Genomic DNA, 62,359 nt, shown 5'->3' with positions numbered 1-62,359 from the left:
GGAGGCGCGTGCGAGGGCAGAGTCGCTGCCCACAAAGGAGCCAGGCGGGGGCATGTGGCGAAGAGGTGGGCCGCGTCCTCAGGCGCCCCCGAGCAGAACAGACAGTCCGGCGAGTCGAGGGCGCCATGGCGATGCAGGGACTCCCGCGTGCGCGTGCGTTCATGGCGGAGGATCCAAAAGAAGATCTGTACCTTCTTGGGGGCAAAGGTGTCCCAGTTGAGCTCAGCCATCGGTGGGGCGGCGCCCGGCACGCGGAGGGCGTTGTATAAGTCCGTCGCCCTTGGCTTGGCCGCGCGCGCCCCGGGCACCCATCGGTCATCGCGGCGTTGGAGCAGCTCGAGGCCGGAGATGGTGCCGGTGACCAGCTCCAATTCCGCTGCGGCAGCAACCGTGAGGTGGGGCTGCAGGTTGCCGCCACGTCGCGACCACCTCCGCCACGGTGATGTCGACGTCGAGGCATTGCGAGTAGAGAGCGGGGAGGGCGTCGCGGAGCACGCCGACCTCAGCCCAGCAGTCATGCCAGAAGGAGGTCATCTCGTCGTCGCCCACCGAGACCACGGTGATGGCGTGGTACCGGAGAATTAGTGCCTTGATCGCTCCCCAGCAAGGCGTCTCCTCTGCGACGAGCCCGCCGTCATACCAGTATCTCACCCAATTTGCCCAGGTGTTGTTTTCGCCGAGCTTGTGCACGTGCTTCAGCAGGAGGCTCTTGTTGAGCGTCTCCAGGTCCTTGAGCCCAAGGCCACCGTCGTCCTTGGACCTGCACGCCAGCTCCCAGGCGACTAGGCACGCGCCACCGCCGCACTTGGGGGCTTCTGACCAGAACAGGCCCCGTCGGGGCGATTGAGGCGTTCCAGCATGGTGAGGGGGAAGGGGAGCGGCTGACATCGCGTAGATGGCTTGGGCCATCAGGACGACTTCAGCGAGCGTGAGCCAGCCGCCCTGGGAGAGAAGGCCCGTGCGCCATCCAAGGATCGCGCGCTCTGCTTTGACCACCAGGGAGTCCAGCTCACCGCGGAGAGCTTGGCGGTGGAGAGCGGCAGCCCCAGCCCCCAGGTAGGTTTGAAGGAAGGCCGCCACAGGGTAGCCAAGCATGGCCGCCAGGTCGAAGCGCGATCGCCGTCGACGTGCAGAGGCACAAAGGTGCTCTTGCGGTAGTTGATGTGGAGCCCCGTCGCCGCCGCGAACGAGTCCAGCACCTGCTTCAGCCGCCGGACCTGGTCTTCCTCTGCCCGGATCAGGATCAAGGTGTCGTCAGCGTACTGGATGACGGGGCACCGGAGGTCATCGACCAGCGGATGCATCAACCCTGCGCCCTGGCGCACCACCAGACAGTGGAGCAGATTAGCAACGATGAGGAAGAGGTAGGGGCTCAGAGGATCCCCTTGCTGCAGTCCCCGACGGCACTGGATCCAGGGGCTCGGCACGCCGTTCAGGAGGACGGCAGTCTTGCCCGTGGTGAGGAGCGAGCTCACCATCCGCCGCCACTGCTCCCCGAAGCCCCGCACTGCTAGGACCGAATCAAGGCCCCCTCAGTCCATGGAATCGAAGGCTTTCCTGAAGTCCAGTTTGAGGACGAGCGTAGGGGCGTGGCGCTTGCTGCAGCACTGGACAAGCTCCGTTGCGAAGAAGTTGTCGGTGATGCACCGCCCTTTGATGAATCCAGTCTGGAGATCAGACACCAACACCGTGATGTGCCCCTGCAGATACGTGGTCATGATCTTGGAGGCGATCTTGGGGCACAGTTCTGGAGGCTGATCGGGCGGAAGTCAGTTGCCGCTATGACGAACTCTTTCTTCGGGAGCAAGACGACGCAGGCGCGGTTCACAGCATCCATGTCCGCGCTCCCGCCATGGAAGTCCCCGAGGAAGTTCATGACCGCCTCCCTACCATTAGCCAGAACGAGCGGAAGAAGGCCGGCCCAAAGCCATCCGGCCCAGGGCTGCTATCGGTCCGCATGCTCCACAACGCCCCCTTAGCTTCCTCCTCCGTGAACGGCTCATCAAGCCATGCCAGCCCTGGAATGGGAGGAGTACCGCCGCCACGTCGAAGTCGCTTTATCGTGTCTTGCCTAGTCCCTAGGAGCTCGGAGTAGAAGGTATGCAACACACGCTCCTTGCCCTCGTGAGTGTAGACAGGCACACCATCGCTGTGGAGGACGGCGGTACGATTGCGCCGGAGTTGGGCGGAGGCAGAGGCATGGAAGAACCTGGTGTTCTCGTCTCCGAGCTTACACACCTTGAACGTGTAGCGCTGCTTCCAGTAGACGGCGAGGGCTTGATTTGCAGCAGAGAGCTTCACCTCGACCAGGTTGCGGAGCAAGCGCTCGCCGGCGGTGCTCTTCCAGGAGATCCAGAAGGGCGAGCACAATGCGGCAGTTGGAGATCACCGGGCGGGCCGCCTGCGCTCCCTGGCCCATTTCTTCCTCTCAGCCTGTACCTATTTCAGCGAGCGGACCAGGCGCTGTACAGGCCGGCATCTTGGTTCTACGGCCTGGCCCAGACATCCGCGACCAAGTTGCGATATTGGGCCGCGAAGGCCTAGGTCTTCTCATAGGGGAAGACAGAAGATGCCGGCACTTGGGAAGATGCCGCCACGACGATGGGGACATGGTCCGACACCAGCCGGGGCAGGGAGCTGAGGATGGAGTTAGAGAGGAGGGAGCTCCAGGCGGCGTTGATAAAGGCCCTATCCAGACGCACCAGAGTGGGCACCTCGCGGCGATTGCTCCAGGTGAACTGCCGGTCGGAGAGGGGCAGTTTCTGAAGCTGTGCGGTGTCCACGGCGGCATTGAAGCTTTGAGCCGCCGCCGCATCGAAGTTGTCGTTGTTGCGGTCGGAGGGGTCGCGCGTGAGTTTGAAGTCGCCGAAAACCAACCATGGGACCGCGGCGAGGTCCCTGCCATGCGGGTCATCTCACCGAGGAAGGCGGGGCGGAGGTGAAATCAAATGAGGATCGCTCGGAACTATGATAAAGCACGGCAAAAAAAAAAGCACAAAAAAATTTCTTATGGAGAGGCAACGAGAATTCCTCTGCTCGGCCTTGGTAATCCGGTTCTATCCCACGTTGGGATTAGGACTGGGGAAAGTCAGATTGATGCGGAATATTCCTTTTCGATAAGCATCAGATGCCAACTAACCCAACCAGGGTGTACCACCGGAACCCAGGGTCGGTGGACCACCACGATGTCTGGCCCACACGACAGCCCCACGAGCTCATCGGCGTAGGCCATCGCTACACCTAAACAAGAACCCGTCGACCTGGCTCGAGGTTCCCACGGGCTGCCCACTGGCTGGCGCCCTGGTTTTCGCCTTCGGGGGGTTTGGTCTACCAGACGGAAAATAAAGAGAGAAAAGAATATCCAAATTAGCAGTGGTGCTCGACAATGCGTAATAACACTGACAGGTGGACCACGGAAAAAGTTTAGCCCCACATGCCATCGACATTTTGGGTGCAGGAAACAGGTGCGCGGAACAATTTGGGTAAAGCAGGCACAACGAGCGGCCCACGGCCCGCGAGGGACGCGGCGACCGCCCTCACCGATACGCTTTCCAGCGCCTGCCCCTAAACTTCCACTGACATGTGGGCCAAAGAGCTTCGAGCGGGCCCTAAGGCCAAACAGCGTCAGCGACATAGCCTGTCATCGCGTGTACACGAGCGCGCGGTGTCCGATTCTTTCTCACCTCCACCACCCAATCCTTTGTTGCCCCGCCATAAAGACCGGGGGCGCTAGGGTTAGCGCGTCGGAATCAGTCGCAATTGCGTTGCGTGTTCCTCGCCCGCACGCCAACCGCCGCCGCCTCCGGCTAGCCGCCGACTCGAGGGTTCGTTCGTTCCGGGAGAGACTAGATCCGTCCTGCCATGGAGTGCATCGCCGAGATGCCGCGCGCGCCTCTGGACCGCCGCCCGCGCAAGCGGCAGCGTCTGGGGTGGGACGTCGGCCCCTCCGAGATGCATCAGGTATGCACCTCCGATCCGACCCGGCGCTTCGGTTAGCCTTTTCCCCCTCACGGATCTATCGACTAGCGGCGGCGGCCGTAGTTCCTTTTGCTCGCTGGGGACGTCGATTCTGCATGCGATGCGCGGTTGTTGGTGCTGTTCTTCTAGGGTTAGGTTGCGGATCTAAATAGCAGAATTCCTCGTCGTCGTCGTCGGATCTATTTGCTGTGGCGTCGATCTATCATGTTCCGCGCAGATGCTCGCTGTTCTTTATGTTAGTTATGCGGTTGATTTGTTTGGTGCGTGATGTGTGGCTTGTACGGTTACCATCGCTCTTTTTGGTTAAATATAATTATATTATGGTTAATCAGTACAATAGGCTTTCAGTTTATCTGTCTGTTTTGTAGTCAATAATCTGCTGGTCCAATTTTGTGAATAGATAGATGTTAAATTAGGAATTATAGGTGAATTATGTGCTCAGGGTCAAGTGGGTTCGTTGTGTCCTCCATAGGTGAATTAAGCATATGATTGAAGGCTGCTTAGAAAGTGTTTATGATTTATCCAATGTCATGAGACACCTAGCACAGTTTCTAAATTTTTATAGAGACTGGCCTAAGGACTTCATAGTGATTTGGTTGCTTGACGTGCTCAGTTAGATGGATAATTTATTGCTTCCTGTATGCAGGTTCAGCTTGGACTTTGTGGCCAAGAAGTTGTGAATGCCATAAGTGCAGTGGCGTTGGGTCTCTCTTCGGGTGGTATTGTTTCCTCTCAGCTTAACCAAGGGCAGCCTCGTGATGGTTCCCCTCCACTGAGAGAAGATGATAAGGATGGGCATTATGTTTTTGCTGTTGGAGATAATCTCACACCTCGTTGTAATTACCTGACCTAACCCTGCCTTTTGTTTTGCAATTGGCTAGTTTGCTTTATCACCATGGTGTAATGTCCTGTTGCCCTTACAAACTTGTATCCATGGTTTGTTCTTATGGATTATTTTTGTGTCTGCAGATAAGATCAATGCGAAAATGGGCGAAGGTCAGTTTGGATGGATGCATCTTCTGAAACCATTGATACATAACTCCTGGGAGTTATGCCCATAACTGAACGTGTCTCTGGAATACATCAGGTACTTTTGGTCAGGTGCTGGAGTGTTGGGATAGGGAAAGGAAAGAAATGGTGGCTATCAAGATCATCAGGGGCATTAAGAAGTACAGGGATGCTGCAATGATAGAAATTGGCATGCTCGAGCAGCTTGGTAAATACGATGAAAGTAGATCCAGGTTAGTCTCTGGTTCAGTTAGCACTCTTCCGTGCGCTTTACATTCATAAGATTGCTTGTATATATAAGCTGGTCTATTTTGCAGTTGTGTTCAAATTCGGAACTGGTTTGACTATCGTAACCATATCTGTATTGTAAGTACTTTGTTAGATTATGGTAATTATGAACTGACCCAAAGAGATACCCCCTATGGTGCTTAAACGTTGGTGAATTTGGATTAATGGTGAGCAGGTCTTTGAGAGGCTTGGACCAAGCTTATATGATTTTCTGCGGAAAAACAATTACCGCTCATTCCCAATTGCCCTAGTTCGGGAGGTTGCCAAACAACTGTTGGAATGCATAGCATGTGTGTGCACAGTTCTTTCTATTATCCCTCCTGCACTACCTATTAGTCTTGCACATTATCTTTGCATTGCAGACTGTCATTAATCCATGACTTCTGCTTATTCTTTCTTTCATGGTTCGTTCCGAAATATCTAACATCTATGGGATGTTTATGTATTTACCCTCTCTCTGTAATGTGTTGCAGTTATGCATGAATTGCGCCTCATACACACTGATTTAAAGCCTGAGAACATTCTTCTTGTTTCTCCGGAGTACATTAAAGTGCCTGATTACAAAGTATACTTTGTTCTTTTACTTAATTGATCTAGCCATGATTTACCTTTTGCTGTGCCTTGTTATTTCTGGTGTACTGGCTAAGTTTGACAGTAATATATTGTACTGATTGTGTTTTTTCCGGCAATTGCTAGGTTTCATCCCGATCCCCAAAGGAGGGATCCTATTACAAACGGCTGCCCAAGTCTAGTGCAATCAAGGTGATTGATTTTGGTAGCACTACCTATGACCAACAGGATCAGAGTTATGTGGTATCCACTAGGCATTACCGGGCTCCAGAAGTTATACTGGGTATCTATCTTGTCTAGTGAAAAGCTTATCCTAGTTGAGCCCTTTTTTGGTTACCTTTTTACGATTGCGTGGATCTTCTGTTCAGGACTTGGATGGAGTTACCCATGTGATATCTGGAGTGTTGGTTGTATTCTTGTTGAGCTTTGCACGGTATGTTATTGGGCCTTGTTTGATTAGCCATGTACCACAAGTACAGGGGATTTGAGTTACCAAGGTTCTGCAGGGAGAGGCACTATTCCAGACTCATGAAAACTTGGAACATCTGGCTATGATGGAGAGGGTGTTTGGACCTTTGCCATACCATATGCTTAAGAGGGCAGAGTATGTTCATGTCTATGATCCATATCAATATAGTCTTGAGCTTCAGTGTTGTGAGGTCTGGTCAATGTTGTGTGCTCATTAATCCTTGCATGTAGTCGCCAATCTGAGAAATACATCAGAAAAGGACGTCTGAATTGGCCGGAGGGTTGCACTTCACGGGAGAGCATGAAAGCTGTGATGAAACTGCCCAGGCTCCAGGTAAGTGTTGATTCAGTTGCTGAAATGCCCACTTTATCTAGTGGATCTTAACTCAAAATTTCGCACATGAGCAGAATCTGGTGATGCAAAATGTGGATCAGTCTGCCGGTGATTTGATTGACCTTTTGCAAGGGCTGCTGAAGTATGATCCAGCAGACCGACATACAGCACAGGAAGCACTGAGTCATCCCTTCTTCACAGAAGGATTTGAGCGAAGAAGATGATATTCCTTTCAACAACATCCCTGTTTGACTAACTTTTGGCTTCGTATTTAGCTGACAGTTGGTCTTTTCTTTTTGTAACATAGAGCATCGGTATATGTAGATCAGTCTGTACGTAGTTGAATGAAGTTGTCTCAATCGTTGTTTGAAACAGTGTCAACTGATGAAGTTGTATCATAAGGGATGTCAAATGGATCCAGTTGACCCCCAAATCCTGATGTAGTTTGATTTTTGGTTGTCTTTGGTCGAAAGTTTTGTTTGTGCAAAATATGAGTAGATGGTATTGTACAATTTACGTAAAAGTTACCGCGCACAGAACAGTAGGTCTGAGGAAATGGACTGGCTCAATTCCAGCGTTGGCCACCGATTCTTGAACTCGGCTCCAACGCTCACACGGTCACACCACGAACTCCCGTAGAAGCACAACGCAGATGGTGGCGGCGGGGCAAGTTCAGGCAGACAAGACAAACAAGCAAGTTTGCTGTACCCAACTTCCAATCATCCAGTCAGGTGGTGCGTAGGAGTTTTATCCTTAAAAAAATAGGGAGCAATAGCAGGCTAGCAACATTATCGCCAACATATTTTGCATTAGCTTCTGCAGCCCCTATCTATATCCCGCCCGGGGATGCAGATATCCATTTCCCGCGTACACGACTCTCATCCGATCCTGGCCGTAACATCTACAACGTGCCTATAAGAACACGCGATGCGACGACCAACGAACACACCTCAGCCAGCAACAACTCCATTAGAAGAAGCACGACGCGGCAGCTCGCGCGCGTTTCACAAAAGCAGCCACCTGATCGACCGCACCGTCCGTCCGTCCGTGTCCGACCGAAGCAGCGATGGCGCCGGCATCGGCCTCCGCCAAGCCGGCCGTGGCTGCCTGCCTCCTCACCATCCTGGCCTTCGCCGCCGCCGTCTCATCAGGTGAAGAATTTTAAGCTACGACCGTCGACAACAAATCGTGTGGCCTCTGACTGTTTTGATAACACGCGCGCGCTACAGCGGCGGCGGTGAACACGTGCTCCGACAAAATAAGGTGCCTGCAGTGGGGCGTGCATTCCAAGGCGTGCCCGGGAGAAGGCGGCCGCGGCGTGGTCTGCTGCTGCTGCCCCATTTGGTACGGCGACAGTTGCTGCCCCTTGCGTTTTTGTACTGCACTTGCACCGTCACCACTCACCAGCCGCCGCTTCGGCCCTGAGTAGTGCTACTACTAGTTGAGCAATAGGGCGCGGTTGCCCGGTTGACATGCATGCTCATGAAATAAAACGGATATTATGGGTTATGAAGACATCAGTGTATTTGTGAGTACGATATGGAATGTTCTGCTGATCCTGCTCCTCAGCTGGCTGTACCACACTCTTCGTACGTTGTGATCAGGAGTCACGAGGCCAAAAGAGAAACGGGCACCTAAAGTTACTTAGCCCCCTGAAGATCAACTCTTCTTAGAGCATACAAAGCAAACACATACTCTACTCAATACACATTGTACTGACACCATCCGTGGGCGTTTTCCTATGTTCATTATTGTAGAGGAGTGTTTTCTGTGCACCATGCCGGAAACGATTTGTACAGCTGGTCAAAATCGATTTATAGGGTCGGACTGGTCGGTATTTGCAACCGGCTCTATGCAGTGGTGCTACAAATAAGCTACTAGGGACTCCCTTCACGATCCAGACGCACGCACCACATCCGACCATACAAAAATATTTCTAAACATTGTCCAAAAAGTACGGTAGCAACAGCCCGTGGCTTCTCTGCTGGCGCTGCAGCGCCAAGCACTCAACGGACCGTGCGTGGCACCTGTATTCGCATCGTCGGCGTGGCCGCACGACCTCACCGTGGACGGTACGGTGCCGCATGCCATGTCCGTGGCTACCTTCACCCTTCGTCGCCCATCTAGGGCTGACCCTTCCGTGGCCACGCCCACGCTGCCTGCTGGGGCTCCTTCCAGGGCCTCACCCGTGGCCGTGCCGCATGTCGGGCCACTGCTGGGCTGGGCCCGTGGCCGCACCCAGTCTCTAAACCTTACGGACCTAATAATTCATTAACATCAAGATCTGGCGATCCAACGTTCATAGATATGATAGAAGTGTATCTCAATATGTTTATTACATGTGTGCTGAGGATCTTCGTTTGTTGTCATGTGCCCATGTCTCTCGTATGAAAAATGTAATTATTGGAGATATAATCCAATGCAATTATTTTGTTTGGCTAGCAAGATAATCTATCTATTCCTTCTTTTTTTCTTCCTTAAAACTAAGAAACCTATCCAGTGGTACGTTGGCTTCGGGTGTTGGGAACACACGGAAGCATTACCTTTTGCAGGCTCTCTATCAACCTGTATCTGCGCCGGCTGGTGCTGATATCTTGCTGTCTTGCAGCCTGTACCTCCATCCATTTATGCCTGCACCGGCCGGGCCGGGTGCAGACTCTCTTTGTCATGTATCCTGATCATCGATTCTAAGGATGTGCTACCGATCCGGGATAAAGTTTTGCGCGGTGGTGTATGTTGTCCCTATACACTGCATTAATAAACTAAGATATATGGTGAATTCTCCCATTCTCAAAATTGATAAAGTTACTTCTGATAAAGAAGAAGGTTTCGTACATGATGCATGCTGGAAAGGCTGCCCTTTCACAACAAAGCATTTGTTCGGCCGCTCAAAATTGGTCAATGTCTGACAAGTACGCACTTGTGGACACGGGTGAAAGACCAAGCACATAATGAAGTTCTCTAAGGTGGTGTTTGGATCACTAGTTCATGAGCTAAACTTTAGCTCCTAAAATTTAGCCCTTAAAATTTAGTTTTGCTGGGGTGTTTGGATCCATGGCTAAATTTTAGTCCCTCATCAAACAATGATTGATTTGCCCTTATTAATGACTCCCTCCTCCTCCTCCCCCCCTCTCTCCTCTCCCCTTCGTCGCTAGGTCGCCGCGGAGGCCGGGAGCGAGGAGGTTGTCCGCCTCCTCCTCCCGCTCTACGACCTCGAGGCCGCCACCGTCCGCTCCCGCCTCGACCTCGATGCCTTCCTCGTCGTCCTCCCTCCTGTCGGCGGCTGCAGCCCTCTCGTCCCTGCCAACGGGGGCGAGGCGGAGGTGGAGGAGGAGGTGACGGCGCCGCGGGGTTGAGCGGAGACGGCGGGGCCGGCGAGGCAGAGGTGGCGGGACCGGCGAGGCAAGGCAGAGACAGCGGCGACGGCCAGCGAGGCGAGGTGAGACCGGCAGAGCGTGCGGGAGAGAGATTACGGGGACAAGGGGAGGAAAGTGGTCCGGGGGACCACTTTTAGTCCCTTTTAGGGCCTCTTGAGGAGCTAACTTTTTTAGCTCAAAGTTTAGCTATTTGTCATTTTTTGCCTTCCTGTTTGGATCCCAAGAGCTAAATTTTGAGCTTAAAGTGCAAGACTAAAATTTAGTCCTTGAATCAGAAAGACACTTAAGTCAGAATTGTCTTTTGCTAGAAATGAGGGAGCGAGAGGCATAAGGTTGGAGTACCATTTTTTTTGTCACCAAATATCCCCGACATGGAGCAGAGAGGCCTGGAAAGGAGCCGAAAAGACAAGCAGAGGAGAGCCAGCAGGACCCAGGAGGGGGGTTACTTTGTGCAAACTGTTGAAACTAGAATCGTGTGAATGTAAATGAACAGAGAAGATTGAAGAATGAATCTGTGATTTCGGCCTTGTTTGAATACCAGGGGCTAAAACTTTAGCTCCTATCACGTCGGATGTTGGATACTAATTAATAGTATTAAATAAAAATTAATTATAAAACTAATTGCACAGATGGAGGCTAATTCGTGAGACGAATCTATTAAGCCTAATTAGTTCATGATTTGACAATGTGGTGCTACAGTAACCATTTGCTAATGATGGATTAATTAGGCAATAGATTCATCTCGCGAACTAGCCCAGCGCTTCTGCAATTAGTTTTATAATTAGTTCATGTTTAGTCCTTCTAATTAGCATCCGAACGTTCGAGGTGACAAGTGCTAAACTTAAGCACGACGATCCAAACACGCCTGACTACGTATTTATACACGAGAAAGAGACATGGACATGAGGACACACCCCTCCGACGCCCCATCATTTAGTAACCGCTAATGGCATGGTTAATTGCTAATTGATCACTAATTAATCCTATTCTAACACAAACAAGCCACGTCAAAGGTGACCTGCCGACTACCAGAAAAATGCTAATATCCCAGCTAAGTCCAACAGCAATGCAGGTACTCGGAATTAACAACGCATAAACAGCCCATCATTCCTTCAATAATTCCCGTGCCCTCCTGTTCACACTCATCGTTAGCCTAGCTTTATTACTACTATATACATACAACTCTGATCTGACCAATTGTGGATCGCTCAGCCGAGCCTCCTATCACTCTCATGACATCTGCCGGCCCGTTGATAAGCCGTGTGCCTTCTCGCCAATTCTTATTGCGCAGTGATACATAGACAGATAGAGGCGAGGCAAGTCAAACAGACGCCGCACCTCGTAACCCTTAATCTAAGCTAAGAGCCACATGGCCTCCCATGCTCCCCCTGTACCCCTCCTGTGTTTCAGTAGTTGGCAAAGGGGTTTTTGGTTTGCCATGTCAATGTGCCGGCATGCCGCCGTTATCTGCCACGCAACAACCGCCCTGGGGAGATGGCCGTGCGGGCGGGCGCGTGGGAACGGCGCATTTCGCGCTGCTGGATGTGATCTCTCTCTCTCGGCTGCTCGGCGCCGCGACGCGATGAGGCCGGGGAAGCGAACTTCCTGGCGTGCACCAACAATTGGGGTCGCGCAGGGGGCGGAGGACGGACGGAGGCGATCGTTCGTTCGCTCGCGTCCGGGGCTCCCGGGGCGACGCATCCCAAGCGGCCGGGGAGTCGGCCGGGGGCCTCTGCAAGCAATTAAATAAACCGGGCTCCGACCCTCGGGATTAGATTACTAGCTGCTGCTGCTCTGGCCCTGCGCCCTCCTCAAGATCTGACTTTTGATCAGAAGCGCTCAGCTTGGCGACCAAATCAGTCCTAGCTACTACTCCCCGCCAACCCGTAGGGCCGCGAGGTCGCAAGGTCAACTATTGGACACCCCGCTCGTACGCGTACGCCGTCCACGCGCCTATATAACCTCAACACCGTCCGTACTCGCCCTCCAACCCAACCCCGCAGCCCGAGCTCAGATCCCTTGCCTTCCTCTCCCAAACCACCAGCAACAGCCGCTCAGGAGGCGAAGAGAGCAGCGACGATGGCTCGGCAAGGTGGCGTCGTGTCGTTCTCGCTGCTGCTGGTGCTGCTTCTCGGCGCCTACCTGCCGGCGCCGGCCGCCGCGGGGGTGCACCTCTCCACGCTGCCCAAGGCGCTCGACGTCACCGCCTCCCCCAAGCCCGGCCAAGGTGCGTTTCTGCTAAGCTAGCTATATCATCTGCGTCGCACCCTCTCCGGTCTGCGCTACTGCATCGGTCGCAAAGTGTTTCCAAGTTCCTGCTCCGTTTGACCTGCCGGCTGATACTGATAGCCAGCTAGCTGTTTAATTAGCTCTGCCGCTAATTAATTCCTGGCTTCCAATGTGCAGTGCCTAACTAATTTAATCATGTTAGTACCTTTAGTGGTCTTTGTAGCAAAGTCATAGTCTTAATTAGCAGCAAGTGCCATAAAGAAGGGTGAGATAATGAAACGATCTCTCAGGTTTTTCCAAAAAAATTCAATGATCTCCCAGTACTCCTATAGGCTATAGTCCTATACATATATTTTAGTTTTCCCTATGGATATATTTTGAAGACAAACTCAAATGACATGAGAGCACAAATTGGAGAATATGTTCCAGGTGCTCGTCTCTCTCTTTTTTGCTGATCGAGACAGCTGAACTATGCTCTTTTGTCACTTACAATATATGCGGCTCAAAAAGAAACAACAGCAAGAGAGAAACATTTTATTACAAGCTATATAGGCCGGCCAATAGTAAAAGCCTTTTGGGCAAGAATTGAGACACTTTTAACCGATTATTTAATTTCTCAAAAGTTAAAAGGGTAAACTCTCCTCTTTTGACAGTTTAATTTACGGAGTCCGTCCTTTGTGAGAAATTCTAGGGCCATCCTAATGTACTGCCTCCAGTCAAAAATACTTCATGTTTGATATAGAAAAAAAGAACAGAACACTTGACGTTCTAGATGAGCAGCAGTAGTACTCCATCCATCTCATAGAAAGTGTACTCCTGACATTTGAAAAAATCCCAAGAAAGAGTATAATTCTAGAAATTCAACTGCACCTACCGTCTAAGCTGCTTTTCTGGTCTAAAACGCCATATTTTGGTGACTGGAGGGAGTTTTCTCCAAATAATTAGCATTTCACTTTGCATTGTGTCGATATTTCAAATTTTTTATACTTTGCAGTTTCTGTCATATTAACAACGAAATCCTCCATGTCCTTGCGCAGTCCTGCACGCCGGCGTGGACACGGTGACGGTGACCTGGTCCCTGAACACCACCGAACCCGCCGGCGCCGACGCCGCGTTCAAGAACGTGAAGGTGAACCTGTGCTACGCGCCGGTGAGCCAGAAGGACCGCGGGTGGCGCAAGTCCGAAGACGACCTGAGCAAGGACAAGGCGTGCCAGTTCAAGCTCACCCAGCAGGCCTACGCCGCCGGCGCCCGGCGCAGCTTCGACTACGCCGTCGCCAAAGACATCCCCTCGGGCACCTACTACGTGCGCGCGTACGCGCTCGACGCGTCCGGCACGCAGGTGGCCTACGGCCAGACGGGCCCCGAAGCCGCCTTCGTCGTCGCCGGCATCACGGGCATCCACGCCTCCATCAAGGTCGCCGCCGGCGTGTTCTCCGCCTTCTCCGTCGTCGCGCTCGCCTTCTTCTTCGTCATCGAGAACCGCAAGAAGAACAAGTAGGGGCCAGGTGGCCGTTGCAATGCTTGTTATCCCGCGTAGAGTTCTTTCCGGCTGGTCTTGGTTAGCTTGTTCTGTGTAACAGAGAAGGCACGGTGAAACCTACTCTAAAATTGCAGGTGTAATTGTCAGCGCTGACGCAGAATCCATGAAAGGAATATCCCATCGCACAACGTACCCTAGCTGAGAATCTGAGATGATCTGTTTGCTTCTCCATAGTTCACAACAACCGCACCTGCAACAAATTAAATGATAAGATTTTTATAGGCTGACTGGTGGCTTTGATCTACAAAATCGACATGTCTTTTTTTTTACGGAACAAGAAATTTATTAAAGTTTAGGTAACGTCATTACAAACGAGTGTCCGCGAGAAATCAGTAAAAGAAAAAAAAGACACATCCTTAGCTCAAACTAATTGCCAGATGAGTCAATTCATGTGCCATTACTTTGCTCCCTGCTGATCTTCTTGACCTCGAGATGTTGTAGCTGACGTAGTGACGCCTTTTCTCTAGGGCCTCCTGAATCAGCGACCACACCAAGGATATGTACAATGATGTCACATGGAGCTTGCTCATTGTCAGATTTAGTAGCCTAACAGTTTACCAAGAGGTTACCTAAGTGGTTGATTTGTAGGTAGGGAGAATTGCGAGAACAAGAACTTGAAAGTAATCACGATAACACAAATGTTTAGACAGGTTCGGGACTCCGGAGAGTAATACCCTACGTCTTGTATGCTGGTGGTTTGTATTGCTTTGTGCTGGTGCGTGGAATAGTTGGGATTGGGGTTGGATTGCCCTCAGGAGGCGCCCTTGGACGCCTTATATAGGCTGATGACATAGGGTTACAAGTCAGTTTGAATCTAATCTACTCGTTTGTTACATGGAAAACAATCTGAGTCGGATTACAACAAGTATCCCGCAATATCCGAGCTGATTTGAATTGCCCGACTTTCTTGACTTGTGCTCCAAGTACCTTCACGTCCTTGGACCGCACGTTCTGGTCGGACGGACCCACTTGCCAGAGCCGGCCAGTATCCTGGTCAGTGAGGACCCATAAGGTACCCATATGCCTCACTCACCACTGTTGCACAATCTGTTTCAAGAATCATGGGTATATCCGGCTAGGGTCAGGCCAGACAAATACCATCACGTGTCATTAGTTGGTTATAAAAGAGCCTCAATTTTAATTCTCAATAACTAGAAATGCCAACTATTTAGGTTAATAATGCCATCTTAACATATGACTCCAAACTACATCTTCCTTTGTTGAAAATAGGTTGCATTTTTGTAATATGCTAGAATATTTGGAGTATGTGTTACACTTGAGAGAGGAGTAATTTGGACTTTTTCCTATATTTTAGGTAGGATAGTTATTAGAGAAATAGAGTTGAGATATTCTAGGAAGAATCTAGGAGGGTCAGTTTATTGCTAGGTTTTTTTGATCTTGATCCTATTTTGAAGTGTAATTGTATTTTCACCATCATTTTTTTAGCTTTGTGATTTTACCCTCAATTATTTACAAGTTAATGTGATTTTTCCCTTAGTCTTTGCGTATTTTTCCTTATTTTGATCGTTGACTAGGGGCAAAATAGCATTGACCCGTGAATAGTTAAGGGTAAAGTCACAAAATTTAAAAATAAGGGTAAAATCACAATTACACTTCAAAATATGGGTAAGAGCATAAATAACCAAGGTTAAAAGCAACACGAACATTTGAAGCTACAAAGTAAACCCTAAGGTATGTATCTACACTGACATAAGGAAATCACAAATTGTATATAGCTGACCAATTGACAAGAAATTAAAATATATACAACATTTATGGAAAAATCATTATTATACCTTCAGTAGGACTTGATCTTGGATAGCTAATCTTTTCACAAATAGGTGATATTGAACTCATGTAGACAAATATATTTGTTTCTAATATGTGTTTGGCACCACTAAAGCACCACATATTATTTTGATAGAAAAGATCGGCGGTACAAGTCATGCACGTTTACATCAAGATTTTAGCATAATTTTTACAACACCATTGTAATAAATCTCATAGACACTACAACTCGTAGACACAACAAAAAAATAGTAGCAAAAAATTGTATAGTAATTCACATAAAATTGATATCACATGCATTTTTGATATAATGTATCAAATTTTTACATTTAAAAAATAATTGGCGTATTTAATTAGTTTGTAGATAATAAGTTGCTAAATAGAAATGGCAATGATCCTATTGGCTATTTGTGTGTTTTCGCGAGAGAAATACTCAAAATTTATCTGCATACGGCTTAATAGGGTGCGGGCGTACCAGTATAGAATAGTATACAAATAGATAAATAAAACACAAAGAAACACAATAAAATGGGAAAGTTTCTTTCTTTATTCATTTCTCGAGAAATTTACACGTCTCCTCTTTTTACATATATTTCTGCATAGCGCCTCAAGGTAACGATTGCATAGTTCCCGAATCATAGAGCCTAGCAAAAACTCTAATTAATTATATCCATAGGTTGAGGCTATAGAACGCCTCCGATTATGCTGCGTCAAATGATCATTGTGATCAAGCATCTTGTCCTGTACTCCATATAGATGAATGATGTATATAAAAAAGTAAAGGGAGAAATGTCAAGCGACTTGATGCCATATTTCGTTACGCATGGAATTTTAACTAAGTGCTCTTGGTATGTAAATGCGTTCGGCCTCGTCGGTCACGAATGTGATTTGTCCAGCCTCGTCGGTCAGGACATACTGGAATCTTCCGGCCTCATCGGTCTCGGAAGGATGATAATTGGAAACTAACAAATCTGAGATTTTTAACTAAACCTGGGCGTCACAAAATTTGGCTTTCATCTGTAGTCAGGCTATCAATGTATACTTTATTTCCTTCCCTTTTCTTTGTAGACCTGCGCATAAACATGCAATATGGAGGGGACTTGTAAAGGCAATCTTTCAAACATGCCTCTAATCAAGAACACTAGCGGAGCTTAGTGATGGCCAACAGGGCAATGCCCCCCTCCCTTCAAATTTTGCAATTTCTTGATGAAGTTAGTAGATACAAGGTATAAATGCTAGCTAAGCTTAAAATTGGTCCCCCCTCCCTGCTGTTATTCACCCTCCAATTTATATTGCCCCCCTCTCAACTTTGCTTCAAGCTCCGCCATTGATCGAGAACAAGCCTCTTCCCCTTGTTTATCCATAGAATCGCAAAGCGATCTCACATAACGATTTTGCAATTCACTTTGCAAGGCTGCGAGTCGGAACAACATTGCAGACCTGTTCACACTACCGTCGCCAATGGAGTAAGATCTTGAACCTTTTGCACCTGCAAAATATATAACGTTGCCATCTCAATGGCATACCAATCTGTGGATCTGTTTTGTATGTACACGCCATCATAGAGAGATGTGATCTCCCCGGTCCTTCTTACACCTGCAAAAATAAGAAGCATGTATGCGCTGCCATTGGAACGACTTTCTCCTAAAACCTGTAGAGCCAGCATCGGATTCCATAATTGACTAAGGTTTGCCCATCTCACCCTGATACAGGACTTACAACATATCACAATTTCAAGAACCAGTTGTTGCACGTTAAGTAATATCATGTGATTTTTTCCAAGTTATGATGATTAGCATCCATTCATCAACTAATATATTGTTAAGCTTTCAAGTTTTAGCAAGATCATTTTTTCAAAGCTCTGATTTCTCTCGATTTCTCCCAACCCAAATGTGCTCTGGTTTTTGGAATTTCTGGTTCATGTTGCAAGCGTAGTCAATGAGTGTATTTGTAATAGTATGTGGCCTGGGTCAGGTTAGTTCGACTAGGATCTGGAGTCATTATCTTGTTTATCAGCTAGCATCCACATGTGACCCTAATAATCAGGAGTTGTACATGGTTTCTCTTTTACCATTTTCTATCTTACTAAAAGTGAATTTTCACTGTAGCTTATTAAACTATTCTCGATGTCGTCTATAAATTTTAAAGTGGTCATCTAGGTCCACAATCTAATAAAGAGTGACTATGAAGGTCCAAGGGCATCCACGGAAGCACCATTTCACCTATGTGGCCATGCAATGTGACAACAAGTTGCAAAAAGACTCCTCTATCTTTCATTTCTCACTCTCTCATCAAGGCATCCCACCCACCGCAGAGATGCCCTGCTCGCGGACCGCGTGAGCACCAAGAGGATGGACCACATTCGCATCCGCGTTTCAAATCCGAGCGCCGACAACACCACCACCATGCACAAATCTCCTGATGAAAGGAAGTAGTGGAGAATGAGTTCATGGTGCTTTCACATCTGTGTTTCGTAGACGTCTCTATAACTTATAGAGGAGATGACAGACCTCTACTGACCATTTCCACTATAATAGCCATACAATTAACTCGGAATTAAGGCATCGACTATATACTTATCACATCTAATGCTCGTTGTCAAAAGTTAACATGCAGATGGCAAAAGGTTTACACCAATTTTGCTTGGTTGCTCACTGCGTCGCAAGGCGCAAGTCACATGTTCGTCTACACAAATACATGCTTGTTGTATAAACCATGCCTCATTCTCTCATTCATTTACGTATCAGAGAAGCTATAGACCTCTTCTATTTGGGTTGACAGAGTATTCATGTTGTGCACTCTTTACTTTTGGATTCCATAAATAGGATTTTCGATGGGCCATTTTCCCACCAGGCAGGTGCCAAAGTTTGAAACGGCACTCGCTACAAGCATTCAAAGAAGAAGTGGAATGAAAAATAAATCAAATTACGTAAAGGAAAGAATTTTGAAGAGCACAACAGACTCAGATTCGGGCGAGCCCCCGCGTCACTCCCGTATGAGCGACACGGGCGGATGAAACTCTTGCCGCCACCGCCTCTTCCTCCCTCTCCCCACCGCCGCGCCGCCGCCCGAGCCAGCCGCTGGAAGCCCGCGCGGCTCGCGAGGACGGCGGCGGCGGGGCGGCTTGCTTCCCTTCCTTCATCTCTCCTGGCGGGCGCGGCCGCCATGGCTGTCGGAGGGAGTCACCGTAGGGCGGCGCGTGGCCGTGCCGGCGAGACTGGATCCGAGCCCCCACGTCCGGATGCGAGGCCCACGTGGGGCGGCGGTCAGCGCTGGGGTGGATGCCGAGCGATGGCGGCTGCGCGGGACGAGTTTGAGCAAGGGGTGGAGCGGGTGGCCGCAATTTCTCGAGCAAAGTGGGGGTCGACCTAGCCCTCCAGCGGCCAGATCCGCAGTCCACGATGACGAGCTCCTAGGGAGCAGCGACGGTGCGGAGGCCAACAGCCCGCAGTGCTGCTACAGGAGGGCGTCCGCCACCGCGAGTGGCATGACCGGCTGCACTAGTGGGCTCTGCGCATGGAGTTCGCCAGGTTCCACGACGTGCCTCTGAGCTAGATCACGTTGAGGCAGGAGGAGGACGTGCTGAGGAGGTGTGGAGTGGGAGGCTGTGAGAGCTGGGACCACGGGGGGTCCCTAATGTTGTGCTGGAGGTCATGGCCTCTCTCGGTCTCGGCATGGCAGGGTGGTGGCGTTGGCTGGGAGGAGAGGTTGATGGCGGTGGCCGTGGTGGGTGATGAGCTTGCAGCGGCGGCGAGCGAGTGGGTGTTGGGTGAAAGCCTGCTCGGCAATACGCGACGTGGGGAAGCGGTGAAGGCATGAAGCGGCGGAGGCATAAAGAGGGGAAGCGGCGCGATGCGGGTGCTCATGGGCGTGGTGGCCAGCGGCAGCCGCATGCATGAGGTAGTGGCCCGCGGGCGGCAGTGCATGGGGCAGGGCACGGTGCGAAGGTGGCGCTAGCGTGGAAAATAGCGACACGGAGGGGGGCGGCGCAGGGCACGGTGCAAGAAGGATGACTGCCGGCGAGCGAGCAGAGGTAGAGGTACGACTGCGTGGTGCGAGGAGGCGCGGTGGCGACGTCGCCCCGGTTGGACTGCAGTGATTGTGGTCGGGAGTGCTGAGCCGTGAACGTGTAGGGGTTGGGATGCTTCGGGCGAAAGCCCTCGCGGGCATTCTTGCTGGTGGAGATGACGGCAGCACCCTAGGGGATCATTCTTCCCGTTGGGGGTGTCATTTCTGAGCTACAACCCTACTGCACGGGGTCCTCTGGGTGAAAACCCTGTCCAGATCCTGGACTAGTGACGGCGGCACCATTGGCGTTGTGCCCTCCTTGGAGGCGTCGTCTCTAGAGACCCATCTCGGCCTGTGCCATTCCTAGTCCATTAGTCATGGACGGCCGCAGCCGGTGGCGACAATTCCGTCGCGTGGCAAGCTGGACGGGTGTTGCCGAGGCCATGTGGAGGCGATCGTAGTTATGGTGGCGGCCAGGGGTTGTCGGTCTTTGCCGCTTGCAGTGGATCGCGGTGGCTGGCGTTTCTTGGCAACGGTTAGTGCGGCGTGGGACTGCGTTGGAGGACGACGCTTGCGGCAACGGCATCATAGGACAACTAGGCTTGCAGCGGACCGCGGCGGGTTGCTCAGCTTGGCTGAACTACCCGATGCGGTACATCGTTGGAAGACGGCACAAGCGACTTCTCTGACTTGCTGACATGACGACGGATGCTTTTGCGTGGGTGAAGTAACGAGGCGAAGTCGACCTGCGACGCCGGCTTGGCTAATTGACGGAGATCTTGTGGAGCGAGGCAATATTGCTCACCACTTTGACAGCGACAAAAGAAACGGATCCATGACGTGGAGTACTATGGCGGGCGTGGTGAGACCCTTGCACGTGGTGTTTCTTCGAGGCGATGAGAGTGAGGTGGAGTCCAACGGCGGATGTGGCGAGGCCCCCGCGCATTGTGTTATCGCGGTGGCGACTGCGAGGCAACCTAAGAGAGGTCCGGATTCGGTGGTATCACTCTGTCAGATAGAGTGTGGTGTTGCAGCGGCACTACAGCGGAGGGTTCCGTATGACGGTGGCCATCTCATTGCAGTGCAGTCTGTTTCTATCGGTTCCCTGTCGATGCCGGACCACGCCTAGACGTTTCAACGAGTTATGAGCGTGGATGTTGGTGGGTGCCGCCGTGGCGAGCGGAGTGGTGAGACCGTGTTGATGTCCCAATCCAACCGGTAGGGTGTGATAGTTTTGGTGTTGAGTGGTTATCTGCGTTGATGTCCTAATCCGACCAGGCGAGTTTGTATTGTTTTTCTTTTCTTTTCCTTTTGTATTTTTCCAGTCTGAAATTCTTTTTTTAATATAATCGGCAGCTCTCCAACCTGGTTCATTTAAAAAAATAATTTTTAAGAAAAGATAGATAAAAAGATAAACCAAATTCTGAATTGTGATTCAGATACCCTCGAAATGGAAGTTGGCCTGTCCACTTAAAATTGAACGCATGATTCCGTCAATAATTCTGTGCCGTCCTCCTGTTTACTCTTTAATTCTTATTACGTGACATCGGCCCGTTGATAAGCCGTGCTCCTTGTCGCTAATTCTTATTACGTGCTGATAGAGGCGAGTCAATCAAACGTTGCACTTTGTAACCCTTAATCTTTGCTAAGAGTCACATGACCCCGTACATCTCGATCGATCCTCTTTTAGTTGGCGCGCGGGTTTTACCATGTGAAGCAATGTGCCGGCATGCTGCTGTCGCAACTAGCTCTTCATCAAGCTATCGACAGATGAGATGCGCTCCCATTGGAACCGAAATGGGTGGAAATTCTGTTCGATTCTGTCGTGCCGACCGTGCGAAAGTGAAACCACCCTTCCCCTCGCCGCAGGCATGTAGTCCGCGTGGATTTTGAACACCACAGCTGACATATGCCTCCATGTCCATTCCTGCCGTGGGAATCTCTGCACCTGGTCTGCCTAGTCCTACAGGCTGCGGCCGCACCATCTAAATGTGTGTTTGGATATCAGTAGTTAAATTTTATCACATGTCACATCGGATATTCGGATGCTAATTAGTAGGACTAAACATAGCTAATTATAAAATTAATTGCAGAACTTCTGGACTAATTCATGAGACCAATTTATTAAGACTAATTAATCTATCATTAGCAAATGGTTACTGTAGCATCATATTATCAAATCATGGACTAATTAGCTTTAATAGATTTGTCTCATAAATTAGACTCCATCTGTGTAATTAGTTTTATAATTAGATTATATTTAATATTCCTAATTAGTATCCAAATATCCGACGTGACTGCGAAGTTTAACACATGTGAGCCAAACACCCCCGACCACCCGGTCGCCGCGCCGCGCCGCGCCGTTGGATGCCGCCTCGCCACGCCATGCGACGCAACGCCCTGCACTGCATTTCGTGGCCTTGCGTAGGGGCACCGGAAGGGCCGCTGGTTCGTTTCGTTCGTCCCCTGGCCGCGTCAGCTGATTTGCGAGCAGGGTCGAATCGATCGCGCGCGGTCGCCGCATCCCACCAAGCCGGAGCCCTTCGGGGCCCCTCTAAAAGCAAGTCAGGCTCGCGAAGTGACCGAAAAGATACATTACTACCAGCTGCAGCGCTGCTGTTGGCCCTGCCCTCGTCAAGATCTGACTTTTGAATCGCATAATTAGCAGCTTGTTTATTAGCTTAAACGATTGATCCTACTCCTTGCCGACAGGGCCGCCAGCAAAGTCAACTGCTCGACACCTCCTCGGCAACGTGCCTATATATTCTCGGCTAGCCGCGTCCGTACTCATCCAACCCAACTCCAAGCACCTCATCAGATTCCTCGCCTCCGTCTCCGACCACCCACCAGTCAGGTAACTAGCTAGAGAGGAAGAGATCACCGGCCGGCGATCGATTATTAACGCGTCAGGAGAAGCGATGGCTCGGCAACAAGGCGCCGTGGTGTTCTCGTTGCTTGCGGCGGTGCTTCTCTGCGGCTGCCTGCCGGCGCCGGCCGCCGCGGGGGTGCACCTCTCCACGCTGCCCAAGGCGCTCGCCGTCACCGCCTCCCCCAAGCCCGGCCAAGGTGCGCGTTCAATGTGTATGGTGTTATACTGTTATTTACTCATATTATTTACTCTCTATGTTTGAAATTACAAGATTTCTTTCATTTCATTACTAATAATTTTGTATCACATAAATAAAATATTATAAACATTAACAATGGAGTGATGGTTCATCAAATTAAGTCTTTCCTAACATAACAAGCTAATAGAGTTAACTAGCCATCACCACCACGAAGAAAGGGAGATCTTGAAGACTTGAATGATCGTTAATGACATCACGTACGACTCAGGGTGGAGTTGCTCCCCATGTTCTAGTGTTCGTCTTTTACTCTTTTACCTTCCTTCTTAAATGGCTGAACTATGTTCTTTTGTTGCTTGCAATGCGTCTGAAAAGCAAACCGAGTAAGAAACATTTTTGAAGCTATATATCTAGGCCGGGCAGTAGTAGGAAAACCTTTCACCGTCCATTTCCCGCGTGTTCGAAGGTCAAAAAGTAGAATCTTTATTGTACTCATCACGAAATCCATGGCCATGCGCAGTTCTGCACGCCGGCGTGGACACGGTGACGGTGACCTGGTCCCTGAACACCACCGAACCCGCCGGCGCCGACGCCGCGTTCAAGAACGTGAAGGTGAACCTGTGCTACGCGCCGGTGAGCCAGAAGGACCGCGGGTGGCGCAAGTCCGAAGACGACCTGAGCAAGGACAAGGCGTGCCAGTTCAAGCTCACCCAGCAGGCCTACGCCGCCGGCGCCCGGCGCAGCTTCGACTACGCCGTCGCCAAAGACATCCCCTCGGGCACCTACTACGTGCGCGCGTACGCGCTCGACGCGTCCGGCACGCAGGTGGCCTACGGCCAGACGGGCCCCGAAGCCGCCTTCGTCGTCGCCGGCATCACGGGCATCCACGCCTCCATCAAGGTCGCCGCCGGCGTGTTCTCCGCCTTCTCCGTCGTCGCGCTCGCCTTCTTCTTCGTCATCGAGAACCGCAAGAAGAACAAGTAGGGGGCCAGCGGGCGGCCGTGTGGAACGCATGGCGTCGTCGCGTGCTGAGTTCTTAATTTCCGGCCCGGTTGTAAGCTAGCTTGGTCTGCTTCACGGAGACATGTGAGTGGCCGGCCGGTGCTTAAAATTGAAGGTGTGAGTGTCAGAGTTGCATCCATGGATGGATGGATTTACACGGGTGCAGCGCAACCCAACTATTTTCGGTGTATGCTTATTTCTTTGTCGTGTGCGTGAAGTGAAGAAGATATGAAATAACTTTGGTTACGATAAGTTTCTCTTGTCAGATGATGTGGTTTGGATATGCGCGATTCAATACGAAAAAGCGACCAAGAACAAGAAAACCATTTCTTTCACTTAATTTGTGGTTCATTTCTCGCTCAATTTGTAGCCAGTTTTTGTAAGTAAAAGGAATAAGAAGAGCCCTCGTGTCGACCCAATCCAACCAGACCCACTTGTTTCTAAATTCATGCGCATTTAATCTTCTTTACATGAAGAAAAACAAATATCCAGCCTCCAAAAAGTGATGTTATGATACAAAAAAAAAATGCCACATCAAACTGCGTCTGCGTGGTATGCACTTGCACTATACAGTACGGGACTGTATCTTTCAATGAAGTGGCAAGGCACGTCATTGACTTCCTGAGCTGTTCTGAATATTCGGAGGGGAAGTATCAACTTGAGTACACACAGCAAGCGTGAAAGGAACAAACGATACAATTCCATCCCGTAGTCAACACCAGGTGCTCCTTCAAGCGTGATGAAAGGCCAAGAGGACCAGTATCTGGCATTGTTTCTACGGGAGTTAGTAGGGACATCATAGAGCTAAGCACACGCTAATCTAGTAATCTAGTTCCATCAAGCTTCGGTTGTTTGAAGAGCCAATTAGCAATGTCAACGGAGCAGGAAAAAGAGTGCCGGGCATTGAGACAACTACATCAGCTAATCGGCCAAATTATGTATATCCTCCAAAGACTATGCAATGGTCTGCATCCACGTTTTGGGTCAATATTTTGTTTCCTTTTCAAGAGGCTTCCAAGACATAAGAAACTAGCAGTTTCTTGTTAAGTTGTTTTACATATGAAGACATTAGCTTTCACAGTTGGTGATGCGTCCATATTAACAAAAGGATTTGCGTGACAGCAACCTTGCTTCCTTTTTCATAGGAAAATGTGTCACCGGTTCAGTTACCGTGACCATTACTTGTTCATAGCTAATGAACTTCAACAGCTACTCCATACGAGAGAGGATGGTACAGTCAGCAGCTAGTAACTGAGCTAAGATTCATCAGCTTTAGAAATAAACAGATCAACGCATCCCGCAAAAAAAAAAATGGATTATACACAGATCAATGCAATACCATACATCCATGCTCTTGGTGGCTTGTTTGGATGCCCGGGGATTAGAGCATACCTACCTTCAGACCGGCGAGGAAATTTCCCTGCTGATCTGAAGAGATTTGGTCTACTTCCCACCTGCTATCCAAACAAGCCCTTGAATATGAATGCTAGGGCATAATCATGCAGGAGGCAAGAACAATAGTTAGTCTATGAAAGGTTGGTCACACTTGTTTTGACATGGAAGAGAAGGATAAAACAAAAATTACAAACAGAAAAAAAGACCAAAATAGAAAAACGACCATATAGGTGGTAATTAAAGACTTGGTGCAAAGCAATCTTTTTTGTCCACGATCCTCTCTACTCTTCCAAGCCAAACAAAATGGGAGTCAAGCAGCAACAAGAACATATATTATTTGTGCGCCATCTAAAAGTGAAGAGAAAAATCTGACTGCCAACGCCTCACCATCTCTGTCCTGCTGAAGACCTGAAATATAGGTGGATACAGAGTTTATACTTCATATGTAGAAACAAATAAAATTTCATGATGATCTTAAGAACAGTTTGTAGTAAAAGAACTCAAAAGGGATCTAACTGGTGGATAAAACGACCAGTAAACCCCCCGAATCAAGTGTTTGCTTTGATTCAGGAGGAAGTCAACCTGAGGAGGTGGGCTTGTGGTAACCCGGTATGGGTTTAGAGCATTTGTGTTAATTATGTTTTTAATGAGTGAGGTCTTCGTTTTATGTAATCGCAACATCTATGTAACCTGGACTTGCTTCCTTCTTAAATGAATTAGCAGTGCTCCTGCTGTTTTTCAAAAAAAAAAAATGACCAGTAACCTCATAGATTTCCAAATCCTAGAAAAAACATAATGTGGGGCAGAAGAATAGCAACACTTATTCTCCTAAAAAACGAAGGCATGCTAAGGTTAATGTGATCAATGAGTACACCACTAATTTAAGTGCATGTGTAAGTGTGAAGAATCACAGTAAGTAGAATTTTTATTGGAATGAACCAACTCACAAGAACATTAGGCACAAGTCAAGAAATGAACACACCTGTCTGAACTTCTGTTGCCACCAAAAGAGCCTCTATCTCTGCTCCCCTGAAACCCCCATCTTTCTTCAGTTGGTTTTGGATATTGATCCATGCCACCACGGGAACCTGGCCTTTCCATGGACTCTTTTATTAGGGATTCATCTGCAAAATTAGTTGGTGGGGATGCTGTAACCCTCCCTGCTCCAGAACCAGGTCTTTGCGAAAATCTGATCTTGTCATCCATTGCAATTGTAAGAAGCTCAAGCTGTTTTTCCATTTGAGTTATCTTCTCAGCTAAACTTTTTGCATCATCATCACTCATCTTGGCTTCATTTTCATTGAGTTCCAACTTAAGTAGGTTGATCTCTTCTTTCAACACCTTCTCATCATTTGTCTCCGGTCTGAAAAATGTATCCAATCAAATCAAATGGAAAACTATTCTCAACAGTACAGGGGGGGAAGTGTGTGTGTGTGTGTGTGATACATGTCTATGTATTCAAACAAGACAAACACAAATGCTATTTACTTCAGCAATGCATGGTGCAAGAGTAAACCAAATGGATCAAATGAAAATCAGCAACTAATTAGGTTTAATTTTTGAAACACTGGCCTAACTTTGGTTAAGGAAATTCCAATTTGCTAGACCACGTAGTCATGTGCTGAAATCTGTTCACCCTTGCAACTGGCTGTGCCACAAATTGACTTATTAATTCTCCCCAACATCAAAGTAGCACAGTTAGCTACCATTTGATGGACCATTGAAACCAGAGATGTGAAAAAAGGCACAAAAAACAAAAGAAAGGCAATGGACCAGGTAGCTCCATTAAATGAAGTGTTATCTTTGCTAAGCCTCTCAAGACTAGTTACTGAGGACTGCAGTCTGTACAGTTCTTTCTTAAGGGAAAATGCACTCTCCAAATGAAAAGAAAAGTTCCAATCAGAACTTGCATGAATAAATCTTGATAAAATTATTGTGTGTTTGGACACGAATCATTCATCAGCAGATCTTAAAACACAAAAGTTTGTGATTCAGTGCTTGTTCTAACCAAGTATATGGAAATGCAAACTACCTTTCAAATGACTGAGTACTATAGACTCTGGCATTACAACAAGGGAACAGAACCTTGTCATGAAACACTTGTGGACTGTCAGAGAACTATAACCATGAAGAATAAAAATCTTATTATAACATGCTACAATTTTTCTTCAAATGAAACACTATTGCAGGCAACTAGCAGGACTCAGGCGTTTATGTGTTGAGTTTAATGTTTTATATAAATGGCGGGACTCTGGAGTGCTGGTACATCATGATGACTATTAAAAGGATCAGCAGGGAGTACACAAAGATGTAATTCCAAATTGTTATATAGACAGCACAGTTTCTCAAATATGGTGGGATAAAAGATACCATATTGTTCTATGGCTGAGGCAGGGTAAACACTAATACTCCCTCCAGTGTGAGTGATGTTTTAGTGACATCAACACGGTCTCCAAAACACAAATTTTATTAGTACTTTCTGTTACCAAAATATTTATGAAAACATAGCAAGACTATACTTCTATGAAACTACATTTCAAGACAAATCCCTCATATCATTTTCAGATATCCAAACTCAACAAATCAAACATAATACGCAACCGAAGTTTGAATGGTTGACTTAAGACAACCCCAAAACGTCACCTATTTGTGAGTTGTGACTGGAGGGAGTAATTCTAGTAGATGTCATTCAAAAGACCAAGGGGCAATGCTACTCAACCAAAGTCCAAAGAACATAATCATGCTTTCCAAATAAGATTTTCATATATATGAAATACATATTTCAATCTGCACTAAGCAGAAGAAATGGAAAAAAAACGAGATACAGCCCTTTGCAATGGAGAAATGGCACGTGAACTTTCATGCACTAAGAAGAAACGGGAAAAAAAAATGAGATACAGCCCTTTGCCATGGAGGAATAGCACAAGAACTTTCATGGATTTCTTATCATTCCAAAAAATTCCATTGACTACTAAAACTAAAAATAAAAATGGTGATATCCATATTGCTGACTTAACAAATGATAGTTAATATTGTTATAGGAAAAACAAAACAGTTAATACAGTAACATATCAGTATCAGTTGAGTAGAATGGTATCAAACAAACCCTTCTCACATGGTCACACCAAATATTAGGAGAAAAATTACAACCATACAGTGTTGAGTATATACATGCATGCTCATTCAAATTAACCAACCAAGAGAACCAAAACAGCTGCACAATAAATAACAAAGCTATAACAAACAAAAACCAGCGACCTGTAACATTTTAATTGCAACGTGTGCTTACAACCTTGGTAAAAAAATTGACCGAAAATAAGAAATGCACTGTTAGATCTAAACTATGGATTCATTACTGAAAATTTTTAACTGACTACAGGGAGCTCAAGGGCAAACTGAACTAATAACGTAGCAAATGCCTGTGTCACTATTTTCGCAATAAGAATTTATAAGTATTATTATATCCATTATTGTGGATGCAAATACCATTGCACAATTCTCATCAGGTTATTTGTTATATAATTCATCATGCTGCCATATTTTCATAAACAAGAACCAAAGTGGTCACACTTCCCAACTCATGTACTAGCACACTGCAGGGCTCTTTGGACAGGATAAAGATAAACAGGTACACAACTTTGGAAATTGAAAGAAAAGTGAATGAAATTGTAAAGTACTCCCTTCGTCCCAAATTGTAGGTCGTTTTGCTATTTCTAGATTCATAGCTGTTACTATGTATCTAGATATAGTGTATATCTAGGTGCATAGCAAAAGTTATGAACCTAGAAATGCCAAAACGACCTAAAATTTGGGACGGAGGGAGTAACTTGCGATTAGGTGATTGGTTGAACTTGTTACAAGGTGCTGTGCTGGAAAAGATGTGCTTGCTACCTAGCAAAAGGAAAAATAGCAAAGGTCCCAGCTAAAACAGAACCAAAACCTATCGAAGGGAGAAGCACTATTAACCTTAACCAGTATTGCATTCACAAGCAAATGCTAAGGCTGAATGATATGTGAACGTGAGGTAAGTTGGATGCAAACCTATCAATACGACGATGCTCCAGCTCTAGGTCAATCTTCCTCCAGTCCTTCCCTTTCTCCTGCAGAATCACCTCCCTTGGCTTTGCATCCCCAAAAGGATTCACCTTTGGCCGCGCCCTCAGCACGCCTTCACTACCCGCAGCTGATACCTGTGACCCGGGGCTCCCAGGTCGTGAGGAGTGAGCACTCTCCGGCCTGCTCGACTGTGAGCTGGTAGGACGACTAGTCTTCTTCTGATCGATCTCAGTCTCCATCTTCTTCCAGTCCAGCCCTTTGTCGGCCAGCACGTCCTCCCGCGGCCTGGCGGCCCCAAATGGGCTCGGCCGGCTGCGCCCCGCCTCAGCAGGTGGCGTAGGGGTGGCCGAGGCGTCGCGCTTGGGCGGATCGAGCACTAGGCGGGGCCGGTCCCGCTCGCCATTGGTCGGCGCGGCACGGGACCAGCGGTCGGAGGAGTCGGTCGAGACGGGCGAGTCGCGGAAGCCGCCGCCGCCGCCGAGGCTCGGGTAGCGCGACGGGGCTGACGGCAGCGGCTTCTTCCCGCGCGACCAGTCGCCATCGTCGTCGGCGCGGCCGACGGACGCGGGCGCGCCGCCCCCGAGTCCCCCGTACCGGCTGCGGGGAGCGGAGTCGGCGGGCGAGGGCGCGAGCGACTTCTTGCTCATGGACCAGTCGCGATCCTCGTCAGCGCGGGAGGGCATGTCGAGATCCGCGCCCCTGCCCGGCGGCCCGCGGCGGCCGTCGTCGTCGAACCCGCCGCCGCCGCGGTCCCCGGAGCCGTAGGAGCGGAAGCCGCCGCCGAGGCCGCGGGGCCGGTCGAGCTCGTCCGCGGACCGCTCCCGGGGCCCCGTGGGCAGCATCATCATCTCCGCCGGGGTGAGCCCCCTGGGCTCCGGCGCCGGCGCCGGCGCCTGCCGCCGCCCCGGCCCGTAGCCAGCGAACTCCGAGAGCGAGAGCGTGGTGCCTTTGTTCTTCTTCTTCGACTTGCCGCCGGGGCCCGCGCCTGCGGCGGCCTCGCGGAGGCTGGGGAAGCCCGCGGCGGGGGCGGGCACCGGGGGCGGGTTGGCGGCGGCCTCGCGCTCCTCCTCCTCGGCGCGCTCGGCGTCCAGCGCCCACGCGCCGGCGCCGCCGAGGCCGCCCCAGGGCTTGGACATGGCGATCTAGCAGGGGTTCGCGAGATCGCGGGAGGGAGGGAGGGAGGCGGAGGCTGGAGAATGCCGAGGCGACGCGATGCGATGCGCGGATGCGGTGATGATGCGGAGCGGAGGCGTACCGGGGCGATCGAGCGGGGTGAGAAAGGCGGGTGCGGTGGGCGGCTAAAAGGCGTGGGGCGCGCAGCGCAGTGGCGGGCGGGCGCGCCGCGGCGGAGACGGGCGGGGACGATGCGCGCCGCGCGCGGTGCGTGGGGAGTGGGGCCGACCGTGGTGTGGCGCGGGCGACCTGACCAGCTGACCTCGGCTCGCCCTGTCGCCTTCGGCTTCTTTCGGCGCGCGCGCCGTGGGGATGACGGGGAAACCGGTCACCCGAGCACGTTGGATTGCCAGGATTGGCAGGATTGGATCCGCTTCGTGTCGGCGGCGGCGGCGGTGGCGGCGGTGGCCGCGGAGCACGGCCTGCCGGTTCACGAGGCTGCCAGTCACCAGTCACCAGTCACCATACCACACACCAGTGTGCGGACATCCCATGCTTGATTCCGCGATTGGAAGTTGGAACCGGAACACGCGGCCGCACCGCAGCGAAGCGGCACGGCATCGGAGCAAACGACGGCCGCGGCCGCGGTCACAAGAGCAGGTTCTCGCAAGGAATGTCACGCTGACGCTGGTGTGGTCAGCCTTTTTTGGCGACGGCGACGTGCACGGCTGACGGTGGGATACGTGGAGACGTCGGGGGGCGGCCACCTCGGCGCCCGGAGCTCGCTCCCTTTTGTCCATGGAAATTGCTCGCCTTTTCGCTCTTGGAATAAAGGCGAGTCTGGCACAGCAGGACTGCGGAATAATCTTTGCCCGGCGGCACCGGATTCCTGAACGAAAGGTACTTGCGTTCTTAGGTTCTTCGATTCGTGCCGCGCAGACTGACCTACTCCTATGACCGCGAAATAATACTTACCTACTCCTATGACCGCGAAATAATACTTAGGTCGTTTTAGTTTCTATTTTATAGGTATTATTATGCTATGTATAGGTGCATAATAATATGAAAAGTCAAAACGATCTACAATTTGGAATGGAGGGAGTACATCTGTAGCGATAGCGAGTACAACGATTATCTCATAAACAATGCATTACATCTTTTGAATCAGCTAGATTTGATTCTATACACATTTAATTGTCTTATTTTTTGCTTTTTAAGGTGCATCTACATTTTATTGCCTGATTCGTTTCCTTTTGGAGCAGGTGTTTTTAAGTGCCAGGTTTTAATTCACCACCTTTAATTAGATGCACCTAGATCTGGGTCATTTTCTGACTATGTCTACTACTGATTTGTCAAAAAAAATCCTAAAATTACATTCAACAGCATGCTCGGATGTTGATGGGTTCTTCGAGCGGTCAGCCGCTGGTTTCAAATTTTCAACCTTGTATGACACATGACTCATTGTTCCTAGTGTAAGTTCTCAGGAAATTCAGTTCGGTGCCCAACTATGTCAAGCGTCATTGGTTAGGAAAATTTTCTGTTGCGTTTCAAGTTGGAATTCCGTTCCCGCTCGTTTCATTTTCCTAAGATGACTCGTCAATTTATGGGTCAAAAAGAAGAGGGGTTAGTGAGAACTCGAGCTAGCAGAGATGAAGATAAACCCACACGGCAAGACACGCCACCTTGACAGGAAAGCAAGAAAAGGTGACCGTAAAAATTTGCAGCAAAATATAAAGGGTTCAAAAAAAGGTCACCGTAAAAATTGACCGAGAACTGGATACCAGAATGGAGAGATTTCGGTCGACTTCGGCATTTAGCTTTTCAGTTTGCTGGCACAGTACTTCAGACAACTACAGAAGACTGAAGAGACCCCATGCCATGCCAGCAGTATGCTCAACCACCATGACGAGCAGCAGAACAGGTAAGTGGAAATCAAAGCTTACCTCAAACCAAACCTAACTTCTCATGAAAACCAGTACCTTTGTAGTTGCAGAGATGTAACAGTCAGTGTCCTGAACAAAGTTTACCAGTGATAACAAAGAAGACAGGGGAATAGATGGGCATCTCCCAGTTATACAAGAATGTCAACTGCAGTCCGTGCTCATACTGGCATGCTGCTTGAAGGAACCATTTCTGAAAGAAATACACAGCTACCGTCTACTGAACCAGTGATCATCTCCAGAGTGTTAAACCAGCTTCAGAGCCACAAAATTTATAACAAACATCGAACAAGATCATGCTCACAATGCGAATGCCAAAAGGGTACATGAAGTAGCATCATTCAAACATAGCGAACCAGTAGGGAGGAAATGGCTTGAGCTTACAATAGAACAGGGAGTTAACATGATTACCCTTCTATCTAATGACAACTGAAGCAAAGCATCTATGTATGGAACACATAATAGAACACAACAAACAGCTTCAGAAAGCACCATATGTGCTAGGACACATGAACATAAATACATAATGGAATAGTGCAGTTGGCATGCATAGTTAGATTGAGATAGCAACCTCAAACATATAATAAAACTTCTAAACTCAAAATGCACTAACTTCCAACATAAATTGAAGCAAGCTTAGTAAAAAGCATTCCATGAAAACAATCAAGTGCCCCATAAAAGAGATGGAAGAATAAGCAGTGGCCTGATGGCCACATGTATAGTTATTAATTTTGCAGAAATTTGATTCAAATCGCAAAGCAGTATACATGAATTAGGATAGGTTTGTCAAGAAAGTCAAGCACCAGGTACAGCTGTTAGAGTGAAGAAGTAAACATGCCAAGAATCTGATATGATCTTATCCGTATGATTAAACAATAACTGAAGACTAGCATGCAGTTTTGATCATGCATGTTCAGTTTTCAGTTTCTGGTGCATTGCTTCAGACAAACGACAGAAGAGAGTATATTCGAGCCCCTTAATTCCCCCTTAATAATATCAAAAGATGACATGTGACTCCAAGGACATCTACCACTCCCAGTTATACAAGAATGTCAATTGCAGTTCATTCCTATACTGGTCTGCTGCTAAAAGGACCATTTCTTAAAGAAATACACAGCTACTGTCCGCTGAAGCAATGATCATATTCATATTGCCACCCCCAGCTTCAGGGCCACAAACCTTGTAATAAAAATTGGATGAGGCCAATAGAGTTCAAGATCATGATTTGAATGACAAAAGATGTGAAGTATCATTATCAAACATAACAAACCAGCAGAGAGGAAACAGCTTGAGCTCAAAACAGAACAACAGGGAGTTACATGGGTACCCCTCTAGGCTCTAGTCCAATGAAAATTGAAGAAGCAAAGTGTCTATATGTGGAACACCCAACAGAAGACAACGGCTTCAGAAAGCAGCATATCTGCTAGGACACATGAACAGGATGGATTAATGTGGTTGTCATGCATAGATAGACTGAGATAACCACCTTAAACTGCCAATAAAATCGCTACTCCAGCATAAATTGAAGCAAGTTCAGTAAAAACAGTCCACGGAAACAATCAAGTGACAAACAATGAAGAATAAGCAAAGCCACGATGGTTGCACGCAGAGTAATTAATTTGCAGAAAGTTGATTCAAATTATGAAGCGTTATAAATGAATCAAGATGGGGTTGCCAAGAAAGTCTAGCAAGCAAGATAGCATCCAGTTTAGTGCAGCTTATACTCTAAAGGAGCAAATAAGCTACAACCATGTGCCAGTGGCACCATCATGATTCATCTTAAGCATATCAAATTATCAACACAACAATACGGCAATCAACAAAGAATTGAACATGTAACAGTAGATTCCACCTCCTAGCCAAATCAATTGCAAACAGATGGATGTATCATTGTCGTGAATGTCACAAAGTATGCAGATTCACTTGACGAAAAAAGTGCCATACTACAATTTCACATGAGCAACCCTAAAACTCAAAGCATAATAACAGCTACGGAGCATTTCGCTGAGAGTAAACAAGGAAAATTCTCATGGTGGATATGCCATATCCAGTTTACTCAATGATTTTGTTGATGACACCAGCACCAACGGTCTTACCACCCTCACGGATAGCAAACCTCATTCCCTGCTCACAAGCGACGGGCTGGATGAGCTGAACAATCATCTTGATACGGTCACCAGGCATGCACATCTTCGCCTCCTCATCCTTGTCATTCATAATCGTTGTCACACTCCCTGTCACGTCAGTTGTCCGCATGTAGAACTGAGGGCGGTAACCAGGGAAGAAAGGCGAGTGCCGGCCACCCTCCTCCTTCTTAAGCACATACACAACAGACTCAAACTTGGTGTGCGGTGTGATAGAACCGGGCTTTGCAAGCACCATGCCTCTCTCAATGTCGTCCTTCTGCATACCACGGAGCAGCAGCCCGACATTGTCCCCAGCCATGGCATCATCCATGGTCTTCTGGAACATCTCAACACCAGTCACCGTGCAGTTCCGGGTTTCCCGGATACCAACGATGTCGACTGTGTCACCAATCTTGACGGTGCCACGCTCGATACGGCCAGTGGCGACTGTGCCACGGCCAGTGATGGAGAACACATCCTCGACAGCGAGCAAGAAGGGGAGGTCGGTCTGCCGCTGGGGGACCGGGATGTAGTTGTCCACGGCATCGACCAAGGCTCTGATGCCGTCTACCCACTCGTCGTCGCCGGGCTTGAGGGCCGGGTTGGCCATCAGGGCCTCGAGCGCCTTGAGGGCGGAGCCGGAGACGATTGGCACTTCGTCGCCGTCGTACTCGTAGTTGCTGAGCAGCTCACGGACCTCGAGCTCGACGAGCTCGAGCAGCTCCTCGTCGTCGACCATGTCCTTCTTGTTGAGGAAGACGACAATCCTGGGGACACCGACCTGCTTGGCGAGGAGGATGTGCTCCTTGGTCTGGGGCATGGGCCCGTCGGCGCCGGAGACGACGAGGATGGCGCCGTCCATCTGGGCGGCTCCGGTGATCATGTTCTTGACGTAGTCGGCGTGGCCGGGGCAGTCGACGTGGGCGTAGTGGCGGGTCTCGGTCTCGTACTCGACGGTGGCGGTGTTGATGGTGATTCCACGGGCGCGCTCCTCGGGGGCGGCGTCGATCTCGTCGTACTTCTTGGGGGCGCTGCCGCCGACGGAGGCGAGCACCATGGTGAGCGCGGCGGTGAGGGTGGTCTTGCCGTGGTCGACGTGGCCGATGGTGCCGATGTTGACGTGCGGCTTGGTGCGCTCGAACTTGCCCCTCGCCGCGCGCACCACCAGCAGGCGCCCGCGCCTCTGCCCGCCCGCCGCCGCCGCCCGGCTCCGGAGCCGCGCCGGCTGCGCGGAGAAGCCCAGGGAGGTGGAGAGCCGGACGCGGCTCCTGGAGGAGGAGGCCTGCGGGAAGAGGAGGGAGGTGGATGCCGAGGCGAGGGAGGAGGCCATGGCGGGCGGCGGAGGCTGGGAAGGAGGGGAGGCGCGGAGCAGCGGGAGGTGGGGATTATTTGGGGGGTGGTGTGGATAGGGAGAGGCGAGGGAGGGTAGGGGTTTGCGCTGCTTATCTAGAAGCGCAGCGAGAGAGGAGAGGGCGGGGGATAAGGGAATGGCCACGGATTAGGCGAGCCCGGGGAAGCAATCGCCAGCCGCTCGATTTGGTGGGCGCCCCGGGGCCGTGTCGGAGAGGTGAAAATTTTTGGGGCGTTTGGGCCAGAAAAATGGGGGTGAGGCCCAGGACGCGCCTCGTCGGCGTCCGTCGCCGCGGTGAAATGCCAGCCTCGCCTTCTGTTTGCTCTGCGCCAGTGGCGCATCCATCTACCGTGTCCGTGTCACATGAAGCCACGTAGATCGATGGATACGCAGTAGCACTTCTTCAGGCTCGTGAGCCACACTGCTCAGAAAGGGGACGGAGCGCCACTGGAACCACTTGAACACGGCACGAGGAGCTTGGGGGCTTTCAGAGGCGGCAGCGAATTCTATGGACGGGAAGTGCCTGGTGTCCGGCGATGAATATACCCGTGAGAAAATACCATGAAGTGATTCGTAGTGATAGTGATGCCGGCCATGCGTTGAGCACATCAACCAACTGAAATTTCAGGAGAATTGATGCCGTTAGGAGCTTGTAATTCTGGGTTTTTTAACTGCGCGTATTTTATTAAGCGAAGAAAAATTTCACAGTAGAAAGATTTCACAAAATTAAAACTCCATAAAATTGAGAAACCCACTAGAAATGAAATTACAGGCCATCGTTGATAAACTAATGGCAACTATTCCGCATGAACAAACAAGCGAATAAGCTACTCCTATCATAATTCTCGACAATATAGCCGGTTTTCAAGCAACCACATCTATCACCTAGCATTCATCTAAGATCGCCATGACTGACAATAGGTCAAATTTAGTGAACCCAATCGAACACCATATCGTTCCATTCTTTCTAGTGCATCCATGTGATAATGGAATGGAAGGATTAATTTGCGGCCGTCTCCCTCGATCCATTTCTAACTATGCGGCCATCAATCTACAAGAAGAGATGGAAGTTGAATCAGGTGTTAGCAAGTGCATCACCATACATTGGAAATAAACCTAATCAGATCTCACAATTGTAACACACAGCCCTCAACAAAGACCAAGTAATCAATCGTTTACGTTGCTTGGTCCCAAAGCACGCATCGGTCAGGATTACCGCAAAACCTGTTTTGTGTACACCATTTCCATTACATTCATGTCTCACTTATTTGGTGGGTCATAAGTCCTAATCATAAGAACTATACATGCTAAGGAAATGTTTGAATTTTGCCACGACTCGTTGAGCTAAACATCAGCTAGGTAAAGTATTGACCTAGGTTCTTGGTATCTTTGATTTCGTTCGACATTTGACGATATCAGAGGTGAAAAAAATATGTATGTAGCATGTGAATAGGGTTGGCGCTCATCCTAAGGGACTGAAGAAGCACTCGCAAGCAAACTTTGACCTTATATCTATTAGCGTCCATCCAAATAGGCGCTAAGGCCATGAAAATTTGACATCAATTATGAGCATCATAATTGGAAAGCACAAAAACAAAGATCGACGGTGATGAAGTTAATACGTTTCGTAAAGTAGTTCATTTGCGATGGTGAATCTTATATAAGACAAGTGTTCATTTGTTATAGACAATTTATCAAGATGCGCAAAGAAAGCAGGTTAACATAGGTCATAGTGCCTAGCCGACTATTTGACCCATGTCAATGTGTGAGAGCAAATAATGGTATAGATTAAAAAATAATTTTGTACACACAGAATTTGATGGGAAGAAACTCAAGAAAGAAAAAGTGACCGAATTTGATGGGAAGGAACTCAAGAAAGAAAAAGTGACCGATTGAGAAGGAGCATCACACGTGAGGATATGGATGTGCAATGTGAAAAAAAAAAGATGGTTAGATGATCATATAACAAACCACAGTGTGTCACAAGAAAAGATAGTTACAAACATTACCATTGCTAGTCATTGATAAACTTGGGTGGCTATTTTTTCTCTGTCATCATCCAAATTAATGGCAGTGGAACACTATTAAAAGACCAATTAGCATGGTTAGGATGTCATCGACATATAGATGTTCGGCCAAAGTCCGATGACGGTAGTGATTGCATAAGTTACCGTACTCTGATTTGGACTAATTTCTGCTGCTTTTAGAGATAACCTGATGGATGCAAACTCTTTGATGCTAATATTCTCGAGGAATAACTAGAACGTCCTAAACTATCTATGCAATGTTAAATGCACTATTTCTTCAAAAATACTTGCACTCCGCAGAGTGAGATGGAAAGAAAATTACGGGCGAGATTATGATGACAAATGCATTAGCCTAGAAAAGAAAATGCAAAATATCCTCACCCAATCCCTAGATGGCAACCGACATGGCAATATTGGCTGAAGCTAATGTAAATGCAAGTTTTATAAAAGGCCACATGACATGCATGTATCGAGAACTATTAGGATGTTCTTTTTCCAGCATGGAGAGTTCTATTCGATTGTGTTTCTACGGAGCATGGGGAGTTCTATTCAATTACGTTTCTGCGGAAGATGCTGAATTCGCTGAACGTTGCGAAGAGCTGCTGATATCCTTCTAATGGTATCATTATCTAATTGTCTTGAAATCAGATAGTGCACATGTATGTGTTTATTGTCGAGCGAGATGGATTTATCCAATATGGCATTGTCGGTTCCAGATGGTAATAGGTTAGATAAGTTTGATTCACATGAAGTGAGTCTCGCACAAATAAAGTCAATATCCACGGTGGTTAGTAGGTGTATCTGAATGTATTAAGAGCTCAAAGATTGTATATTTCATTAATTTGATTTATATAAGGAATAAAGGAAAACTTTATAAAAAACCAAGATAATAAGTATATTAATAATGTATCATAATTTTCTTTGTAGGTTTGAACGGGCAAAAAAAAGAAAAAAGAAAAAGAAAACCCGGAACATCACTACATCAGCGACTTTACGTAATGCCGCGTAGTATGAACGTTTGTTTTGTATACTACTCCGCAGAATGGAAGGGCAAAGGCAGGAGAAGGGAAACGTACCTCAACAAAAAAAAAAAAAAAAAAAAAAAAAGAAGGCAGGAGAAGGGAAACCGGCGGCCCCTTTCTTCCCCCCTAGCCTTCTCGAGTGCTCTCTGCGGCATCCTCGCGGCCGACCCTCCATCCCCGATCGCATCGCATCCACCCCGAAACCCTAACCCCGGCCATGGCGCGGCGATCGACCCCTCTCCTACGCCGCCTCCTCGCCCCTTCCCCTTCCCCCACCCCGTCCACTCCCCTCGCCGGCGCCGCGTCCCGCCGCAGCGTCACCTACATGCCCCGCCCGGGGGACGGCGCCCCGCGCGGCGTCACGCTCATCCCTGGCGACGGCATCGGGCCCCTCGTCACGGGCGCCGTGCGGCAGGTGATGGAGGCGATGCACGCGCCCATCTACTTCGAGACCTACGAGGTCCGCGGCGACATGCCCACGGTGCCCCCCGAGGTCATCGAGTCCATCCGCCGCAACAAGGTCTGCCTCAAGGGCGGCCTCGCCACCCCCGTCGGCGGCGGTGTCTCCTCCCTCAACGTGCAGCTCCGCAAGGAGCTCGACCTCTACGCCGCGCTCGTCAACTGCTTCAACCTCCCCGGGCTGCCCACCAGGCACGACAACGTTGACATCGTCGTCATCAGGGAGAACACCGAGGGCGAGTACTCGGGGCTCGAACATGAGGTCGTGCCCGGCGTCGTCGAGAGTCTCAAGGTACGGAGAATTTCCCGTATCGCTCTCTCTCGGATAAGTAATTTGCTCACTGATGCAGCATGTGCTAAGCTTCTAGAGATTGTGATACCGTGATTGAATCTACTGCTCTAATTGCTAGAAGAGGTATACACACCCACTCTCCAGATTCACTGGTGAACCCATTCAGGATGACAAAGTTCAGTTGGGAAGTTGAATCTGCAACCTTATATTCATTACTTTGGGAAATTAATTTGCGATTAATTGTGTAGCCATACAATGTTAGAATAACATGCTTATTACTACCTCTGGTTCACTATATTGCGAACGGTGATTTTGGCCTGCATGCAGTGGTGTTTGCTTGTCGGAAATGACAAATAAAATGGATTGGAGGTAGTAGTTACTATACTTATGTAGTATTTCTGATTGGTAGGTTGATGGCTGAATCTTGAAATATAGTAACGGATGCATTTGGACATTTGGTTGAGAAATTGTACTGTTAATGCTTTCGTACATTTTGTATTGACAAACCACTTTGGCACTATACTTTATTTATGTTTTCTGCAAGCTTATCTGCTTGCTGTGAATGTGAGGTTTAGATATTGGTGTAAGAGATAGTTCATACAGAATTAAGGTGACTTTCTTCAATATATCTTCAAGTTAAGTGAGATGCACTTAATTTGTTAGGTCATGTAGAGTTCCTATCAAAGCTTTTCCTGTCATTCTTGATGGTATAGAATCACTGAAGGTGATATATTTTATTAAAAGGAATATCAATCCTTACTGTTGTGTTAGTTAAACCGTGTATATCAATTTTTCTGTGTTTAAGATTATGTAGTCATCAAGACAGTAGTCTTCGTTGGTCATTTGTAGCTTTTCATTTAACAATAACTATCAAATTTACGCTCATGCTACTTATTAACGGCATCTTGACATTTGAGCACTTAAAGTGCATGTTAGAGACTTAGAGTTTACAATGAACTACACTGTCCTATTCTCTACTTTTTGGCATGCCACATTAATCGAAGGATAGAATTTTAACCTTGCTATGTCCATGTGTGGAGAAGTGAATGTATTCATTCGCTAAAATAAGAAGTTCCAAAAGTGTCAGTCAACCACCCTCTTAGTAATTATATGGCTTAATTGGTCTTGTACTCTTGTTATATGGCCCACTCATCCAACTGACAAATATGTAGTAACAAATAGGGATACCAGTTCCTGCACATAGCCCAATAGATGGCTTAATTGATGTAACCTTAGAAAATTGCTTAAAAAGTGTTACTGTGTGCAACCTATTTTCATTTACCTGATTTTTTGTTTGATCAGTGACATCTCTTTGATGTCACGAATAGATCCAAAATTCCAGCTATTTCTTTCATTCGTTAGATTTTTGTAAGATTGGTATTATGTTGTGGGTTGCTGCCGTTTGACTTGGCTGTAGAATACTTTTTTAGGGAGAGTGTCGCTCAAAATATGTCTGTTTAGGCCCGCAAAAAAATGCCTGTTTAGATGTCTTAAAACCTAGTATTTTTTAAAGTTGCTATGTGTCACTGTATCTCTTGTTGGAACATACTGCAAGTCCTTTAGTACACATTCTTTTGGCATTCCGAGTTTTTCCAACATGCTGTGTTATTGTAAGTAAAATGCATATCACATTGCTTTTCTGCTCTCTTTTTTTGCCATCTAAATGAATCTTTCTCCCTAATACTCTCACCTCATGGATTTGCTAGGTGATAACAAAGTTTTGCTCAGAAAGGATTGCCAAGTATGCTTTTGAGTATGCATACCTTAACAATCGAAAAAAAGTGACAGCAGTGCATAAAGCAAACATCATGAAGCTTGCTGATGGTTTGTTCTTGGAGTCTTGCCGGGAGGTTGCGAAGAAGTACCCTGGGATTCAATATAATGAAATCATTGTGGACAACTGTTGTATGCAGCTCGTTGCAAAGCCTGAACAATTCGACGTTATGGTATGTACACACTTGTATCACTCAAATTATACTCTATTTCTCACCAAGCAGATGTTTAACGTGGATTCCCATGTTACAAATTTAAGTACAAATGCACTATTGTTGATCTCCCATGCTACAAATTTAAGTACAAATGCACTATTATTGATCTTGCATCTGCTTCCTGCTATATACCTACAATCTCATTAATCTTGCGTGGATTATTGGGATACTGAAATGAACTGGTATCCTGCAAATTTGATATACTAGCATGTTAGCTCCTATTGTTGTCAAGCACATATTTTTCCTTTGTATTTTACTGATTTAATGGGCTACTTTTCTGATCAACTCAGAGTTTTGAAATGAATGTTCTTAGATTATTTGTGAATTTGAAACTCACTTCTGTTTGCTGTTTGCTTCCTTTCATAGGTCACCCCAAATCTTTATGGCAATCTGGTGGCTAACGTAGCTGCAGGTATTGCTGGAGGCACTGGTGTCATGCCTGGAGGTATGCGTTTATAAACTATTATGAATTATCTATGGATCCTACCTATGAAAATAGTTAATTTAGCATTTATATCTATGCATAATTTGACATTCTTTTTTGCTAGTTTACTGCATCCTCTATTCTTTTGATATAAATGTTAGCACTTTTCGTGATTGTTCAATGCTGAGCTTGAGCATGTTTGGTACTTGAGCAGATGCGGTATATGAATTTAGAAGGCATATAATTCTTCATGTGCTGCATCATTTCAGGTAATGTGGGTCAGGACCATGCTGTCTTTGAGCAAGGTGCTTCTGCAGGAAACGTTGGAAATGAGAATATTGTGGAGAAGAAGAGAGCTAACCCTGTTGCGCTGCTGCTCTCATCTGCTATGATGTTGAGGCACTTGCAGTTCCCATCGTTTGCCGACCGGCTGGAGACAGCAGTGAAGCGTGTCATTGCAGAAGGCAATTACAGAACCAAAGATTTGGGTGGCACCAGCACAACCCAGGAAGTCACGGATGCAGTCATTGCCAAACTGGATTAACGACCAGCCGTGTGTTTTTCAAACTTTGTTCTGCTTTGGTGGACTAGGTAACTAGTCCTGACTAAATATTCGTTCCTTGTAGCTTTAGATCACCATTTTGTTCGGCAACGCCCTTGTACAATCTTCAGGTGTCTCATTTCTGCCATTCTGGTTCAGGTCTGGAGTAACTGAGCAAACTCGGTGTTAACCTTTACGCATATTTTTGTGACCTTAATTCTTAATTGGAAATAAGAGAATATGAAACAATTCTTGTGCCCTTGCTAGCCCTCACTAACATATCCTTTTGTGTTGCGGGATTACTAACGTGGAACGGTGGAAGAACTTCTCTTTGTTTCATAGTGCATGTATAGTGGCCGAATGCTGTCATGATGCCAGCTCGTAGTATTGATTTGATGAATTGATTGTATTCTTGTTAGCACTACCAAAGTAAATTTTTGCCCAAATGCATATATGGAGGAAACATCTCCGTTTTTTTATAGAGGACAATATTTTTCTTAACTTCTGATCAACATTTCCATCATCCTTGTCAACAACTGTACCTGTTCTCTCAATTGACTATACGAAATGTTAGTGTAATAGTTTTACACTGATTTTTTCTTCATATACAAAGTCATTTTACGGCTCCAGCCTCCAAGATATATTTGCCCTCATATAAAATCCCGGCCTCGTCTCAGGAAAAAAGAGGCCCGCCAAATTGGTGGGCTGCCTTGTCGTATTCGTCGCAGCCCAGCCCATCAACCAGCCGCCCGCCGCCGCCTCCACCTTAGTTCCCCCTCTCTCAATCCCGCGCCTCAAGCACCCCGTCAATCCCACCCACCATAGCCTCCCACCTCGATTTCCGCTACCTCGATGAGGGCCTCGGCGGCAAGCGCGGCAAGCGCAAGCGCCGCGAGGAGGAGGAGGAGGCTGAGGTGGCGGCCGCGGACTCCATGGACCTGGACGCCGACGCGCCCCGGCCGTCCAAGCTCCGCGCCATGCCTTCCCTGTCCGACACCTCGAAGCCGGCCTCCTTCGGCCAGCCCACCTACGACGGCGTCATCGCCGGGCGCGTGTCGGGGCGCCGGTGGAAGGAGCCTCGCACCCGGCGCGCCTCGGCCGTGGTGGTGTCGCGGAAGCCGACCCCGCTGGAGCAGCGCGTCCGGGAGAAGTCGCTGAAGCGCGCGTACCAGGCCCGCAAGGCGTAGCTCAAGGAGGAGATCCGGCAGAACAAGGTGGCGAAGCGGAAGGCGCGCGAGGAGCGGTAGAAGTGCAAGCAGGAGAACGTGCTGCGCACGGGCACCAAGCTGCAGCGGGTCACCAACCCCAAGACCATCCAGAAGATCGCCAAGTCCAAGAAGTGCAAGCAGCTCAAGGTCGTCCCCGACGAGTTCCTCGGCGGCAAGAAGTCCGAGGCCAGCCGGCGCATGCAGGTGCCTGGACTCGAAAACTGAATCTGACGAGCTTCGATCGTCTTTGTATCTGTGGTGACTTTTGGTTCACAGTTGTTAAATTCGACGACGATTTTGTACTGCTTTTGGCTATGTAGTTTGAAGTATGATCAAATTAAGCGATTATAATGGTTGGTCTGCAATATCAGATTATCAAGTTCTGTTGTGAGATTTTTACTGTCACATGGCCAAATTTGCTGATAGTGAGATGGTTACCAAGTTGAGGCACACTAACTGGCTAGGATTTTGGGGCTTTGAGTAAATGTTTGCGATGCTTGTGTGAAGTTGCCCTTCCTGATGTTTCTACTGGCTACGTGTGTTCTCTTGCACTTGATCGATGTTAGATTACAGGTTGTAGTTATGTGTAGTGTGAACACCGATGAGTTTCAGAGTCGGAATCCAATTAGATCATCTGCAGGCTTTGAGCCGTCCAAATTATCTCACCTAAATCGGGTTATCATTACCCGACTTAATCGAAATAATCCCGATGGTCCCCGGCATGCGCCTCGAGCATCGCCCGGGAACAATCCGCACCGTTTTTACATCGTCCCCCCCCCCCCCCCCCCCGCCAATTTCTAGCGTGGCCGGCTGATATTGTGGGACCGTCGGCCGGATGGCCGATTGGAATGATGCCTAGACCGGAGAGTTCCCGTAACTGGTTGACGGATCCAGCCCGACTGTCGTTGCTGGTGTTCCCCGTGGCACCGAGTTTGAGGGCAGCGATTGCACGGAGGAAATTTGAGCAAGCTGAGACGGCGCTTGCGATTGGTAGCATGGCGCGCCGTTGTATCCCAGGGGTATTGAAGCGTTGTACCCTCCATGTTGCATCGGTATCGCCTGAGGAGCCGAGTGAGACGCGCTCGGTACCGCTAAGAAGCCCTTGATTGGAGTTACGATGGGTGGGGCGTAAGCTGGTCCCTGATACCCCTGAGCTACTCCGCTGACCAAGGAACTGATGATAGCATTGTATACTGTGTTGTTCATTACAGTGGACTGGTCGATTATAGCCTGGTAAACAGACTGTTAAATCATGTCAGACATCTTCCCCGAGTCCTCAGCGATGGTGATGTGGCGGGGAGTTGGAAGAGGAGCTTTCTTGACGATCTCCCCGCTTCTAGTACGACTAAAGGATTGCAAGCATGTCTTCCTGTATTCTTCTAGATGTCTCGCCACTTCTTCCTTCTGGTCGTCCTTGAGATCTACTTCAGTAATTTCGATGACATTGTCTTCGGAGACCTCGGCAGCCTTCGATATGTTGGATGTTGTTTGGTCCCACTGGACGTGCCAAAAGTGTGTTGGTGCTAAAAATCGGCCGGTTGATCTTCATCGTCGGACACACGACCCGGGAGAATCTGCTTAACTCCTGTTCGGGTTATCGCCCTGGTGCGTTTCGCGCGGCGTGCCAGTCAATCTGACCTATTGATTGACAAGAAAAAAGTATTAAATTCCAGGGGCTCCGATCGGCTGGAGTTCCGATCTATCTTTAAAAGCACGTCGGCGAATCGACCAATTTACTGTAGAGGTAACCAGCTATAAGACAGCCGATACTGTGTAGCGATTGTAAAGAAAAACTACTAGAGCAAACTAAACAACGCTAGTGAAACAACACTCGAGATAGATCTAATCGGCTGTATGATAATAAAGAAAGAAAGCTATAAAAAGCCGACAGTTCGTACCTTAAGCTGGATAACTGATGATAAAAACTAAAATAACAGATAAAACCTACAATTCTAGCTGATATCGATAACTGGTGAATAAATCTAAATGAAACAACAGCGATGCGCCCGAAGTTAAAGCTTAGATATTACTCGGTAAGCGGAACTTACAGAATCGGCCGGAGATCGTGTCGATGCAGCCCTGCCAACCCGTACGAACTCATGAAAGAAAAAAGTATTTTGGCGAAGTCACCGACTTGAAAGTAAAGTACGAGGAAAAAATAGATTGGTTATATTGATTGATGGGTTGTTTTTACAAACCTCTAGATGTGGCTATTTATAGCATGTTTACAACTGATTTCCTAACCGACTAGAATCTATCTCTAATTTTAAATGATAACAAATATTTACCAACACAACTCGTATCTGAGTTGGTTATTATATCCCTACGGGTCAATCTCCTTCTTCAGCCGATCTTTTTCTTGGCCCACCTTAGGTCCATACTGGCCAAGCCGCTCCAGCCTCCAATCGGCCAACCTTTACCAACTCCTTTTGCCAATCGGCCGAAACACTGTAGCTTCAATCGGCCGATTCCCAACCGTAGCTTTCAGCCCGCCGCATCAGCCTGCCTTTCTCCTTCTTTAACGCCGATTCAAAACACGTGTCAAAATCTGACGTCAACGTATTCACATCAACCAATTCAAGCTATGAGTCGCTGAAATTCGAAATTGGGACAATGAATGCATTTGATTGAATCCACAACTCTCACTCTTAAATGACGCGAGAACATCAATTTCCCGCTTCACATTGAACCTTTGGTTTTCCAAACCCGTGATGTTATATTGGACCTTTTGTTGTCCGAGCCCACGATATCAGGGAGGAGCTATAGGGGGCATATGCCCTCCCCCACTCAGATTTTAGATTTAGGGAAGCTAACAAAGGTCGATGCTTTCTCAATTCTTATGCTAGGTTCGTCCCTAATTAGTAGCAAATGAGCATGTTAACATAGCATTAATGCGAGCACAGGAAGATGAGAATCTCATGTTGTCCTTTTAGCGATTGCCACTTTGCTATTTCCGTAGGCCATATCCAACGTGATGAGTCAGCTGGAAGCATGTCACAATACATAGGTTCGGATGCCATGTGGAGAAAAAGGGAGGATTGGCTCATCGGAACTCCATGTAGTACTGCTTAGTGTTAATTGCACTGTGAAATGCTTCCGGGTCGACTACTCGACCAATGCCGCGAATACGTGCAGCGGTGCTGGATTTCATACTGTGCTCGTTCAGACATTCTCTTGTCAAAAGTTTCGGTGCTACTCTGAATCGGCTATTCATCTGTGTGTATACTATGCTGAATGCTACTACGAAAGACTTGGGAATTTGGGATGCTGGTGTATCCTTGCGACGGATCGTTCTGTTTCCTTTATTGCCATTTGTGAGCAAACTCTACAATTGCGATGCTACGCATCTTAAACGTGTAAACTTAGCTCTTCGGTTCCTCGAACCTCCTCGATGTGGAGCCCAGGAGCAAGCTCCTCAGGCTGCGCCTGCTCTCCCTGGCCCGCTTCCCTGCTTCCCGCGGCGGCACGGCCAGCGCCGCGGCCGCGGCGTGGTCGGCGATGACGAGGCCGGACTCGAGCCTCCGCGCCACGGCGACGAGCTCGTACGTGTCCAACAGCGACTGCGCGAAGTCCCACGCCGTCTCGCGGGGCGGAGCAGCGGCCGCCGCGGCCACGGCCTCCCGCTTGAACCGGGACGGCCGGTGCCGCGCCGCGCCCGCGCGGGGGAGCGCGCCGGCGCCGGCCGCGTCGCTGTCGTCCCCGCCGGTCTCCGACGCCCGCGACGGCCGCGGGTTGCCCGACTGCGCGTGCCACGCCTGCGCCACCGCCTTGAGCAGCTCCACGTCGACGTCGCCCGCCGAGCTCTTCTTCATGTCGCGTGGCGCCCTTCGACTGCGCCGCCGCGTCGGTGCGCCGTTCGGCGGGGCGGTCGGTTTTCGATAGCGGATTGAGCTTGAGCCGTTGGTTTGGCGGGTAACGGTGGCCTCTGGCTTGTGGCTCGTCCTGTCCCCGTATCAGCCTCACGTCTCTCTAGCGCATGATCCAAGAGCAACGTCACGTCAGAGTACATATTCAGAATCTACTCGCAAGATCAGCGACACGAATACAAAATGCAGATCACAAGTAAGATACTGCTTCTACTTTCTTCAGACTTTCGGCTATGGTTACTGAAAGCACAGCAGCCGTTGCGGTTTCATGCACCGATCAATTCACCATGATACAATCTTGTTTGCAAATTGACCTCGATTAAGTCCAAAACAGATGCAAACCATACGTGACAAATCATTGCTCAGTTCAGTGGCGGAGCCAGAATTTTGTTGTTGGGTATTCCCATGTCTAAAGTCAAAAAAAAAAACTCCAAAGCATAAAAAAGGTTCACAACATCGATAATTCAAGGTATAATTTCTTTAAATCCTTAGCTTGAAAAATGAAATCATTCTCAGTGAATGTGACCTACCAATCTTTCAAGTATTGAACCGTCATCTTAGTTCTCAATTTGTTCTCCACATAATTTATATAGGAAAGTACTCTGAAACACGACTAGTTGCTACTGAAAAATATTAGCACAGAAGCTTGTACACAACATTATATTTGGTGTGTTTCTTTGTTTCAACAAGCACAATGACTTCTCATTTTTTTTAAAGCTCTCACCTCAACAAATGTCAATGCGGAAGAACTTTAATTTGACAAGGAAGATGTTAATCTGATCATCTCTAAGCTTGAGAAATCATTTGGAAAAAGGTGAGGAGACTTAACCAAATGTTTTGTATCATAGGTGGTAAATGGCTAAATGCAACAGCAGGATTGAATGATATGACACAATTATCAACCGCGCAAGAAAATTGGAAGCTGTAAACTTTGCTGCCTGTTTGTGAGATCGATATATTGGAGAGGGCAAGAGGAGAGTTGAATAGCTGTTGGTTTGTTTGCTGCTAATTTGGGGCCCTAGAGATGGAATACGAAGCTAAGAAACACCCAATTTAGCTCTCCATAAGTTATACACATCTATAGACCATACGCATACTCAATTTTTTGTCAAAATTGTTGGGTATTCCCAGGAATACCGGAATACCCATGCATCCATGTAGCTCCGCCCATGGTTCAGTTGGGTCGGGATAAGGATAAGGTTGGTGTTCAGTGGTTCAGCTCATATGTGATCCTTGTTCCGTGAAGCGTGAAGGTCCTAGACACACGCCGGCGGCTACCAGAGGTTCCATACGAGCAGATCTTTCCAAGCCAAGCGCAGCTGCAGTACGTTTGGAGACTAGCCGAGGAAAGAGATGCGTTGGTCATGCAGGCCTGTATGGCTGTCTGGGAAGAATCAGAATCAGTATTGGGTTTCTGAGAAGCCACTTTATTATCCTCTTGCATGACATGTGTGCGGCCATGGAGATTGACATATTGTAGTCATTGACAAATAAAACCACATAAGTAAGGAAAAAACCTGATTTATGGATGTTTAAAATGCAACAATGTCATAGGAAAGTTGTTCAATTCCTTTGGGAGAAACAAAAAAAAAATAGGAAACAGTTTGATTTATTTAGAAAATTGAATAAATTCATGTGTTCCAGCTGAGATTTGTTATGTTCATTGTTTCAAAAAGATTATATATGTTTAATTTGGTTCACTGGGCCACCTTTTTCAAGGCCATGTTTAGTTCACTCCAAAATCCCAACTTTGGCACTATGCAAAAAGAAGATTCTCCATCATATCAAACTTGCGGTACATGCATGGAGTACTGAATGTAGACAAAATCAAAAACTAATTGCACAGTTTTGTTGTACATTGCGAGATGAATCTTTTGAGCCTAATTAGTCAATATTTGGATAATAATTCACAAATACAAACGAAACGCTAAACAAGGCCAAGTTTCACTCATTCACTGGACCTGTTTAGGCTGTTTTTGCAGGATCAACTAATAGGACCAGGGCTGTCCCTTATCTGAATAATATCTCCTCGGAGTGCTGCACCATACTGCAGCCCTTTTCGATTTTGACCGAACAATCAATCTCCACAAAGGCGTTATCCACATCCAGTCATCCAGTCCAGCCGAAAAGGATCACTTCGATTATATTCGCGCACCACGACGGAACGCTCAAAAGTTCACGGCTCCAAGCTACAATCATTGCCGGGTGGACTTCCATTTCTTCTGCTAGCCATTGGAGGAACCCATCGAAAGCACTAAGAACGGTTCATCTAAAACACCAAGGCACCGAGAATGACTGATGAGGAGAGACTGTTATGCCCACTGACACCGGCGACATCGATGAACACTTCGAATCCTCACCTGCACTAAACTGGTAGACTACATGCGAATATGCAGTAGTATGTTGGGGAAGTCTGTAGGTCTAATTGCGTTTACAACAGCTGAGTAGTTTCAGCCTTCCAGGTTCAGAAGCGATCTGCCTGAAGGGATTGGCAGATTGCAGTCTCGCTCTCGTCACCATTGCCATCGGGTCTACGGCGATCCGTCCACAGGAGTGGATTGCCTGGATTTGTCCTGGTCAGAGAGATGCGTAACCCCCGTGGACGTGTGATTTGGTGACTAGTGCGGGATGAGCACATGACGGCGACCACTCCATTGCCATCCATGATCTGCTCCTACCCCTGCCTGAAGCCCAGAGGGATCCTTGTCCTGCAGCCTGAGGCGTCATATGACTTTGCCTTGCAGACACGTGCACCACACAGCAAAAGTGATCCCCGTGGTGCTTCGTTTTCTGAAGAAGAAAAAGTAAGAAACAAAGAGGCAGAAACTTTGCGGAGGTGATGTCGTCTGCCTCGCTTACTGATTGAAAGCAGGAAAGTTTCTGCAATCCGGTCATCTGGCGATGGCCACGTACCAGATGCGGGATTTCTCCGGGAGTATCAGGCATGTGGTTTGCCCTCTGCAGGTCCTTAGGAGTATATTGATCACGGGAATATCTGCCCGGTCAGTTCCCTTGACATGGCTCCTTGTGTTTTGGGAGGAATAACAAGACATGGTCGCCAGGGGAAAAATGCAAAATTTTGGAGAATTTGTGCCGTCCAAATAATATGCTCCCTCCGTTCCAATTTATAGGTTATCTAGATGTATAATAATATCTATGAATTTAAAAAAATCAAAATAACTTACAATTTGAAATGGAGGGGTAGATCTTTTCTTTTTCATGAAACCACGGAAGGTCCCATGTGAGAAGTTGTACCATCTCTTTGAGGTACCATTTGGTACCACTACATCCTCATCAGATAGCTCTACCGATCTAACCATCTTCCAAGCAGAAATGATTCCTTGAAAGACAGGACGGGATAACCGCATCAGCATCCGATCCTCCCAATTTTGACCCGCACCCGCAGGAGTGCTGCTGACGTGGGCAGCATACGCATGCGTGCGTGCCAAATGTCACAGTATGCTAGCAAAGGACGTTTTACTTGTCATGAAGGATCATCTCGAGAATAACGTTTTGGATATATGCCACTCGAATTGCTCTGTTTGATGCGGCCAATCAAGTTGTTCCTTGTGCTTTTTGTTGAATGGCGTGCAGTACTGCGGTGGTTTCTTCGACGATGAGAAAACCTCGATGACTAGTTTTGAAGACGTTTGGAGGGCAGAAGGTGTTCATAACAAACTTTTGGTAGATCCAGTTTCGCAGTAGCACACAACTACACATTATCAATCCTCCAGATTCGTTTCGTTTGAGGAAGTCACACGTCCTGTTCCCTATAAATAAGGGTTCAGGTCAAGCAGGAAGCCCAAGTAGAACGGCCTACAGAATCTGAATCAAAGTAGACCATAAGCCATCCTTTGGCTCTTTCTGTTCTATCGATACTTTTACTTCCTCGAAAACCCTTTTTCAAAATCCGATTTAGCGGTTTCAAGTTCGGAAGGTGGATCTAAATCAGTCTTCATCCTTTCGCTTTTCAACTCGCAATAAATATGTGGTGAAATTCTTGCTGAAAGCACAGCTACGTGCTGGCACTCAATCAAGTAGTAGCGCCGGCACGATCCTTCCCTTTCTTGGTGGAATTGCCAAACCTTTACCCTTGCCGCTATAGGTGGTTCAATCTTATAAGTTTAGCTTAGGTACATCGATTCAATCCTGCCCCAGGCGTACCGTACCTGAGACCCCGACTACCTCTCTGGCTTATCAATCTAGCAAGCATAGGAAATCCAATTTCGGTAATCTTACCAAACAAGCGACCGTACTCCCCAGGCGGAGTGTTTCACGCGTTAGCTGGGCTTTCAAAACTAAAGGTTTTAGCCCTCCGTTTGCTGGTCGCCAAAGACGAGAGCTTCGCCTTTGGAAGCGCCAGTAGCGTAGGGCGACCGGGCCTTCACACAAGGTTTTTAATCCATCTCCCCTGCTTAGGACAATAAGGGGAAGTAGCGATATTCCGTCTTCAACTCAATTCTCTCCGGCCCAACCAATAGTTGCTCCACCACTCTTCCCCAAGTCCGTACTAACTGGACTCGCTTCCGCTCCGGTCGACAGACTCGCTCTATCTTCATTCCCGAGCTCAGAAGAAATGTATACGTGCCCCAGCTGAATAGTTTGGCGCTCTGACCATTCTGGTGCATGCATATCAGTAACATTTACAAACAAATTTCAAATTTGACAAGTCCTTTTCGCTCTTTCTGTTAGTAATATGGGGACAAGATACCGTTCAGCTATGGCTGTGCCAAGAGCCAGAGCTGGATGGGTGGAGGGAGATGCTCCTAGCTGATAAGGCTCGGACTTTTCAAGCTCATTGGACTTGGGTCCATCGGTCAGGGAATGATCCAAAAACGGAAACAGAATCGTGTGGTGAAATCTAAATCAGATCCATGTCCTATTCCTACGGTGGTAGGCTGGTAGCACAAACGGAACACGATAGTGGTGAAATCTAAATCAGATCCATGTCCTTGTACAATCATATAGTGGCGGCGATGTCAATTTTTTCTATCCCGTTTATATATACTGGTTGAAAAGCAGGGAATGTTTTTGCATCCGGTTATCTGACGATGGCCACGTACCGAGCGCAGGATTGCTGCATCCTCTTTGCCGGGAGTACCTGGGCATGCCGTTTTGCTGGTCCTAGGAGTATTTTGATCACGGGAATATATGCCCGGTCAGTTCGTGCACATGGCTTCGTGTGTTTTGGGGGAATAACAACATGTTGTTGCCGGCCAAAAGATTGCTAAATTTTGGAGAGTTTCTGCTGGGTTTGGACCTCTGCTTTCGTTCTCACGTAATGCAAGAAGCAAATCAAAGTTTTCGGAAAACAAGGATAATCGAGAATCGAAATGCGAGGCTAATCTGCTCTATTTTGACACCAATGCCTCCTCGTCAAACTGCTCTACTGTTCTAGGTACAGTACAATACAGATCCTACATTACATCTGATGCTTCTGCTTGGTTAATCTGTTGAGGTGGAAGTCGTCAGCATCCAATCCTTCCAAATTTGACCTGCTAGCGCTGCTGACGTGGACAGTATACGCGTGCCTGTCAAATGTCACAATTGCCTAGAGTCCATGGTCGTCTCAAATCGACTCTAGTAAATGCTACTAGCTAGAGTATATCAGAAATGGTCATCGAAGGTCGGCTCGAAAAGAACGTTTTTGGATATGCCACTTGAATGGTTCTGTTCTGATGCGGCCAACTTGTTCCTTGTGCTTTTGTTGAAGGGTGTGCAGTGGTTTCTGGGCAGATGACGAAACCTCGTCGACTAGTTTTCTTGGATTGTAAAATGCCACTCCTACTATGTTTATAGATCTACGAACAACATACTGATTTGTGTTCCTCTAGATTTCTAAGATATGATCTAGTTAGACAAGTCATATATGATCGATCTACTACACCTGCAGTACGTTGTTAATTGTCACCAAAAGGAAGCAACCTTATCATTAACATTTGCAGACAACTTCATATTTTTCACAGGTTCTCCCACTTGCCGTTGGCAAATTTAGGAGCTCGGGACAATATACTGTTCAACAATGGCTGTGGCAAATGCCAATTCTGAAGTAGCGTGGCCATCTGGTATACTGCATAGGCTCCGTAGCGCTCTCAACTCAAATTAGCTTACATCGTGCCTTACCGTGAGAAACCATCTCATCACTATGTGTAGCCGATATGTTGGGACACCTTCTCAATCCTATCCTCAGAATTGTCCAAGTTCTGAAGAAATTTCACTTGTTACTTCCGAGTGCTGCTGACATGGACAGCATATGTACGTCCGGGCAAGTGTCTCCAACGCCTGTGGAAAAATGATCCTTCTCAAGTCGATACCTGTTGCAAGTGGTGAAAGATCATCTCGAGGATACGCGACTTGAATTGCCTTGTTTGATTCTGCCAATTGTTCCTTGCTCTTTTGTGTTGAAGGGTGTGTGCTCTCAACTCAAATTAGCTTACATCGTGCCTTATCATGAAAAACCATCTCATCACTATGTGTAGCCGATATGTTGGGACTCCTCCTCAATCCTATCCCTAGAATTGTCCAAGTTCTTCCGAAATGCACTTGTTACTTCCGAGTGCTGCTGACATGGACAGCATATGTACGTCCGAGCAAGTGTCTCCAACGCCTGTGGAAAAATGATCCTTCTCAAATCGATACCTGCCGCAAGTGGTGAAAGATCATCTCAAGGATACGCGACTTGAATTGCCTTGTTTGATTCTGCCAATTGTTCCTTGCTCTTTTGTGTTGAAGGGTGTGTGCTATTTTTCTTGGTTGATGAGAAAACATCGTTGACTGACTAGTGTCGAGTCTTGTTTGGAGTGTAACGGCTGTTTGCAGATCTTTTTCCCCTGCCGAGTTACCCTTGTTCACACACCAAGGCATTGCATGGCCGGTACGGTGACTGTATGTGCCTTAGATTTGATTTGAGAGCTATGGCTGATAATCACCGTTCGGGTCCTACTGGCCACGTAGTTAAGTTTTGTGATAATTCAGATATCATGTCATATAATTCTACCAAGAAGCTCAAACCACATGTTTAGGAATTGGATCATAGGAACGCATGACAGAGATCTACGTTGCTACTAGGGGATGAGCTTTATGCTAGGCATTACGGTTAGATAGAAACGAAATAACCTCTGACCAATTGCCTACCATTTCTTACGTGCAGTTAGCAGGTAATCTCGAACATATTGGTTTTGCCATTGGGCATCTGTTGCAGTGGAGTAACTGAGTTGAAAAACAACTCCATGATGCATGCGGGCAATAGAAAACGGTAGTGATGCAATTGTTAGTTTGCCAGCACACGGATGGAGGTTTACCAATTAGAATGTATGCTCAATGATGTCTGTCATAGGACTGTCACGGTGTTTTGGTAACTTTTTGTACTCTTATTGATGTGATAGCTTAATTCTGAACTAATAACCTTTCGTACTCTTTCGGGTGAAGCAAAGGCCACAAAAATTATTCAACGTTAAAAACGGGAAATAAGGAATCGTTTTCCTACAATTTTTCAAATTTCAGGATCTTCTCCCACTTGCTAGCAGCACATTGAGAGAAGTCTTGGACAAGAAAGCGGTCAACTAAGGCTGTGTCAAGTGCCAAATCTAAAGATTGAGGGATATGCATAATAAGGCTCCCCGACTTTTCAAGCTGGGTGGACTCGGATCGGTCAATGAATGTCCCCAGAAATGGCAAAATCCGTGTGCTGTGCATTACTACAATACAACCGGTGACAGTACAAAATCAGGACCGCTTTTGGAATTCCATACTTTCTAGTTCGGTAGTTCCCACGTACTACTACACAACAATGCATTGTGGTCAGCAACTACCATACACCATTTGAATTTTCACAAGGCACACGATTTGAATTTGAGTGCCCAAAATCCAAATGAATTTTCCCAACTGCATAAATACTGGAGGTTTTGTATGAGTTCCCAACCAACAACCATATCAGTTGGTGTCATCCGCCAACTAGCCGTTCCGCGCTCTGGACGTGCAGCCACCACTGGGCGAGTAAACTAGCGACGACTGACCCAGTCTTAACAGCGCAATGATTCACTTCACCCGTCCACGTCCACGCTGCGGGCTGCGGCGCTGTTCCACGGCCGAGTTTTTCCTGCGCCTGTCGCGCGTATGACAGCCGTAGCTGATCCGGTCGCCGATCCGCTCCTGTAACACGCCTGGCGAACGCAAGTCTCCGTGGATGGGTCGTCGGTCTCCTCCTCGTTGGAGTGGAGTGGGCGGCCATGTGCTCGGGTAGGAAGTGGTAGGAACCGATGCCTGTGTCTGTGTGGGTGTGGCGCCAAGTCCTACGTGGAGCCCTCCGCCGAGCCGAGCCGCGCTGCCTCCATGTGGCCGGGGGCGCACGCCCATGTGATGCGAGAGCGAGAGCGAGCGCCGAGGCCCGAGAGAGAGCCAGCTGCTGCTCTGCTTGCTTCCCTGATCCCTTCCTCCGCCGCCCTTGATTGCAGGAGGCGACGACGACGGCGATCCCATTCAAAATTTCGAAATCATCTCAATCAACCTTATAAAATAAACAATGCACACTAATGAACTGCTAATGCTGACTGATGCTGGACTAGCAACAGCACATTCCGGCGCGCCATACGGCATGCGACGCTTGTCTCGATGACGCGTGGGCCCAGAAAACCTCTGTCACGGGCAGAGGAGGATTACCTCTTTCGTTTGCTATCATGTTCCCGCGTGACCACACGAGCTTCATTAAATGGCACGGCAGCGGCAGGCCAGGTCGTGGTACTGTTCGATTTCCCTTTTCCGCAGTCACTTTTGGTGGTGGTCAAGCAAGTCAGCGCGCCCACAGAGTGGTCGCCACGCCACCAACGGGCGCGCGGCATTGATATGCCTGGCGCCCGGCGCCCGGCGCCCGCGCGTGCCTTCGCCCGGAAGCAAAATGGTTTGCAAATGATGCTGCTTGTTTGTTTTTTCCCCCTGTCGCGGAAAATCCGAACGTTTTGTTTTTTCACCAACGGCGCCGTGTCCTCGTCCGTGCGTGTTTAGTTGACCGGAAGGCAAAACCTGACGAAACGCGCCGCTCCTTTCGCCGGTTTCAAAAGGGACGGAGGTGTTTTAAGGCTTACCTTAATCCTAGCAATTAGGAAGACGCGTTGTGTAACTTGTGTTGGTTGGTGGTGGTGGCTGCCCAGTTGCCCACCAGACCACCACGGCCGCATAGTACTTGCCTGACGGTTTCCAACGGGCAAACCTCGTTCAGTGCGTTGCGTTCTAATCGGGTTTAACAATATCGTATCATATGTTTGGATGCCAATTAGAAGCACTAAATATGAACTGATTATAAAAATAATTGCAGAAATTATGTGCTAATTCGACGAATCTATTAAACCTAATTAATCCATTATTAGCAAATAGTTACTGGAACACCACATTATCAAATCATAGACTAATTAGGTTTAATAAATTTGTCTCGCGAATTAGACGCCATCTGTGCAATTAGTTTTATAATTAATCTATATTTAATACTTCTAATTAGTATCTAAATATGTGATAGTTGCGGGATATCCAAATGGGACCCTCTCCAAACTCCAACGATAGAAGCTTGCTGCTAGCCCAAACAGCAGGAGAGAGACGCACGCACGGGATAGCAGACGAGCTTCGAATAGCGCGCAGTGAGAGAGCTGGGTTTCGGGACTTGTGCGAGCGCTAGCGTAGCGATTTTGTCACTGTTCATAGCAGCGCTAGGCTCTGTTTGATAGCCAGCGCTAAACTTTAACATAGTGTTAAAATTTAGTACTTTAAGGTCCTGTTTGGCACGGCTCCACTCCTAAACTTCAGCAACTCCATCAAAAATTTCAGCTAAACACCCTAACTCCAAAACTCCATGGAGTTGCCAACTCCATGGAGCTATAGTGCAAATGAAGGTGGAGTTTTGGAGCACCTCTTTTGCTACTCCAGAAACCTCTCTTTTGAACCTCCTCGTGGAGTTGGTGGTAATTACCCACCAATGCCACTAGTTACACAAAAAAAACGTTTCGTTCTATTCTCCCTTCTATTCTCCTGAGCCCCACTCGCCGCCAGAGCCCCGCCCGTCGCCGCGCCCGTCGCCCGTCGCCGCCCGCCGCCCGTCTATTCTCCCGAGCCCCACTCGCCGCCAAAGCCCCGCCCGTCGCCGCCCCTGTGGCCGGCCGGCCCCGCCGCCCGTCGCCGCCCACCGCGCCCGTCGCCCGTCGCCGCCCGTCACCGCGCCCGTCGCCGCCCACCCCGCCGCCCGTGGAGGGTCTCCCGTGTGCGGCACAGTGCAGTGGAAAAAGGGGAAGAAGAAGATAGGATAGAGAGGATGACAAGTGGGGCCTTAATTGGGGGGCAACAATGGCAATCCACACTGAAATCGATCTTTTTTGGAGCTGAGAGCACCCATCTAGCCAAACACCCCATTTTTGTTCTGGAGTTTTGGAGCGGAGATGGCTCCATGTGGAGTTCTGGAGTGGAGCAGCTCCACCCGGAGTTGGAGCCATGCCAAACAGGGCCTAAATGAAGTGCTAAAGTTTAGTACTTTGGATTATTTGGATATTGTGTTAAAGTTTACCATTTTTGATAAAAAATGACAACATTACCTCTCATTTACTCCTCTTAAATTGCAGCGGAGGAGTGAGAGGGAAGCAATGGTGGGAAAAAGTGGAGAGGGGAACCACTTTTAGTACTATTAGTACCCTTTAACACCCCTTAGATGTGCTAATGAAAAAAAGGATGTGCTAAACTACCGAAGTGTTAAAAGATGCTAAAAATAAGATACTAAAGTTTAGCACTCCGTATCAAACACAACCTTAAAAAAACTTTATAAGCTAGAGCTGCCCGTTGGAGAGGGCCTAACGGTCGCGGCCATGTGGGCTCTCACCGCTCGCGTTAGATAGCCAAGCCGGCAGTGAAAAAGAGAGAAAACCTTTCGAACTCAAACATGTGAGCCACGATTTGAGTTTTGGCCGAGAGTCCTGGAGTGGCACGCAGTGGCCGTTTGGGGCAAAACCAAATGGATCGGAACGAAAGGGCACAACTCTCTTTTCCCCCAAAATACACGGCAGAACGTGCTCCTTCGGCCACTCGCTCGAAATCCTGTCCCCGACAACGACCAGCAATGGTTTGGCCTGGCCGGAGACAAGCGCATGCCAGCGTACGCTGGGAGGCCTGGCCGTTGCCGGATCAAGCCGATCTCACGGTTTTTGCTCGTCGGCCGGGCCGGGCGTACGCCATTTGTGCTCTTTTCAGCATGTTAGAGTAGTTCGGTTTGCAGGCTTCCTCCACAGCTTTTATGCAACAGAAGGTAGTTGTACAATATACTCCGTAGGAATGAATCTTAAAAAAAAGAAAGAATATAGGAGTGATTCCTACTATTCCTACGGAGTAGTTGCGAGGAGAAAGAAAGAAAAATTATATTAAATGAAAATCTAAAAGACAAAAACAACAAAAGAGCCGGACAGAGAGAACTATGGCTGCCCGTGCCAATGGATATCGTTTGAAAAATTGAGAGATTTTTGTTAGAAAGTGGAATTATGGAAAATTAAGCGATACGATTTCCCTTTAATAAAAGAGGACAACACTGCGGTCCTATAAGACTCTACAATTTGGTTTTCTTTGCTACAGAAAAACGTCTCTTTCATATTTATGATCTTGTGTTTGGAGATTTGTTTTCTGTACACAGTCTTGTAAGCTATTTTTGTGCATACTAATTGAAACGAGTCACCATAACAAGACCTTATTTGCTAGGTTGTATAAGCTGAATTATAGGTTATGGGTACTATTGTAAAAGACCACTTAAGACATCTTATTTGAAATTACCAGTGATCACTATGATCAGATAATGCTCTTTTACTCTACTACCTTTGAATTATAATCCAGTTTATACCTTTGAATTATAATCCAGTTTATATAATCTGTAAGGAAACATACAGGCCCCAATGCAGGCCTGCCCATGGTACGAACAAGCTAGTAATTGGCTGGCTTTGAGGTGTACTTGGCGTCCATCACTGTTGTTCTTTCGCTCAAACGAGACAAAGCGATGTTGACACGTTCCTCTTTCGGAAACGCAAAGCTGAACCTAAGACGCCACTGAAAAGAGTGTCTGCGTGTGAGAGAGAGCGGGATAATTGATCTATTGACTGACTTTCTGGAGGACTTGTTCGATGGGGCTTTTCTTGATTTAGCTACACCATAGCCAACCGAGTAATTATTTTTCCTAGTACCTGGCTGCGATAGAAATATTTAGTAGAGGAAAATATCTCCAAGAAAATCCAGTGCAAAGCATATGTTTGTACTACGTATGTTGTCTTGCACTTGCACTAGCGGATTTAACAAGGCGAATATATGGCACGAAGCAAAATGTAAATGTCGCGTGCAAATTCACATCGCAACTCAGATATTTTGGAATTGGAAAGCTTTTGTACGGTAGATCATAAGCCACTAGTATAAACTATTTCCATCAAAAGTCACCGGATAAAGACATCAGACGCGGAGAAAAAGACCACACGGTACTTCACATGATCCGTCATCATTTGATCACACGACCTCTTATCAAAAGAGGCAAGGAAGAAAAGGGAAAAGAAGAAGGAGGAGAAAATAACACCCAGCACTGCCAGAGCACATCAGCAGCACCCAGGAAGCATCCTGGCGCGGCGAGAGAGATGCCCCTCCTTGTCATTACATCTCACAGGGGATCCTCACCATCATCTCAGCTCACAATCCAACCAGCACAACAAGGCTGATCAGCGTGAGCTGGAGCCTGATGCCGAAACGGCCAACCGCCCAGCCCCAAACATGCCCGAGCTCGAATTGCATTCACACCAACCTCTCCTAACCGAAACGGCCAAGCCAAAGGATAAACAAAAGATGCAAGAGATTTAAAAAGTTTTCAAATCCTATTTTTAAATCTATAACTTCATCAAATAGATATCTTTAAAATTCACAAAAAATTCATTCTTCAGTACTACTATCTGATTAAAGAATTGGGCATCGCTTTAAGCAGATGGTGGTGTTGGATTGTTTTTAAAAAAGTTAAAAAATAAAATAAGCAGAGATGGTGGATGCCCCTAGCACGAGGACAAACAAAGACCAGCTCTCCGGCCGCTTCGGCCAGCCACGCCAGCACAGCACAACACGCCCACCACCCCCCCTGCCCCAAACGGCTATAATTAAGCGGTTCCCGGAACCCCTCCCCGTCTCGCATCGCAAAACACTTCGCCGCTCCTCGCACAATCGCATCGCATCCATCGACTCGTCTTTTGCGCTTCCGCCCCCGGCGCTCCCACGAAATCCCGAACGAGCCCCGGCATCACGCGGCAAGAAGAGGAAGAGGAGACGCGGACCGAGACGCGAGCACGCGGAAACCTCGAGGGGCCAGAACGCGAAAAGGGCGGACGCAGCCACGCGCGGCGGCGGTGGTCCGGCGGTGAGGGCTCTGCTCCCGGCGGCGGAGTTCGGGGTGAGGGCGGAGGAGCCGATCGTCCGCGCCATTGGGGCACACCCGCGCGGGGGGGAAGAGCGGGAGACGCGTGCCGTGTTGACCGGCTCCGCGACCGGCGCGCGCGGTTCGTGCCTCAGCGCGTGGCCCTCCGTACCCGCGGTTTCGGGGTGCGCCTGACGCGGCTGCTGATTCCTCCTTCGTCCTCCTCGCCGTCCCCGGCGCGATGGAGGCCGGCTACTGCAACCGCAAGAAGACCGACATCTGTGAGGGCGTCTGCGACAACGAGGTGAGCCCCCGCTCCGGCCAGATCCGTCTGTCGCTTTCCCTCCCGCACGCGTGTCTTCCCCCCGGCGGGTCGCCTTGTCCGCGCGGGGGAGCCGCGGTCGTGGCGGCGCCTGTCTCTTCCTCTTTCCGTGCTGTTTCAATACGTTTTTGCTCGTCCCAAAACCGCTTGCACCAAGCTTTGATCACTCCAACAATTGCTCGTGTTCAGCCTGCTATTTTGCTAATCTCAGTTGAGTTTCGATTTCGGATTGGGTGCCGGTGAGATTTTCCCGAGCCGGGGGATCGCGGGTGCTCGCCAAATTGCTTCCCCGGCATCTTTCATCTGCCGCGGATGCTGGGGATTAGTTGACGCGAAAGAAATCGGGACGCCTGGATGCTTCTGGCTGGGCTAGAATCTCTAGACCTGGCTTAATCCGCCTGTCTGGCCTAATCCCGGAATCTCTCTTTTCTTTTCGCCATAAAGTTTCCAGCTTTTTTGAACAATTCCCGTGCAGATGGCGAGGGTTCATGCCGCAAAAGTAAAAATTACAGGCTGTTTTCTTTACTAAAAATAAATAAACTACCTGATTGCTTTCCTGTTGGTGGATCTGCACCAGCCTATCACTGATAAAGATATTATTTTTAATAGAGAAAATGCGCATATTCCACCGGTCCACCGGTTACTTCTTTAATCTACTGCACATGCATTATTTTGGTTGCTGTTACACGGCTGCACATTCACGGCGGATATTTTAGAAGCGCGTGTCCTCAACCTAGGAATTTGTGATGGCTGTGATGTTCCCTATGTTCAACGGTTGTCTTCATGGTGCTATGTCAGTAGGGTATTTTTTTTTTCTTCTTTCTGTTCCAGCTTTGTGTTTGAATAATTGAAATGCTGCGTATGCGCTCATATAGCCTTTTTATTTACCATTCTCATGCTTACTGAATCAGTAAATTTTCCTTTCTTTTGCCTAGAGCTGAAATTTTTTATTTGTTGCCAAATGCCCCTGGCTGCAATGCATTATGGTTCCTCCCTTTTTAAGCTCTACTTGTTGAACTGATGCAAAAAAAAAAAGTGATGTCCTGACACTGGAGTTTCAAATAATCAGCACAGTTACAGAATATGCAGTTCATTAGAGTTAATATAGTAACATTGTGGATCGCCTTTTATTATTTGGTTTTAAGTCAATTTGTGCCTTTTGTCTGATATCTATTGCT

General features: G+C 48.1%; 8 protein-coding genes and 1 pseudogene across 9 annotated transcripts in view; 6 read left to right on the top strand and 3 right to left on the bottom strand.

The window, feature by feature from the left end:
- Window positions 1–3,722: 3,722 nt before the first annotated feature.
- LOC117860126 (serine/threonine-protein kinase AFC1) lies at window positions 3,723–7,118 on the top strand. Of its 2 annotated transcripts, XM_034743362.2 has the most exons (12): window positions 3,723–3,960; window positions 4,625–4,814; window positions 4,948–4,974; window positions 5,066–5,219; window positions 5,304–5,352; window positions 5,450–5,564; window positions 5,748–5,839; window positions 5,971–6,127; window positions 6,213–6,277; window positions 6,351–6,448; window positions 6,544–6,646; window positions 6,721–7,118. In XM_034743362.2, exons 1-12 carry the CDS (start codon window positions 3,862–3,864, stop codon window positions 6,868–6,870), a joined length of 1,299 nt encoding a protein of 432 aa, XP_034599253.1. In that variant the 5' UTR covers window positions 3,723–3,861; the 3' UTR covers window positions 6,871–7,118. The 2 variants fall into 2 exon arrangements, with proteins under 2 accessions (XP_034599253.1, XP_072149888.1); XM_072293787.1 differs by lacking the exons at window positions 3,723–3,960; window positions 4,625–4,814; window positions 4,948–4,974; window positions 5,304–5,352; window positions 5,450–5,564 and having other exon boundaries at window positions 5,069–5,219.
- Window positions 7,119–11,826: 4,708 nt separating this feature from the next.
- LOC117860115 (high-affinity nitrate transporter-activating protein 2.1) lies at window positions 11,827–13,923 on the top strand. The gene is made up of 2 exons (XM_034743349.2): window positions 11,827–12,250; window positions 13,290–13,923. The coding sequence occupies exons 1-2, from the start codon at window positions 12,103–12,105 to the stop codon at window positions 13,751–13,753; spliced, it is 612 nt and encodes a 203-aa protein (XP_034599240.1). The 5' UTR covers window positions 11,827–12,102; the 3' UTR covers window positions 13,754–13,923.
- Window positions 13,924–22,280: 8,357 nt separating this feature from the next.
- Window positions 22,281–23,910, top strand: LOC117860105 (high-affinity nitrate transporter-activating protein 2.1). Its single transcript, XM_034743330.2, has 2 exons — window positions 22,281–22,657; window positions 23,177–23,910. Exons 1-2 carry the CDS (start codon window positions 22,510–22,512, stop codon window positions 23,638–23,640), a joined length of 612 nt encoding a protein of 203 aa, XP_034599221.1. The 5' UTR covers window positions 22,281–22,509; the 3' UTR covers window positions 23,641–23,910.
- A 1,248-nt stretch (window positions 23,911–25,158) lies between these two features.
- LOC117860086 (eukaryotic translation initiation factor 4B1) lies at window positions 25,159–30,406 on the bottom strand. Its single transcript, XM_034743310.2, has 3 exons — window positions 29,095–30,406; window positions 26,036–26,416; window positions 25,159–25,461 (listed from the first exon to the last, which is right to left on the bottom strand). Exons 1-3 carry the CDS (start codon window positions 30,243–30,245, stop codon window positions 25,437–25,439), a joined length of 1,557 nt encoding a protein of 518 aa, XP_034599201.1. The 5' UTR covers window positions 30,246–30,406; the 3' UTR covers window positions 25,159–25,436.
- Window positions 30,407–33,989: 3,583 nt separating this feature from the next.
- On the bottom strand, window positions 33,990–35,713 carry LOC117860095 (uncharacterized). The gene has a single exon (XM_034743320.2). It carries the CDS (start codon window positions 35,616–35,618, stop codon window positions 34,215–34,217), a length of 1,404 nt encoding a protein of 467 aa, XP_034599211.1. The 5' UTR covers window positions 35,619–35,713; the 3' UTR covers window positions 33,990–34,214.
- Window positions 35,714–38,777: 3,064 nt separating this feature from the next.
- Window positions 38,778–42,651, top strand: LOC117860071 (isocitrate dehydrogenase [NAD] regulatory subunit 1, mitochondrial). The gene is made up of 5 exons (XM_034743297.2): window positions 38,778–39,439; window positions 41,146–41,385; window positions 41,794–41,872; window positions 42,121–42,442; window positions 42,552–42,651. The coding sequence occupies exons 1-4, from the start codon at window positions 38,906–38,908 to the stop codon at window positions 42,393–42,395; spliced, it is 1,128 nt and encodes a 375-aa protein (XP_034599188.1). The 5' UTR covers window positions 38,778–38,905; the 3' UTR covers window positions 42,396–42,442; window positions 42,552–42,651.
- A 109-nt stretch (window positions 42,652–42,760) lies between these two features.
- On the top strand, window positions 42,761–43,965 carry LOC117855566 (uncharacterized; annotated as a pseudogene).
- A 2,908-nt stretch (window positions 43,966–46,873) lies between these two features.
- LOC117855558 (uncharacterized) lies at window positions 46,874–47,881 on the bottom strand. The gene has a single exon (XM_072293780.1). It carries the CDS (start codon window positions 47,410–47,412, stop codon window positions 46,963–46,965), a length of 450 nt encoding a protein of 149 aa, XP_072149881.1. The 5' UTR covers window positions 47,413–47,881; the 3' UTR covers window positions 46,874–46,962.
- A 12,741-nt stretch (window positions 47,882–60,622) lies between these two features.
- LOC117860062 (uncharacterized) overlaps window positions 60,623–62,359 on the top strand; it is a 3,253-nt gene continuing 1,516 nt past the window's right edge. Inside the window, exon 1 of the mRNA XM_034743276.2 lies at window positions 60,623–61,163. Within this exon, the coding sequence (XP_034599167.1) occupies window positions 61,101–61,163 (63 nt within the window). The 5' untranslated portion in view covers window positions 60,623–61,100. The remainder of the gene's footprint in view (window positions 61,164–62,359) is intronic.

Source organism: Setaria viridis, chromosome 1, assembly GCF_005286985.2.
Source record: "Setaria viridis chromosome 1, Setaria_viridis_v4.0, whole genome shotgun sequence".
Taxonomy (NCBI): Eukaryota; Viridiplantae; Streptophyta; class Magnoliopsida; order Poales; family Poaceae; genus Setaria; species Setaria viridis.
Note: the sequence above shows the minus strand (reverse complement) of the source record. Positions and strands in the feature narration are given on the sequence as shown.

Excerpts from the sequence above, each read along its gene's own strand:
- LOC117860115 (XM_034743349.2), top strand. The coding sequence starts at position 12,103 with ATGGCTCGGCAAGGTGGCGTCGTGTCGTTCTCGCTGCTGCTGGTGCTG. Across the intron at positions 12,251-13,289 it reads CTCCCCCAAGCCCGGCCAAG|TCCTGCACGCCGGCGTGGAC; the intron begins GTGCGTTTCTGC and ends GTCCTTGCGCAG.
- LOC117855558 (XM_072293780.1), bottom strand. The coding sequence starts at position 47,412 with ATGAAGAAGAGCTCGGCGGGCGACGTCGACGTGGAGCTGCTCAAGGCG.
- LOC117860126 (XM_034743362.2), top strand. The coding sequence starts at position 3,862 with ATGGAGTGCATCGCCGAGATGCCGCGCGCGCCTCTGGACCGCCGCCCG. Across the intron at positions 6,278-6,350 it reads TTCTTGTTGAGCTTTGCACG|GGAGAGGCACTATTCCAGAC; the intron begins GTATGTTATTGG and ends AAGGTTCTGCAG. Across the intron at positions 6,647-6,720 it reads TGAAACTGCCCAGGCTCCAG|AATCTGGTGATGCAAAATGT; the intron begins GTAAGTGTTGAT and ends GCACATGAGCAG.
- LOC117860071 (XM_034743297.2), top strand. The coding sequence starts at position 38,906 with ATGGCGCGGCGATCGACCCCTCTCCTACGCCGCCTCCTCGCCCCTTCC. Across the intron at positions 39,440-41,145 it reads GCGTCGTCGAGAGTCTCAAG|GTGATAACAAAGTTTTGCTC; the intron begins GTACGGAGAATT and ends TGGATTTGCTAG. Across the intron at positions 41,386-41,793 it reads CTGAACAATTCGACGTTATG|GTCACCCCAAATCTTTATGG; the intron begins GTATGTACACAC and ends TTCCTTTCATAG.
- LOC117860105 (XM_034743330.2), top strand. The coding sequence starts at position 22,510 with ATGGCTCGGCAACAAGGCGCCGTGGTGTTCTCGTTGCTTGCGGCGGTG. Across the intron at positions 22,658-23,176 it reads CTCCCCCAAGCCCGGCCAAG|TTCTGCACGCCGGCGTGGAC; the intron begins GTGCGCGTTCAA and ends GGCCATGCGCAG.
- LOC117860086 (XM_034743310.2), bottom strand. The coding sequence starts at position 30,245 with ATGTCCAAGCCCTGGGGCGGCCTCGGCGGCGCCGGCGCGTGGGCGCTG. Across the intron at positions 26,417-29,094 it reads GAGCATCGTCGTATTGATAG|ACCGGAGACAAATGATGAGA; the intron begins GTTTGCATCCAA and ends TACATTTTTCAG. Across the intron at positions 25,462-26,035 it reads GGCAACAGAAGTTCAGACAG|GTCTTCAGCAGGACAGAGAT; the intron begins GTGTGTTCATTT and ends CCTATATTTCAG.
- LOC117860095 (XM_034743320.2), bottom strand. The coding sequence starts at position 35,618 with ATGGCCTCCTCCCTCGCCTCGGCATCCACCTCCCTCCTCTTCCCGCAG.